The sequence below is a fragment of the Artibeus jamaicensis genome, unplaced genomic scaffold (genome assembly GCF_021234435.1).
Source record: "Artibeus jamaicensis isolate MK-2021 breed Jamaican fruit bat unplaced genomic scaffold, CSHL_Jam_final contig_2790, whole genome shotgun sequence".
Classification (NCBI taxonomy): Eukaryota; Metazoa; Chordata; class Mammalia; order Chiroptera; family Phyllostomidae; genus Artibeus; species Artibeus jamaicensis.
The window spans coordinates 544650-611975 of NW_026521616.1; the positions used below are offsets into that span (position 1 = coordinate 544650).

Below are 67326 nucleotides of genomic sequence, written 5' to 3' on the forward strand. Positions count from 1 at the left end.
TGTCAGCCCAGGTCAGGTGTGTGCAGGCTCAGCCCTCCTGCGCACAAACTCGGGGCTGTGGCAGGTGGACGGGGCCCTGCGGGGACAAGGGTCTGCGTCCTCTCCGCCTGGGCACCCATGCCCTTCACCCATGGCTTCCACAAAACATCCCAGCTGCTTTGGGTGTCTCCAACCATCTGAATGTGTGCAGTGAGGGACTCAAGAATGGCCATGGAAGTGAGCTCCTCATTGCTGGAGGAGATCCGCAAGGCCAGAAGCAACTTGAGGACAGTCTGCCTGATGCAGCTGTGTCCTCCGTTGCTCGAACCGGGCTCGGGACAGTGACTATTGTATAATTGAATGAATGTATCAGAGGCAGAGGGGGCTTCTTGCTCCTGGAGGAAAGTTGGACATGCTGCCCTCAGAGCCCCTTTCCAGGCTGCCGTGTGTGGCGTGCTGTGTGACCGTGAGGCATCTTGGTCTCTCTGGGCCATTGTCACCCTAGGCTCAGCATAGGTCCAGACTTCTACTGGAGCCGAGTCCTACTGTCTTCCCTTGCCCCTATCCCCTGGGCTCATGGGAACGGCCCTGTTTGCCTCGCCCTTCTCCTGCTGGCCAGCCCCAGCCCCAGAGGCCACTATGGCAGCCAAAGTGCCTGGGGAAAAGATATGCAGCCAAGGTTTTCAAGGAGAAAGGGGTAGAAAGGGGGCCCTTGTTATGAGATGGAGAAGGTGGGAGCGGGGCTACTGACCCCATTCTCTGGGTTTACCTTGACTTGGGCTTAGGTGAAGGCAGCTCTAGCAGTTAGTGTCCTCAACCGCAGAGTAGGGCCCTTGGGGGCTCAGGCCATGACTTTCCTGTCTCCCCAAAGCCTCAGAAGGGAGGCTGCTTCCTGAAGAGGGAGGAGTGAACTGTACAGGGAGGAGGGTGGTACAGTCAGGGTACTGAGTGAGGGGTAAGGGGTAGGGTAAGAATGGTATGGGTGAGGTTCCCACCGCAGAGGTGCCCCCTGCGGCCTCCACCCCAGTCCGGGCCCCATGAGTCATGATCAGCAGGGCCATGAGGTTCTACTGGGGCAGGGTTCTGAGGAGCCCTTAACCTCAGGAAAGGGATCGGGGAAAGGAGGGCAGGTGGAGGTCCGCGGAAAGGACCAGAGCAGGTTGATTAGAAAGACTGTGACAGAAAGGAGTTGCTCTTAAGGGTGGGAGACACACAGAGATGCACACACAGAGCTATGGATGCTCAGGTGCACCCAGAACAACTCCCAGACCCAAGCACAGAGATGGACGCCTGCATACACACAGTCACACACACAGTCACACTCACAAACACCCGGTGTGCACAGTTACTCACAGGCACACGCAGCTCATCTACACCCAGAGGCATTCACAGACACACAGACACACACACACACACACACACACGGAGACTGATTCTGCCAAGCACACGCCCAGCATCATGTTACAGCTGCACGCCCTTGGTGGCACCTGTGAGCCCGAGAACAGAAATATCAAAACTCACACACTCGCTCTCACGCACAATGAACACACACTCACAAACAGCAAACGCACACTCAGGCACTGCTCCTCCCCGCCTCCATCGCTGCGCCTCCCTGTAGCAGGAGGGATTAAGACAAGACAGGAGAAGCCTGCCCTCCCCACCCACAGGACTCTAGCTCTGTCCCTCCCCACTGGACCCCCCCACCAAGCTCAGCACTTGGAAACTCCCTGGATTTCCCAAAGGGTCAGCCAACCAGAACAGGCTCAGACCTCCCAACCCAGCGCCCCTGCCACACACCCTCCACAGCTCTGGCCAGCTCTCCTCCATCATCCGCAGCCACGGTGCTGCCTGGTCTCCCCGCAGAAGCCTGTCCTGAATAATCCCAGACCTCTCCAACCCTTCGTTGACATGGGGTCCTCTGGCCTCAGAGCCTCATGGCAGCTCTGCTTGAGCCCGGACCCTCCACAGATGCTCCTAAGTGTCTTCTATGCCAGTGGAGTGAGATGGAAGGCCTGGGAAGTAGCAGGCCCAGTCTTGGAAACCAGCTCTGGGAAGACAAGTCCGGCTCGCATTCAGCACGATTGGACAGAAGATGGCCAGCCCTAATGTGGGTCACAGGGAGGGGGCCCTCCACCGGCACACTGGGGCTGCCAGGGGTGGGAGCAAGCTCTTCCTTTTCCCTGGAGTCACCAGAGTCTTGCCTCAGACTGGAGCCTGGTGGACATTGGCCCCAGGGGTTTCCATCCCTCGGGCAGGGCTGCCTCTGGCTCAGAGCAGCCCAGCCCTGGGCAGAGCTCAGCCACAGACAGTGAACCAGTCCTGACCTTCAGGCTCCAGAAAGACGGAGCCTCCCGGGTCCAGGATGTGTAACTGACTCCAGCTCCAGCCCATCCAGGCCAGAGCCCAGCTCAGCTATAGCTGCAGGCCCTGAAGTCAGGGTGCTGGAGTGTGGGGCCCCAAACCTCCAGCAAGAAGTCCCTTCCAAGGGGACCAGAGCCAACACTACAGCAGCTAGAGTTGAAGCTAGACAGCAGGACAGACTTTCTGGGTCTAGGAGAGAATTCTGAGGAGCTGGTGTGACGAGAGAGGGAGAGGATGGTTCTGTCTGGAGGGCAGAGAATGGGGGGAAGAACCCTCCTAAACCTCTTGCATCCCAAGGTTCTCTGGAATCCCTGAAGCTCCAGCTTCAATGCCCAGACCTCATGCAATGAGGAGACAGCTTCCCAGAGGAAAGAGGGAGCCAGAGTCCGCACCCACTCCCGGGGCAGAGGTGGGTCCCATCTCAGGAGAGGGAGAGGCTCATCTCCCCCCTCAGAAGCACTCTCACTGTGGGAAGGTGAAAGCTGCCATCTTTCCTACTGCCCCATCACAGCCTTCCTGGGACCCTTGGGCCCTGAATTAATTTGCAATTCCTTGATTTTTAATGAAGTTGAAAAACTTTTCATTTGTTTACTGGCCATTTGCACTTTATCTGTGAATGCTTATTCATATCCTTTGCCCCATTATTCTGTGAGGTTGTTCTTACTTATTTAGAGGAGCTCTTTATATATTATGGATATCAACCTTTTGTTGCGTGTAGCGACACTTTCTTCCAGACTGTTTTTTCATCTTTTAACTTTTTTATGGTATCTTCCGCTGTAATGAAATATTTAATTTTTACTTAGTTAAGTTACATATTCCTCTACAGCTTCTGGATTTGATGTCATACTTTGAAAATGCCTTTTCCACTTCCTAATTATAAAAATGTTTCCTATACTTTCTATTTATTTGTATGGTTTTCATTTTATATTGCTCTTGAGCCCATCTGGATTTTTTTCAATGGATAGTGTGGAGTAAGATTTCATTTTTTTTCAAATGAAAAGCCCATTATCTCAAGTCCCCTTAATGAAGTCTTTACGTTCCTGCCACTTTAAACCACTTTATGATCACACACCCAGGTCTCACAAACACCCGAGTTTATTCTGAACCCTCTGCCTTCCATTAATGCATTTGCTAATTTGCACCAAAGTCACACTGTTTTAATTGCAGAAGGCTTTTTGAGCACCTTTAAATCTGGCAAAGCCAGTTCCCCCCGTTAGTCTTCTCTTTCAAAAAGTTCTAAACTCATCTCATGTATGAACTCTCCCCCAAACTTTGGAATCCACTCGTGGAGTTGGGGGAGGGGGTTTTGACTTTTGATCTGAATGACATTCGGTTTAGGTCAAAGTTGACATCTGCACAACATCATACTGAGCTTTTCAATTCAAGAGCATGACATACTTTTACATTTTTCCAGGTCTTATTTTGCATCTGCCAGTAAAGTGCTATTGCTTTCCTCATGTAGATTTTATGCATTTCTCATTAAGTTTATTCCTGGGGATTCTGTAATGTTATTGCTACTGTGAATTGAATCTTTTGTCTCCTTAAATATTCCAATTGGTCGTTTTAGTTGCATAGATATAGTATTGGTTTTTCTATACTTAATGTATATCCTGCTGCCTTACTAATTTCTCTCAATTTTCTCTCAGTTTTTCAGTTGATTCTCTTAGATGTCCTAAGTAAACAATCGCCATTGGTAATTCTTGAAGATTTTGCCTCTTTCCTTCTTACGCTTATGTCCCTTATTACTTTTTCTTATCTTATTGCGCCTACTAGGGCCTTCACAACAGTGTTGTCTGCCAGCAGCACTGCACTGCTCCAGTTACGACTTTCCTGGTTCTCTATGCCCAGATTATCCACACGGAATTGCCTGTGAGTCTAGAAGCAACCATTAGTCCTATACACATCAGACAGGAGCAAGCAGCAAACACGCTAGTCAGTCCTGACGACTGCCCTTTCACTGTGAAACTTCCCCAATTATTAGGTTAAGGGAGCACGGTTTTGATGGCTAGTGTGAGGCCCAGAGAAAGGCGGGTTGAGTCAGGGGCCTTGTTCCAGCCCCAGAACACAATTCCCATACCCAGGTGAGCAAACCAGCACACCCTCATGTCCCACCTAGCACCACTGGGCTTGGCAAAGAGAAAAGGAGCTCACATTTATTGAGCTTCTGCTATATACGAGGGATTGTCTAGGAACTTTAAACATCGTCTTCTTTAACCCTGCAACAACTCTGTGGGTAAATAATACTATTCCTTGTGAACAGACAAGGAAACCGAGGCTTGGTGTAGTGAGTATGGAAGATGACCCAGCTAACCACCACTCACAGATGGGTTCATTGTTATCTGCCTCCGCACCCCCTTTTCTGGAATGAATACTCCCTGCCTAGACAAAGAAGTCTCCAGATGCTTTAGTCTGCCCCGCACCGGTGCCAGAAGACCACCACCATGACCTAGCCGAGGCTGACATTACCTCTCTCTTCGGAATGAGACAGAGCGAGCGGGGAGGAGCCGACCTGTCTCGCCCTCAGGCCAGAAGCCAAGTCCCAGGTCTTGCTGGGCAGCAGATCTACTTCCACTAGGTCCCTGCAGCCTTCAGCTCCAGGGAGGCGTAAAGTGGGCTTAGAGGACAAGAGGGGGATGGGGAGGAGGGAAAGAATGGCCAGGGACAGGAGACCGCGGTGGGATACAGAAGATGAAAACGGCAGCGGTGGGAACGTGGTAGGGGCAGGGTCTGGGCAGAAGCAGGAGCCTGTCAGGGACCCGGGACAGGCCCAAGGCTCAGTCCAGGCAGGAGCCTGGGGGGGGGGGGGCGACTCCCAGGGCTCACCAGGCACTCTGCTCCCACGGTGGACTCTGGGGGCCGGGATCAGCGCCCCCGCCACGTGGGTTTGTGTTTCCGTTCTCTGGACCGTAGAGAGTGGCCCTGAGACCAGGACACAGAACCCTGGGGACCCCGATCTTCACGTACTTGGTGACACAGATATACACACAGGGAAGGAGGGCTGAGCCAGAGCAGAGACAGGGGCCCAGACACGGTGACACACAGGTGGACATGGGCACAGGCTGATGCAGGGACCCAGAGCCACACACAGACCCAGGGAAGACCTAGACGCACCGGCACGCCAGCCCCAGAGAGGAGTGCACAGGCACAGGGGAGACGCGCATGCCGCGGACAGGCGCGCACACGAGTGGGCACACGCCACACACAAGGAGACACCCTGAAGGTGTCAGAGGGATCCTGGCAAGACACGAAGATGGCCAGACCCCACGGACAGGCCATTCTCAGCAATCCACGCTCATGCCTGGCCCTCGAGGGGACCACCTGTCCCCCTAGGCCTCAGAGACCCCTGGACCACCACCCAGAGCTGCTCCCCAGAACCCTCTCGCCAGTCCCATGAACACGCATGTGGTGGCCCAGCTCTACTGACACGAGCGCATGTCCCAACAGGCCTGTGCCCCAACTCGGGGGGCTGACATCCACATTCTTGGGTGCAGGTGGGGGCCACAGGACAACCCCCTCCTTCATAGGCCACAGGCTGTGCCTGCTGGCAGACACAGGGGACCTGGGCTGGCTCAGGAGGAGGGAGGGGCTGGGGGGGCCAGGGCGCGGCTGGGGCGGGCACAAGAGCCCGTACCTGTCAAACAAGAGCCAAGGAGCAAACTAGCTTCTTAGTCACCTTGCTCTTCTCTCCGTTTTGGCAGCAGCCCCTCAGGGCAAGGGGAAGCTGATATCATAATTATTGGCTCACCCAGCAGCTGCCTCCCCTCACCTGATGTCAGCACAGACCCGGGACGGCCGAGCTGACGGACTGACAGACGGACTGAGCTCTTGGCCCCCCAGACTTGGGCCCCCACGCCGACCTGCTTCATTGAGCAAGTAAGAGGAGACCCGGCCCAAGTCAGCCGTGGAGGCCAGCAGGGCCGGGCCAGGGCATGGGGTGGGAGGGGTTGCTTTTTTAACGGGCTGGGAAGTGACTAAGAGCACTGGGGTCCTCCCCATCTTCTCACTGCAGCTCAAGGGAGACTCGGGAAGTGGGTGAGTGCCTGGAGGCCAGAGAGGACCCTCTCCTCCATGCTCGTCCCTCTTGTTCCTGTTTCAGGTTGTCTAACTTCAATCCTTCTTGCTGTAGCAAGGCTTTTCATTCTGGTGCTTACTGAGTTTTGTGCGTGCCTCTGGGTGTTGAGAGGGTGTACTTAGCCACTCTGTGCTCGAAGAAAATGAGGACTCAGAAATGCTAGGACTGGAAAACTTGAGCTGAAAGACAAGGAGGCAGATTCCCAACATAGTGGTTTTTCAGGTAGAGAGGGGAGAGAGCTCAGCTCTGGAGGCTGGTGGTGTCAACGGTGTGTTTTGACCAATGAATCACTCAACACCTCAGGGCAGCCTGGGCCGGGGTCTAGATGCCTGGGATCTTGGGGGAAGGTCTGACTTGTAGGAAGGAGGTGGTGCACCTGGTGGAGAAGCAGACAGGTGGCAGACAGGTGCTGTGGCCAGTACCTGATGCTGAGCTCAAGGCAGCATCCCCCAGCAGCCCAGGCCCACCTCTGTCGCTCCAGAACCCTGAAGCCGAGAGGCCTAGTGAGCAGACCTGGGACATGCAGGGAGCTCTCGGGCCCTTCAAGCCTAGAATTGGGGTCTGGGAAGTGAAAGCTCTTAGGGAACTGGCTGGAGCAGCAGGAAGCCCCCTCTGCCTCCCACGGCTTCTCCCCACCCCCTCCCTGATCAGGTACGGTTCCGGCATTCCCCGTGGAGTCCCCCAGGCCCTCCCTAAATGTCCAAAGAACATGTTAAATTAAGAAAAGACTCTACCGGTGGGTGTGGTTGCCTCTTCTCTCCGCACCTACAGGTGTGGGGGCGATATGCTTGTATGTGCTTTGTGGCCAGAGACAGCTGGTCGGAGGGAAAGGACCCGGGTGCAGAGGGCACATTCTCTTGAGAAGTCCTCTCACCTATCCTCCTGCCTCTAGGTTGGTCATTTCCCACACTGCACAAGGCAGCCCCCTGCTCGCTTTCCTAAGCCTGAGGAGGAAACTCGATCCGTTCCCTCAGAGACATGAAGTCCTTCCTGGAGTCTCGGGTCTCTGGTACTGCAGGGTCTGGCTCCACCTGCCCTCGGAGCCTTCTCTGCTCCTCTGGGCTGACTGGGGAAGGGAGATGAGGGGAGACCATTGCTCTCCAGGCTAGTCCCCATCATGCCTGGCTCAGCCCTTTCGCCCCCTCAGTCATTCCCTGACCCCCAGGGTGCGGGCGGTAGAAGGGCACGCCGCACGGTTGGAGGGCAGCACCTCCAGGCCTGGCTCCTGTCTCGTGGCGGCCAGGCCGGGCCTGCGTTGTGCTCAGGATCCTCAGAGGCAGAGGTGCCACTGGGAGAGGCACACGTCCTCCCAGCTCCCGCCCAGCCCCGCCCGTCCTGCCTCTGCCGAGCTCAGCTCCGGGCTCCAGGGCCTGCCGAGGCACGCTGCCCCCCCAGGCCCGGCGCCTCACTCACCTCCCAGGGCCGGGAACCTGTTCTCCCGGGAATGCCAGGGAGTTCTCAGAGGGTTTTATTTCCCAAGGGCTCAGAGAGTCCCAGAATCCTGTTGATTCTGCTCCTGGGAAGGCAAGAGAAAAATTAGGGGGGATTTGGGATACCTCCCTGTTCCCCATTTGGTCTCATCCACGCACTGACCCCACGTGGCCCCCAACTAACAGCTTTCATCATTCATGCGAGAAGGGAGAAAGCCTGATACAGGCAAAGGCAAAGGGAAAGCCCACTAGCAACGCATGCCTTCTGGGGAGCTGGCGTGGAGCCCCTCCTTGGGCCCCCATGGAGAGGCCCATCTGCTCCAAGAAGGCAATGCAGCACCACTTCCCATGGGTTGTCCATCCTTCCAAGCCAGGAAGTCCTGCTTGATGTCTAATCTCCCTTTTCCCAGCTTGACTTTCATGGATCAGAAGAACCCCCACTGCCTGCACAGGGCTCAAGCATATAGCCAGAGACTGCTACCAAGTCACAGTGAAATTTCCTGGGAGTCTGTGTACAAGAAGGGACAGAATAAAGACCCCATGACCAATGACCCTCTATTAGTTTCTCCATCTCCATACTCTAAAGAGGAGGGGGTTCTGGGAGCCACTTCCGCCTGCCTCCTCTTGTTCCCCCATAATAGAGGGATTCAGGGGACAGAGGTCCTGCAGGCATGCTCTCCTGTCTTTCCTTTGAGGTCTTTCTCCACCCTGGGGAAGCCTGCAGGTGGGAGTTCAACAATCCGAGATTGGCTTCTGCAGCAGGAGAAGTTGGCATAGGGCTTCAGAAAGACGTTTCAGCATCTTAAAGTGAGTTCGGCTGGACCGTGTGACCACAGGAGGTGGTTTCCTGAGTAGAGAAGCAACCATTGATCTGGGGTGGGTGTGGCAGGGCTGGCAGCATGCCCAGGAGCAGGGGAATGACAAGGTGACCTCCAGGACAGTGCATCTCAGAAGCATCAGTCAAAGGTCCCTGAGTAATTTTAGTCTTTCCAATTGATCCATTCCCAGCCTTTGTCCTTTCCTCCTTGTCTTTGCCCATCCCCAGACTCAGCCCCCACTCCATCCCAGTCTCCCTTCCCAGCCCGACCCTATCCCCGGTCCCATCTCCTACCCCAGCCCTGCCCTCTTCCCATCCAACTCCCCACGCCCAATTTCACCTCCATCTCCACAACCCTGTCCCTCGCTTCTCTTTCCACCTTACCTCCTCAGCCCTGCCTCCATCTTCATCCCTAACACCATATTCCCATCCCACACCACCCCCACCTCCCCAGGATGGCTCTTCCCATACACTGGAGATCCCCTTTGGGGTTCAACACCCCTCACCAGTGCCCCCACCAGGTGCTGGTCTGTCCTCCACCTTCTCCCAGTGTTCAGGACAAGCTTAGAGCCAGGCTGCTAGACAAAACGGATGGGATGGGATCATCCCTGGAGGAGCCCTCGGCTTCCTGATCCTGTCTGGACCTCAGGTCGGATGCTGGACAAACAATTAGAATGAATTTGGGGACAACAAGACAAGTTCAGGTCTGATGTCTCTACACTGCAGGTGGGTGGCAGGTAGGAAGGGAAGTGGAGGCAGTGGCAACCTTTCTCGGGAGGCTGGGAGTGTAATTGCTCTAATTTGCATGGCCAGTCCCAAGGCAGGGAAGGGAGATGGACGGAAGCTGAAGCAAGGAGGCCTGCCGGGTTGTTTAAGAGTGACTGCCATCGAGAGCATCCCCGGGTCTCTACCCCGCCTCTGGCTCTTGCTTAGTCAGCTCAGATTAATGGGGCTGGGGAGAGAATTAGCTGAATCGGGATCTCTCAGGGAACTTGACGAGAGAACCAGCTGTGAGTCACAGAGAAAAGGGAACCCATGCTCCCACGACTACTCTGGAAGGGGCAGGGTGTAGGCACCCCTCAAGATCCCCAGGGATGTCACAGAGAGCCCACTGGGAGGCCTGAACTAACCCTCCACCTCGGGCTCCTAAGAGCATGCATGGTCTGTCGGCTTCCGGCCCCACTCCCCTACCCGGAAACTCCTGCTTCTGATGAACTGCAGCTGTCCTGGGCACCAACACACACACACACACACACACACACACACACACACACACACACACAGAATGGGGTGTGTCTATGGAACTGGATCACCAGGAGGAGACAGTTGGAGATCCCACCTACACTAGTAAATTCCACAACCATGTCCCAGACTATACCCGCTCATCAGCCTTGGAAGGCATAGGATAGACGCGTGGACACGTGCACACCCCCCACTGTGATCAGAAAGCCTGATCACCAGACTCTGTACTTAGCACAGAAGTGTTCACTGCCAGAGGTGTTCCCAGCCCCTCTCTGGGAAAGAGGAGAGCCCACACTGGGCCTTGCAGAGCATGTGGCTTTGAGGAGAGGTCTCAGCCTGTTTGGGGCTTTCTATGAGCATGTGCAATCTGCCAGAGGTGGGAAGAGCTTTGGAGAAGAACTTCTCTGGGACGACAATGCCAAGCCCAAGAGGTTCAGAGGCGGTCAAGAGAGAAAGGTGGGGTTTGGAGTCCAGGAGCTAGAGGGGCTCAGGGAAACATGCCCAGAACCTGCCCCTTTACATCCTTCTCCTCACATGGGCACGAAAATGATCAGGTGCTCAGAACTGGCTTCACCCGACCCAGGTGCCAGGAGGAAGGGCCAGTGTGCAGGTGCTGAATGGCAGAGAACAGTCCCTTCCTCTGGTGGGGCCCCAGTTTCCCCATCTGTCAGGTTCAGAGGGGCTTGGGTGGGAGGGCCTTCCAGTACTTTTCTCATTCCAATGCTTATAAGTCCAGGCAGTTAACGTACTGCCTGCCTCGTATGTGTGCTACCTCGGCTCAGAGGCTGTGGGGGGAGGGCCCGGTCAGTACTTGTTTGTTTTGTGCTAGATCTCTATTATTAGTGGTGCTGGCAGAATTAATATCCTTAAAAATAGAAGGCTAATAATGAGCAGTCCTTCTGATAATGATATGTATCGAGTGTGAGAGGTCCGTGGCCCAGGGAATGGCAGGGTCCTGTACCATCCCATGCCCCCGCTAAGGCAGCCGAGAGGGGCCCAGGGGCTGGATGGGAGCATTCTTGGCCACACCCCTGGGGAGCACCCTGGGAAAGGCAAATGGTTGAAGGGGAAGAGATCGCGGCCTCCATTCCCCTCCTGCAGTCCCACGGGCCTGGGACCCCGAGGGAGGAGGCAGGAGCGCCAGGCTGGATGGTGCTGCTTCATCTTCCTCAGAGCATTTTTGACATTCTGGTTCTCACTGAGTCCCCAGGTCAGCTAAGTGAGGTATGTAGGGCAAAGATGAGGACTCCATTTTATTTTTTATTTTTTTATTTTGTTTTTTATAATTATGATTGGTTTACGCAATTTTTTAAAAGATTTTATTTATTTATCTTCAGAGGGGAAGGGAAGGAGAGAGGGAGAGAAATATCAATGTATGGTTGCCTCTCATGTGTCCCCTGCCGGGAACTGGCCTGCAACCCAGGCATGTGCCCTGACTGGAAATCGAACCACGATCTTTTTGGTTCACAGGCCCTCACTCAGTCCACTGAGCTACACCAGCCAGGCCAGGGCCCCATTTTATAAAAAGAGGAAACCAGGTGCATTCCTGTGGCTGTCCCACACTAATGGCAGAGCTGGGAGAGGATGTTTCCGGAGGTCTTCGGTCAGCAGGACTCCCTGTGAGGGGGTGCAGGGGAGGCCTCTGAGATGATACATGCCAAGCTAGGCTATAAGGTGAAACAAGGTTCTGTCAGCCCTATTGGTCTCACAGTTCAAATCCTCAGCTGCCAATCACTGCCACAGCCAATCAGTTCTGCAGCCAGTTGCCAGCACAGCCCACAGGAAGTTGAGGGTGGGACCACCGGGCTCAGCCCTGAGTGACTTCATATAGAGGAGGGACTACTAGACCACAGGACAGCCCGGCTATTGGGTCCTCAGAGTCATGGGACTTCCTCCCATTCCCCATCCCATTCCACCACCACGCTTCAGCAGGTGTGGCTCAGGGAAGGTGATGGAATTCTTGTTTTCAAGAAGGATGAAGACAGTATTTCATAATATGTGAAAAATCCCCTTGTTCCTTCAGTCACTCCCAATCTCACCATCCATTCTTTGGTCCTTCTCACAGTTGGGCAGATTAAGGGTTAGAAAAACCTTTCCTGTCTGGAAATCAGTGTGCGGGCCTCGGGCCTGCGTACACACACTACACCCTGGGAGGATTGAGCAGGGAGAAGTACCCACCCCCAGGAGCCCAGCCCTCCAGTCAGGCCCCCAGTGGTTCTAGGACACTTTGGCCACCTGCATGTTCCTTGCCAGGCCTGAACACATGCCATCAGATTCAGTCATGACTTTAAAATCCCTGGGGAAGGTGGGAGGTTTGGGGGCATCTTCTCCTTAAGTTGCTCATCTAAGTGTTTCATGTTCTTGAAATTGAGAAGTTTACTTCCCCCTCCCCTGCTCACCTTGGAGGGCAAGTGCACCTTGCTTCTGGGAGCAAGATCTGAAAGGTGGGCTCACAGCCACAGAGCTGGACTCCAGAGTAGGCAGGAGGGAGGAGAAGGCAGACCATGAATGACACCCAAGAGCAACAGATCCCTGGGGCTGGGAGTGTTTAGGTGGGAGGTCTCTGAGGAGAGGCACCTAAGGAGTAGGGGGAGAGCGAATCTCTCAGACAAGGCGGCCATAACAGAGGAGAGAAGGGGTCCTGATAAGTGTTTCTCAGAACAGGATGGAAGGGAGCTTTGAGGGTTAACATTTCCTGGTTTCCTTGAAACCAAGCATCCTTTCCTTTCCATCTACCAACCCACAAGCAGGTCAAGGACTCCCATCGATCTGCCATGTGTTCACCCTTCTGTCTGTTCATCTATCCATGTGTCCACCCTTCCATCTAGTTATTTGTCCATCCATCAATTTGTCCATCCATTGATCTGCCAATTCTACTTATCCATCCTTCCAATTCAGTGACTCACCAATCCATCCATTCATCCAACCACCCATCTATCATCGTCCATCCACCCAGAGAGGTCGGGCCCCAGTTGGTCTCCCCAGTGGTGCTGGGAAGGGCCTGTGGTCCTGTGGCATTTATGGGGCATGTGACCTGCCTACCTGGCCTGGGGAAGCAGCCCCGCCCCAGCCCTCAGGCAGGGGGCTGGTCCAGGCATGTGGGAGTATTTATACCTCCATGGAGGCTCCTGGGGTGTTGCTGGCCTGATGACTCCCTGAAGCCGTGATGGTGGCCATGGCCCAGAGCCCACTGTGAGTGCTTGGATTCAGCCCCATTGGTCCCGAGGCTGGGTGGCAGGGGCTGGGGACAGGCTGAGAGCTGCCCAGATGTGGTCAGAGATGGTGGAAAGGAAGGGGTGCTGGGCAAAGAAGAGTGGAAAAACAGGAGACGGTTGGAGCCAGGCATCTGCACCAAGACTGGGACCCACCCTGCAGGAGGGATGAGTCCCTTGACATTTACTAACCTCTAGAGGGTCCCATGGAGAATGGCAGGAAGGATAAGGTGAGAGGACTAGGATTAGAAGGGAGATTAAGGTTGGATATCTGGAAGAACTTCCAAGTCAGCCTGGGGCATAGAAAGTGGCACAGTGTTTTTCAGGATGAACATATTGAGGATGCTCTGGGACTAGCCTGCTTCCAGAGGCAGGGGGGTGACTGACATGGCTCTGGAAGGGCCCTGGTTTGGGGGATGAGTGTGACTCGGCTGCAGGCGTCGGTGGCTCAGATTTAAGGGAAGCATCACATAGAGGACAAAGTTATTCATCCTTTGTTCTTCTCCACTTCACCCTTGTCTATCTATCTGTAGCTGCTTCTCAAAGCACTGTCCTCAGATCTCAAGGCAAGGGCAGCTGACCCACTTCCCAAAACCCAGGCAGAGTCAGGAGCCATAGGAGCCAGAATTTTGGCCTCAGAAACCCCGATCTTGGCGAGAGAAGAGGAGCTAGAAACACTCTCCTTCTTGGCATCCTCAGAGTCCCAGTATCCTGGGGTGCCCAAGCCTCAGGAGGGGGCCTTCAGGCCCTTCCCTGCCCCCACCCCCAGGTAATTACCGAGCTGCTCCAGGGGACCCCTCCCAGCAGCCAGGCAGGCGGAGCCCCGGGTGGGGCCACAGGCAGCACTGGGCATGGGCCCCACCCCTCGTAAAACATGCTGCCGCAGCCGGCAACAGAAACCATTAAGGCGGAACTGCACTGTCTCCACCTCACTCATAAAGGGCAGGTAGGAGGCACCCCAGGTAGGATGCAGCCCAGGTGGGAGGGAGTGTGGAGAGCCCCGTGAGGGCTCTCAGTGTCCCCTGTGACTCAGCTGCTCACAGGGGATACAAGGACAGACCCTTCCAAGGACACCTCCCACCTTGCCCCCGCCACCTGCCACTCCGGCTTCCAGGTGTGAGCAAGAAAGCTGAGGTGTTCCTGAGGCGAGGCCATGTGGCGCAGTGGTTAAGCACACTGGCTTTGAAGCCTGTGTCTGATCCCGGGGAGCGTAATTTACTAGCTGAGTGAACTTGGGCAAATCTGGGTAACCTCTCTGTGCCTCAGTGTTCTCATCTATAAAATGAGGATGACAATACAGCACCTGCCTTCTGGGGTATAATAACCCCCCCAGCTAATCCTGGTCCCCCTGAGGATTTCCTCAGGAAGGCCCCTCCTGAAGGCAGAGCGGGCGAGGAGGGCCCAGCTGACAGCTCTGTGGACTGCAGACGCCTCCGCCGGACCAGCGTCAGCATCTTTACGTGCAACTAATTCCAGTGCCTCGTTGTACTCACAAGCGAACTGAGTACAGAAAGGGGAAGTAACTTGTCTAAGGTCACACAACCAGCAAACCAGGTGTCCCCGCCCCCGCCCCCAAATGGTCCTTTTGGCCCGAGCCCTGACGTGCTGGGGAAACGGTCTTCTGGACGTGGGAAAAGGTGCCAAGTGGAGGGGCACAGGTCTGGCTGTCTGTGAGACAGGCACAGAGCAGGGGTTCCAGAAGGATCGCTGTTGACCCTGATGTCATGCTCCGGGGGAACTTCTCACCTGTCATGCTCCCCTACTCAGGTTAGAGGGCCATTTCTTTTTTCCTCCTGACTCCGGGGAAGATCAAGTCTGCTTCTCCCACCACGGCCCTGGCCTTCCCATTCCCCAGGGGTCATGGAAGAAGTTCAGAGAGCAGAGAGTGGACAGTATACCCAGACGCTGAAATGGCAGGCTGCTAAAGTTTTTGCCAGGGTTGTACCCATGCAGTGTGTGTTTGGGGATGTGGTTGGGGCTCCTGAGGCCTGAGAATCAGTAGATGTGGTTTTCCGTTTTAACTATGTGGCCCTGGGCTTGTCGCTTTCTTGCCAGGCCTCGGTTCTCTTCCCTGAAAAATGGGGGTAATGACCTTACTTGGTGTGCTGATAAAGGTTCACCAACCAGCTCTCCAAAAAAAAGCGGCTCCAATTTATCGTCTGTAGTATTTACTTCTGTAGGAAACAACCCCCACCAAGGCCGATTTGGGCTGATTTCACTGAAAAGAGATCTAGAGAGAGATGGACACAGTTGGCTCTCGCGAGCCCAGAGCTCCCGCCTCCAGCACACCACTGCCTGCTCCCCTGTGGGGCAAAGGGCAGGCGAAATGAGATGAGAGATACAAAGTGCTTTGTACACTGCAGAGTGCTTTACAGATGTGGAGTTGTGATGGTGATCATCCTTGCAGTCGAAGGGACCCTGTGGCACATGGCGAGCCCTGGCCTAGCTCCACCCCAGAAAGCGGAGGGAGGTTGTGGGTTGTGGGTGCCCACACTCAACGTCATGTAGGGTAGCTCCCGGGATCTGAGCGAGGAGGAGAGCTGGCTGGACCTCCTGCATTCATCTGCTGGTATTTGCAAAGCCACGTCCCGCGTGCTTCCTGAAACGGAAGTGGGTAGCATGAAGGGGAGCTGTCAGTCAAGGATTCCTTCTGAATGCAGATGCCATCCCCAGGACGCAGGGGCCGTCAGAGAACCTCCTGAGGGATCCAACGCAACGGTCACTCCCTCCTTACTGTAATCCCCGTGAGTTTCTTAAAGATTTATTTGTTTACTTTTAGAGAGGAAAAGGGAGGGAGAAAGAGAGAAAGAGAAACATTGACGTACAAGACATACATTGATCAGTTGCCTCTCCCACATCCCCAGCTGGGGACCTGGCCCACAACCCAGGCATGTGCCCTGACTGGGAACTGAACCAGCAACCTTTCGATTGGCAGGCCAGTGCTCAGTCCACTGAGCCACACCAGCCAGGCCCCTCATTAGTTTCTACAGCCACTCCACCGCAGGGGGGTGGCTGAAATGATCTCTGAGACCAGAGAATCAAGAGGAGAGAAGTTTAGCCCCGGCTGGTGTGGCTCAGTGGATTGAGCACAGGCCTGCAAACCAGAGGATTGAGGTTCAATTCCCAGTGAGGGTACATGCTTGGGTTGCAGGCCGGTTCCCAGCAGGGCACACATGAGAGGCAACCATACATTGATATTTCTCTCCCTCTCTCCTTCCCTTCCCCGCTAAAGATAAATAAATTTTAAAAAATCTTTAAAAATATATTTTTTAAAAAGAGGAGGGAAGTTTAGTTTTTGCAAAGGGGTAGGAGGACGTCCGGGAGATGGAGTGGGGGGCAGGAAGAGGCATTTCCTCTACTCTGCCCCCCACACCTAGTGCTCATGCTTTAAATTAACTTTGCCCCACTGTTAATTATTAATAATAGCTATCATTTATTGAACACATACTACACATTAAGCTATTTACAAGCAATATTTCATCTAATCCTCCAGAGAGGTACATATTATTAGCCCTATTTTACAAATGAGGAAATTGAGGCCTAGGCAAGGAAGTCAAGAAACTTGTCCCCCGGAGTCCCACAGTCACTGGGATTCAAATCCAGCTCTGACTCTAGAGCTCCTGAACTAGATCATCCAACTTCAGGAGCCCCACCGGCCACTCTGGGTTGGGGTCAGGGGCCAAGGCAGCCTCATCCCTCTCCCCGCAGTGAGCCCCTCCCTGTGATGGACAGCACTCCCTATATCCACCAAGCAGAGCCCCTTGGCCCACCCCTGAAGCAGGAGGGTCCTTTGGAATGCGATTGGTGGAGGACCCCCTCTTTGTAGGACTATGTGATCCTAGGCAAGTCACTTAACCTCTTCTCTCAGCCTTCTTTCCTCATTTGTAAAATAGAGCTCCGGCTGAGGTCACCAAGGGGGCGCCGTGGTCCCCGAATCAGGAGTCATTATTAGTACACCTTCCCAGAGGAAACCCTGCACAGAGGGACTTCTGCATCCTCCATGCAAAGCGAGAGAGGGACCTCCAAACTCTGCGTAGCCTCCCTGGCTCTAATCCTGCCCCAGGGGCTTGGAGGAGGTGGGGTGGTGGTTTGGCCAAGCCAGGGTATGAAGGTCAAGACTGTGAACTGAAGCCTTCAGTGAAGGCCTCTGACATGCAGGAACTTAGCTAGGGCTACAGGCAATGTCCTGGGACGGAGGGACTGACACAAGGGTAGGGGTTGGACACATGCTGCAGAGATCCTTCTGGGAAGGCCGGGCCCTCAGCAGGAGGTGCAGCCCAACCGGGGCTCAGAGAGGCCTCCTCAGGGTCCTGTCTCAGAGGAGCAGAACTGGGGTCTGAGCCCCCAGAGGCTGGATTGAGTGAAGGCCAGGCAGACGGGGCAGAACTAGCAAAGGGCAGCTGCCACCTCGGCGTGGGGCCATTAGCCAGTCTCCCCAGGCCTGTCAGGCCTGAAGCAGCGAGGCCATCAGGAAACTGGAGTCTGGGGTCAGAGACCACAGCTGCACTGGGCCAATGAAGCCAGATGTGCCATGCGTGTCCTTAAGCATTTTCTACGTGCGGGACACCTTATACACACAATCTCTCTCCATCTTCTTGACAGCCCTTTGAGGTGGGTTCCCAGTCCCCATGGATCAGAGGAGCAAGGAAAGATACAGAGAATCACACAGTTCGTTCAGAGTCACCAAGCCAGGAGGTGACACAGCTGGGATTCAGACTCGAGTCAGCGGAAATCCTAATCCCTTGCTCTTAGCCACACTTATTCTGCCTCTGGAGAGGGGGCTGACCACCGCCCCACAGGTTACAAAGCCTGAGACTCGTGGGAGGAAGAGTTCCCCCACCCCCAACCTTGCCTCTGCAAACTCTGGGCCACGGCCAGGTGTGACAGGCGGGCCCCAGCTGTCCAGGAGCTGTCCAGGGAGCGGGGGCCAGACCAGGCGGTCATGCGGAGCCAGAGATGGGCTGCCCTGCACCTTGGGCCCCACGCCTGCTCCATTTCGGTGTCCAGTTACGGCCAGCTCGGCGCTTCCTCGGTCACGCCACATTTAGCGTTGCCGAGTGAGTGGGCGCCTGGACATGGAGAAGGGGCGGTGGAGACTCTTGAAGGGGCGGGAGAGCCTCCCACCAGGCCCCCGCTGGACCCTAGCTGTCAGCCCCCTCCACCACTGATCCCCTGAAGGAGGGCACAGCAGGGAAACGTGCAGTTAGCCTGCTCTGCCTGAGTGGGTCTTGGGTAGGAGGAAGAACCTCATGCTTTTCTTGTTGCCTGCCCCAACCGCAGCTTATCCCACCCCCACTGTGACCCTCACCAAATGAAGGAACTGTAAGACCAGTGCAGCCTCCAGAGGCAGACAGATTTGGGTTCGAATCCTGACTCTATTAAGGTCTAACTCTATGACCTGGGCAAGTCACATAACCCCCCCAGGGCCTCAGTTTCCTCATCTGAAAAGTGGGATTAATAATGTACTTTCCTTTCAGATGTTCTAATAAAACAATGAGAAAAATCCTCCAAATCATTTACACAGTGGCCAGCCTGGATCGGTCATTCAATAAACGGTAGCCTTTGTCAGAGATAATTTAGGGAAAGAGGAGTGAATTTGAGAGAAACTGCCCTTTGCACGTGGTGGAGAAGGAGGGGATCTGAGTATGATAATGACAGTAAGAGCCATATAATAAGGATATTAATAATGACAGCTGGCGTTTACTGAGCACTGCCTACGTGCTAGGCACTGGGCTACTTTGTGTGCATGGTTTTATTTGGTACAGCATGCCCGCGGGGGAGGCCCTAGCTCTCTCCCCAGTTTGGGGGTGGTGATGCTGAGGCTCAGAGAGTTTTGCTGGTGCAGCCAGCAAGGAAAGGCCAAGAATGGCTTTGAGCTGAGTCCTCAACCGCATGGCTGTGCTGGGCACAGTGTACTCCTACAGTCTAGAAGGTCTGAACAGAAAGAGCCCTCAGGTATCCTGCAGTCTAGCCCGTCGTTTTTTTTTTGATGCTGAAACTACAGTTCAGAAAGAGCAGTGGCCTGCACAAAGTTTGGAGGACATAGGAGAAAACAGCGCGTGCCAGGCACACCGCAGTGGACCGGTGACGGCGTCCCCTGTGCCGTGCCAGGTTTCCAAGGCCACCAGCAGTCAGGTCCCCTCAAGTCCCCAGTTCTACACTGGTCATGCCAGCCAGGCCAAGGTGCCCGAGGGTGGCACCACAGGCCTGGCCTCTGCTGAGGGCTGGTCCCCGGCAGTATGAGGGTCACTCCCACCCCAGGCCTGGGCCTGGCTCGCTCCCTTCCTTCTTCAGCTCCTCTTCCTCTCAGGACCACCCACTCGCTCAGCCACTGCACAGGCACTGCTTGCCTCAGCTGCCTAGCCCAGTCCTTTATTGTGGAGACGGGAGAGAGAGCACAAGGGGCCAGAGGCAGGGTCTTGCTGGGAACCACTAGTTCACTGCTCTGTGGCTACAGAGTCTGGGGCACCAACCCTCCCTCCCTAGTGGGCACGGGGTGGGTGGGGTTTTAACCAGTTCATTGTGTTCTCTCCCCATCAGTCTTCTCTCTCTGTGCATTTTTCTAGTTCTGTCTTTCAGGTTGCTTATCTGCTTACCTCTGCTTCTGATGCTTCTCTGTCTGTCTGCCTGTCTGTCTTTCTCAGGATGGCTGGCTGAAGTCAGGGTACCAACCCAGGGATGGGGTGGGAGCGGAGGTGGTGGACTTGGGATTGGTCACCCCTGGATGCTGGTTCTCATTCTCATCACAGCCGGCTTTCTTCGAGGCCAGGACTGGGTGATGGTGTCGCTACTTCCGCCACAGTCTGACGTCACGCTGCCGGGCCCCACCAGACTGGAGGGTGAGCCCCAAGGGGACCTCATGCAGGCCCCAGGCCTCCCAGGCTCTCCTGCCCCACAGAGCGTAAGTACCTGGCACCGAGGCCTGGGCCGAGGCCAGGGCCTGCGGGCTGCATGGGAAACAGGTGAACAGTCACCCCCACCCTCCAGGATCCTCCCTGGGGTCTGTCTTGTCCCTTCCACCAGCAAACAAGTGCCCAGTGACTCCAAGATCCAGAAGTATTCAGATACTTACACCTTCAGTCTGGGGCTTTCCCAGGGCAGGGACATATGTCCACTACTGGGCACACCCCAATTTAAGAGCAGTGTACACTCATCAGATTGGGGTTTCCAAGGGCAGGCTGGGTCTCCTCCATCAGTTGGGGACTCCCCAGAGCTCAGCCCCAGCCCCTCTCCCCAGCACAGAGTAGGATTCTTGTCCGGCCTGCACTCACAGGTCTCTACCTTCTGTCCACCCCAAAGCATGCCGGCTTCAGCTGCTCGTCATTTGTGCCCGATGGCCCTCCGGAGAGGGCACCCTCGCTGCCCCCCCACAGCCCCAGCATCGCGTCACCAGGCCCTGAGCAAGTCCAGTGCCCAGCTGGCCCAGGCCCGGGCCCTTTCCGGCTCTCCCCCTCAGACAAGTACCCCAGCTTCAGCTTTGAAGACAGTCCAGCAAGCAGCCCCGGGCGCTTCCTCAAGGGAAGCCACGTGCCTTTTCACCCATACAAGCGGCATTTCCAAGAGGACGTCTTCCCTGAGGCCCAGACTGCCCTGGCCCTCGATGGACACTCCTTCAAGACCCCGGGGGTGCTGGAGGCCTACGAAGAGATCCCCGTGGATGTGGGGGAGGCCGAGGCCTTCCTGCCTGGCTTCTCGGCAGAGGCCTGGTGCAACGGGCTCCCCTACTCCGGCCAGGAACACAGTGCCCAGGTCCTGGTAAGTAGCAGTGGTCAGCAGGCATCCCCCTCTGTGCTTTGGGCCAGCTCCTGGCAGCCCAGTTGAGTCTGAGATCAAACTTCCAGCCTTCCCTTTCCAGATTTTTCTGCCCAGGTTCAGTGTATAACAGGGAAGCAGCAAGCTCAGAGACCTGAAGTCTCTTGGCTTCATTCTGGACCCCCAGGTCAGCTGGGGAGGAGATGCTGGCCTGGCCCAGCAAAGAATGAACAAGACGGGGTAGGCAGGCCAGGCTAAGGAAGCTGGCAACTTCCCAGTGGCTCCTGAGTCAGGATTCCAGTGTGTGACTTCTGTTTGTTTGAATGTCAAGAATCCCCAGCCAGACCTATACGCCCATATGCAAATGTGAGAAGAAAAACACATTCCAGAGGCCAAGAGAAAGGATGCAGGGAGGAGCTACAGAACACAGTATTTCCTTCTGAGCATCTGCAGGCAGAGTTGAGAGAGGGCTCAGGTCTTCTCAGAGGACCCTCTGTCCCCATTCTTTGCCCGAGTGGGGCCTGGGTACATTCATAAAAATATCTTGACACTTTGGGAAGTCAGCATGTCCTTCTACCGCCACATCTACAAGCTGCGTGATCTTTGGCAAGTCACTTAAACTCTCTGAGCCTCACTCGAAAAGCATGTGTAACTGTCTGTTTCATAGGCTTGTTGCCTTGGGAAGAGGAAAGCTAAGAGGAGCTTTGCTCCCTACTCCCCAGCGTTGGCGCTCCCTGAGGTGGAATACCCTGCGTGGGCCCAGCCCAGCCTATGTCTGCTAGATGCCCACCAGCCCTCTTCACCTCTTACCTTCAAATAAGTTCCCATGTATCCCCCCCAGCCACGCCCAACAAAGGCCTCTTTCCAGGCTTGGAAGATAGAGACAGATGTGGCCAAGACAGGACCTTGTTCCCATTCTGGTCCTGATGGCTCCTCCTCAGGCTATAGAACATGACAGCAGCTCACAGTGAGGGCGCTGTCATATCAGATGCCACCCCCCACCCAGTGTTCACTCAGTGCCAGCCCCCGGCCACTCTGCCAGGTGATAGCTTTCAAGTGCCCTTTTTAATCCTCATGACAAACCTCTAAGGGGTTTCCACTATCTCCATTTTGCAGATGGGTACACTGAGGCTCTATAGAGGCCAAGTGACTTGTCCCTTAGCCTGTAAGAGGTGAGGCTGAGACTTGTGCCCATGCCCTTACCGCCTACCTGCCTGCCACCGACAGTGAAGAAAAGCTCAGGCCCAGAGCCCCTGAGCTAGCCGCTTGACTCTCCAGCTGACCTGAGCACCTCACTTCTCTTTCATGGGCTCAGCCCCATCATCTGACAAATGAGGGGGTTAGACACAGTGCTCTTGGCCCTTCCAGGCCTGAGATTCTATGATTATGGCTATCTATGCATCAGTAACCCTAGGGCACACCCAGAAAGAGTTCACAGCTGATTTGACCCTCTGGGCCCAGATGCTGGTTCTCGAGTACCTTTATAAGCCCAGGAAGGGTGGTCCACCTCCTCTAGGCTTTGTTCACCTTCCCGCCTAACTGTGCCCACCTCTCCTGGCCCCACTCAAGACAGAACTCTGTGCTAGGCCCTGAGGGCTCTGTGTGGTGCTCACAATTTATGGAAAGCCAGAGTCTGGCCACCACCACTGGCAGCAGCTACAGGCTCCCTGAGCCAGTTTGAGAGAGTGTCATTGTCCCGTGCAGACCAGCGATGATGGGGCGGAATCCCTGGAGCAAGGAGCAAAGATCGATGGGGGGAACAGAGCAGAGAGAAGACTCACCAGCCCCCTCCAGGGAGCCTGCAAGAGCTTCCTTGGCCTTTGCAAAAGAGGAAGTGTGTCAGGGCCTGGGGTGGGGGGGCCCTGCCGGACCAACCCGTCCGGCCAGTTCCTGTGCTCACCTTACTGTGGCTCTGCAGTGGGAATTCTGGAGTGTGGCCTTTTGTTTCCGTGGTGTTCTTTGTGGACCTATTCTGAGAGGCTGGGGGCTCTGAACAAGCGAGCAGGCCCTGGGCTCAGGTTGGTGAGTCGGGCCAGGCATTGCACCCACGTGCCATTCCAGGCAGATCCCTGGCCCCACCCCAGCCTCAGTGAAACCACCAACAAGCCTCCCCAACCTCTCCAGACTGCCCAGCCTCAGCCTCACACCTGCAGTGAGGTGGGAAGTAGTGAGCATGTCGGTTCCAGCCCCAGCTCCACCACTAACTTGCTGAATCTCCTGGGGAAAATTTCTGTCCTTCTCTGTTCTCTGTTCTCCAGGAACAAGCTTTGGGGGAGGCAGACTAAGGGTTGTTTCTTTGGAAAGTTTAAGACGCAACAGAGGAAGGAAGAAAAACAAGGTCTAGCCCAGTCATCTCTGCTTTTTTTCCTCCATCAGGGGTCAGAAGTCAAGGTCAAGCCCCCAGCTCTGGAGAGTGTTCCTGGCCTGTACTGTTTCCAGCCCCCCTTGCAGCACATGTACTGCCCTTCCCAACCTCCCTTCCACCAGGTGGGTCTGGGGCAAGCGGGCCCGCTTTCCCAGAGTCTCGGGGTATTATGAGGGTGTGCATGCACCTGGGTGGGCAGGTGAGGGCAGCAGGGGCCCAACCCTTAGGCTAGGCCAACTGGGGTGGGGGACAGCAGTTCATGGGAAGGAAAGCAATTGACCATCTGTAGGGTTAGGCAGGGCTTTTCTGAGACCTAGGCAGGACCTGAGAGGTCTCAGAAAAGAGAATGGGGCTGAGATGGGGGCAGGGCCCAGATATGAACGAAAAGGGAGGGTGGAGAGAACCAGACACAGTCAAGGGAGAGAGGAAAGGAGTATGTGAGGTGACACACCAGCTGGACAGGGCTGGAAACCAGGTGCTGCCATCTGGGCCAGCCACTATCTTGCTGTGTGTCCTCAGACTTCCTTTTAGCCTGGACAGTGTGGGGCCAGGGGTAGGGCTAGGGGGACTTCCCACCTGGAGGATCCCAGTCCCCATCGTCTCTGGCCCTTGCTCCCCTCCCCACCTCACTGCCCGGCTTCAGCTCCTCCTAGATGTACCAAGTAATTAGCCCACACTGGCACGGGATGGAGGTTTTTAAAAAGAGAAAGAAAGGAGCCCCAGAGTAGCTAAGCAACTCCCAGGAGTTACTGGGCAAGACAGAGCAAGTGGCTGCCCAGCGCCCAGCTCCATCCACCTGCAGCCTGGCACTGAGACAGGCCCTGCCTGTGGAGCAGGTTCTACTCCCAGCCTTTGGCACTGGCCCCGATCGTGGCCCAGCCAGGGAGACAGGCACGTGGCACAGGGAGGTAGTCAGACGGCTTGCTCAGTGGGAAGAAAGAGAGAGATGGAGAGAAGCAGAGGGGATACATGAGTGGCCATCCCATGAGGGGCCCAGCTGGAATGGCCAGAGCCGTCCTGAGGCCCATGGTCTGAGCCAGAGTAGGGGACGTGTGTCTGAGGCAGCCTGGCCCATCAGGAGCTGAGCCACAGCCGGGTGAAGGGGCTCCCAGAGCCCTGTCCTCACTTAAATGTCCTCACCATGCCCAGCCCTGCTTTGATGCCCTCTACGTTTCGCACCCCATCCTCCGACAAGATGGCCGCACCCAGGGCTTTATGGAGCCTGCAGAGAGGGTGACTCAGGCACTAAGTGCCTCTCGGGTGACCTGGAAAAAGCACATCAGCTTGGAGCAGATGGGGGGGTCAGAGTCTCCCTCCCCCCTCGCCCCCATAAAACACCATCCCTGGCACCACAGCCACTCCCTTTGCTGTAAAACCACCTCCCACCCCCACCTGCCCACCACCGTGACCGACCCGTTCAAAGAGCCACTGAAACTCATAAAAGGTGGCAGTGCCCAGCAAACGCCCAGACTGGACATCCCACTTCCCGCCCGGATGCTCCAGGAGAAACAAGGGAGGCCTGGAGTGCCTGTCCAGGAGGGTTCGGAGGCCAGGACTATCCTTCGCACTTCTAGCCTGGCCAGGCTGCTCTCCCAACACCATGGCAACCAGAGTACCTAGAGGGCCTGAGAGGGAAGAGCTGCAGGAAAGGAGCTTTGAGACCTCTGAGAGCCTGGATCCTAGAGTGTGGCCCTCCTCACAGGCACTCAGACGTCCACACCCCTGGCCAGCCCCCTCAGATAGCTCTGCCACTGGAACCCATGACCTTGAGTGGTGGAGCCTAGGACTGGGGAGAGAAGACTCTAGCCTCATCTCCCTCTCTGGGGGAAGGGGACCCTTCCTTGGGAAGGCTGGTCACCACGGCAACCACTCTGCCCCCTTTGACCTCTACAGTACTCACCAGGTGGCGGCAGCTACCCTGTTCCCTACCTGGGCTCCCCCCACTATCCGTACCAGCGGATCGCACCCCAGGCCAGCACCGATGGGCACCAGCCTCTCTTCCCCAAACCCATCTACTCCTACAGGTATGTCTCCCAGCACTGCTGGGTGGAACAAAGAGAGGTGAGAGGACCCCTGGGTAAACTGAGGCATGGTACAATGGTAATGGGGGTTATAGTCAGCGGGCTTCCAGAGCATGTTGGAGAAGGGATTTTTTCACGGGGACAAGGGGACAGACTAGATCACCTCAGACCTCTTTCCTAACCCTGGGAGCCACATCTGGCTCGGCTTGGCAGACCTGGTGCCCTGTGGCGAGCCTGCTAAGTTCTAGCCTCCTGGGCCCCAGGGCCTGAGACTGAGAGTTGAGGAGGGATGCTTGCCCCATTTCCCGCCCCCCATCCCTCCCCAGATACAGAGAGAAGCCCCACCCCAAAGCTCTACTGAAAATAAGTGAGGAATGATGACCACGGATGTGACTCAATTATCCAGCATCTGCCAGATCGGCTGCACATTCTGTGGGGCCAGGGTTGTAAGCGCCAGGCCAGCAGCACCCAGCCTGTCTGGGAGACCTTCCATCTGAACCTTCTTTCATTCCACCAACAGTGCCATTCGATTTCCTGTGTGCCAGGCCCCACATGGGGTCAGGTCATCAGCCAGTGTGAGCTCAGGGGTAGGAGAAGGAATTTAAACATCATCCGGGAACACAGAGGAGCGGTCTGTGGGAAGCACAATGATGCACGGAAAGGGGCACACACAGCCCTTGGGGTCCAGCAGGGCCTCGTTCAAGTTCAGGCTCTGGGATTTACTAGCTGTGAAACCTTGAGCAAATTATTTCATATCACTGAGCCTCTGTTTATTTATATTTTTTAAAGCAATATTCAGGCCTTTAGAAGGATTAAATGTGGGAATATACCTGGCACATTGTAGAGGCTCAAGAAACCTTAATTCCCTCCCTCACTATGTAACATTTATGCAGTTGGCTGAGGGATGGCTGGTAATGACAGCTTCCATTTAATGAGTGCTTCTATGTGCTAGGCATCATCCTTAATCCTCACAATTCTGAGGTAGCTATTACATTCTTCATGTCAAAGCTGAGGAAACCGAGGCTCAGAGAGGTTTAGGCACTCACCCAAGGTCACACAGCTAGTGAGTGGCTAAGCCAGGATTGCAACCCAGGTCTCTCAGATTCCACAGAACCCACATATGCCTGTAATTCCTGACTTCAGTGGACACTTTTTTACCCTTTCTCCTTTCGACCTCGGACAGCCTCTCACCCACTAATTCTGCAGCAGGTTATTGCTCCTCAACTACTCCAGCCAGGGCAGGGCAGGGGGGTTGAGGGGAGTGTCCTGGCCTAGTCAGAGGTTAAAACTCTCAGGGTTTTCTCTGCCTTCAGCATCCTCATCTTCATGGCGCTTAAGAACAGTAAAACTGGGAGCCTTCCAGTCAGTGAGATCTACAATTTTATGACGGAGCACTTTCCTTACTTCAAGGTGAGCCCAAGGTCCACTCCCACTCCCCACGCCCAGGTTCTGGGCAAGTCAGGCCTCTACTGGGCCAGAGGATCCGGTTGGGAGGTGGGAGAAGAGTTAGAATGAAAACCAGGGGAGGGTTTGCTTCCTCCACCCGCCCCCACAATGTTCCCCTTGTCTCCACTTCAGAAGGACAGAGTTCCATGTGAGGAAGAGAGAAAGCTCAAGCCATTCGCCCAAGGTCGCACAGCAGGCTGGAGTCAGACCCTATGCTGGTGGGAGGTGGGCGTGTCAGTCCTGTTTGGCTTCAAGGAGCATCCACCTGCCCCAAGTGGGGAGAGAGAACTGGGGAAGAAACGAGAGGCTGTCCCCGCCCTTGCCCCCAGGATGCTGTAGGGCTGGAGGAATTTGGGTAGGAGCTGGCCAGCCAGGGCGACGTGGATGCCGGGACCGCAGAACCCATCGCCTTCCAGGGAGAGATTAGGATCTGCCTCTGTGGGCGGCAGGCTCAGCTGCAGTTCTGCCAAAAAGCGGGGTGTGGGCTTCACGGTCTCTGAGTATCCCAGGGAACTGGCTGGCTCACCTGTCCTTCCCATGTAACCGGATCGAGTTCCCATTATCCACAGAAGGGGCTTCCGGGAGCTCTCCCAGACTCCCTCCCTAGAGGCGGGACAGATGCCCTTCTCTCCAGATGGGTAAACACATCAGAGAGACTGATCCATCTGTTCAAGGTCACTCAGCAGGTGGGACCAGTCGCTGGCTGCGGCCGTTTGGCTTCCCCTTCCAACCCCAGACCCTCGAGTTCAGATCACTCCTTCTGGGGCGGGAGCTGAGGCCCAGGCAACCCACAGCTCCGCCTGCCAGTGAGGAATTCCTGGTTCCACGTCTCTGCGGTTGTCCCGCCTGGGGATCCTTGGAGGCTGATATCCAAACAAGTTTGTACTTGCTGAGCCGCCATCAGAGGAGGAGTGGGCAAGATGGCCAGAATGGTCTGGCCAGGAATGGGAAATTAGGTTCTGGAAGGTCCCAGATGCCAGAGATTCTGGAAGGAAGAGGAGGAGGGGGGATAGTTGTCTCTGGGATCTGAGAAACATGAATGCCAGTCCCCAGAGCTGCCCCTATACCCCAGCAGGTCAGAAGCCACGCTCTCCCAAACCCCTAAAGCCTTTGGAGGGTCCTCTAGGACCTGAAGGCGCCAGACACGAGAGAGGGAAGTGCGGGCCCTGCCCCACGGCTCTCAGCCTTTCCTCCCTGCTGAGTCCTGACCTGGCCCGCAGCCCCTCCCTGCATCTCATCTGCCTGGCTTAATTATTTTTCCTGGGAGCTGTGTAATCCCTGTTTTATAGGGCTGGAGAGCAAAGAGGTCTGGCAGCTTTTTTTTTTTTTCGGTTCTAGTTGTTGTTCTTAGCGGTTGCGTCACTCCCTCACTCTTGAGTTTACGTTTGACTTCAGAGAGAAAGCATCTTTGAGGATGGCTTCACCCAGATGGGGAAGCCAGCCCCGTGGGGTGACCTGGGCAGGGCCTTTAACTATGGGACACAGTTGAAGTCTGGGCTCTGTCACTGCCTCCTTGTGTGATCAAGGGCTAGGCCCTTTCTTTTCCAAACCTCAGTTTCCCAATCTGTACAACGGTCCGGTTGAACCAGTTGGCACATAGCTTCCTTCCCTCTCCGACACTTCCCCTCTGACCCACCTAAGGAATGAGATCAAAAATCCCTTGACCCCTTCTAGCTCTCACTCTCCATTCGAAGATCCTTCTTCTGGGCAAAGTCAGAGTGGACCCTGGGGTAGGCAGCACTCATGCCTGAGGTAGCCGAGGTGGGCGTCCTGCAGCCCCATGAGTCAAGGCTGTAGGACTGGGGACATATCCAGCCACTGGACATAATTGCTAGTGCTGACCGTCCTTCTTCCAAACAGGAAGTGGCTGGGGTGGGAGCTGCCCTGGCATCCAAATTCAGATTTACGGGGCTATAAAGGGTCCAGTGCCCATTAACTCTGCCCATTGGGTGATACAGCCTTGACTCCTGGTAGGGACTGTCGTGGGAGTCGAAGGTGGCTGGCTGGTCTGGTGGCTTGAGAATTCTTCCTTGTGACCCTGGGAGCCTTGAGGGTCATCTCAACCAGCCCCCTGCCCCCAGGCCAGCTGCCCTTAAGAAAGTTTCTGGTAGCTCCTGCCAGCCACTTGCAGTGACTCGGGCATCAGGGCCCAGTTCTGCTGGGCGTGATTCAGCCCGGCTGCTCCCTGGGGCAAGTGAGCTGGGGAGGCGGGAGTGGCCGTCCCTCATTAAGCAGAAACTGTGAGCTGAGAGGGAGAGAGGCCAAGGGGCGCGGGTGAAGGGCCCCCACCCCGAAGCGGGAACTGTCTCCACAGTCACCCAGTGGGTCCAGGACTGTCACAGAGCCCAAAACAGAGCTGGAGGTGGAGGACTGCTGGCACCCCCACCGCCGCCTCTCACCCAACTGAGTCAGCCTAATGGTTTTTACAACCCTCCCCGGGCACAATTACCGCACTGGTGGCAGGACCAGGCCTCCTAATGGGTGTTTATTTTGTGGGCACGAGCACCCCCAGCCTGAGGGCTGGCCTCCCCACCGGGGCACACCCCTGGGGCACGATCCGGTGAATGAACGCTCCCACCCCCGTACACATACAATCGTGGATACCCACACACCCCAGAGAGACTTTCTCACACACACGTACCTTCAGGGACACATCGTCACACTCAGGAATTCACAGACTCATACCCTGGAGACAAGCTCACACCAGAGAGAAGCACTGAGGGACATGTGCCTGCTCAGACACGGCCTTCCTGTCTCTCTCACACTCACGCACACACACTCTACACAGATAAACACACCCAAACTCAGATAAACACACCAGCTTATGCGCAACAGTGCACAAAGCCAAACACAGACCTCACCCACCTTTCTCTTCTGCCGCATTTGTCCCAGTGGGAGCGAGGCCGACCCAGGAGAACATTCCATAGCTTTGCCCTCAGACCCTCTCCAAAGTTGGCACCAGAGACCTCAGAGCAGTGAGTTCCTTTTCCACAAAGGACTCCAAACACAGGCTCCAAGACCCATGAGGAGTCCAATTCCAGGGGTGGGAGAAGCCAAGGCCTCCGTAGCACCCACCAGCCCTTCCCTTATGACCACACCTTGGCTCACAGTCGGCCAGGGATGGGGTGGACGAAGGCAGTTATTTTAGGTGAAAATAACTTGTGGTCGAGGTTCCTGTCAACCCCTCCCCAACCCCTGAAGGGCCGGAGCCTGGGCCGGGTGCTGACGCAGACGAGCCCCAGTGTGGGGTGGGTGGCAGTTCTGTGCACCAGTACAGTTTTTCTGGAGCCCAGACCCAGAGCCAGCTCTGGCTGCCTGATCCTGACCTTATTTCTTGTCTTCCTCTGCTCCGGCAGACGGCTCCCGATGGCTGGAAGAATTCTGTCCGCCATAACCTATCTCTCAACAAGTGCTTCGAGAAGGTGGAGAACAAATCAGGAAGTTCCTCTCGCAAGGGCTGCCTGTGGGCCCTCAACCCAGCCAAGATCGACAAGATGCAGGAGGAGCTGCAGAAGTGGAAGAGAAAAGACCCCATTGCTGTGCGCAAGAGCATGGCCAAGCCAGGTGAGGCTGACAGGCTGTGTGGGGCAAGGCCCAGGGTTCCCACCAGCCAAGAAGAGAGAGAGGAAAACTGAAAAAGGAGGATCAATGAGGAAGGAAGGGGCTCGAGTGCAATGCTAAGCCTGGGGAGGGTTTGTGGGGAAAGCAAAGTCTCACGGTGTCCCTCTCTCTTGGGCTTTTTCAGAAGAGCTGGACAGCCTCATTGGAGACAAGAGGGAGAAGCTGGGTGCCCCACTGCTGGGCTGCCCACCCCCTGGGCTGGCAGGTTCAGGCCCTGTCCAGCCTCTGGCACCTCCAGTTGGGCTCTCCCAGCCACTGCACTCAGTCCACCCAGCTCCAGGTCCCATTCCTGGCAAGAACCCCCTGCAGGACCTACTTGGGGGGCACGCGCCCTCCTGCTATGGGCAGACATACTCACACCTCTCACCAGGCCTGGCCCCTCCTGGACCGCCCCAGCCATTGTTCCCGCAGCCAGATGGGCACCTAGAGCTGCGGGCCCAGCCAGGCACCCCTCAGGACTCGCCTCTGCCTGCCCACACCCCGCCCAGTCACAGCACCAAGCTGCTGGCTGAGCCTTCCCCAGCCAGGACCATCCACGACACCCTGCTGCCAGACGGAGACCTTGGCACTGACCTGGATGCCATCAATCCCTCTCTCACCGACTTTGACTTCCAGGGTGAGCTGGGGGTGGGAATGGGGAGGTGGGACAAAACTGGAGATGTACACCTGGTGGCGTGGCCCATCCCCTCCAAGTCTCCAGGCTGCAGCCTGCTGGCTACCAGGATTCCAGTCAACTGAAGCACAGAAGGCCCGAGCAGGCAGAGGGTGTCAAGGTGAAGAGGAGTGCCCTTGCCCTCCTCCTAGTGGCCCTGAACATGTTCCCACTGACCCCATCATCAACCATTCTCAGGTCTGGATAAGCTGGAAGGGCCATACTTGGTTGTGAGCAACTGATAGTCCTAACATTCCCAGAGGCGATTGTGTCTTCCGAGTTAACCTTTTAACGCAGAAAAAGAAAAGAGATGTTCCCCGTCCAGGACCTGTCTGGTTCTGAGGAAGAACGTGAGGCTTCAGAACCAGGCGGGTCCTGGAGACATTTGGGGGTAGGAATCTGGGGAGAGGTTCTATCCATTCCACTCCATCTTGTCTGCTCCATCTCGGTGTGTGGCCAGGTCCACCCATTTCCACCTGAACTCCAGTGTGCCCCAGGCCCTAGTTCTGGCCACAGGAGGTTTGGAGGACAGCTGAACCAGGCCTTCAGCACCCTGCATACACGGAGATGAAAACATCCGCAAGCAGGTGGAGGCAGCTGAGCCTCGAGAGCTCCCAGTCTGACTGGGAGCTTGGTCCTCAGCCCCGTCCAGAAGTGGGAATTAGGGCTCAACAGCCTCAGAGGAAGCTACAAACATGTGGGTTACCATGAACGTTTACTTGACCCCCACTATCACGCAGCATGCTGGTTGCTTTACATGCGCTCCCTCAGGGGTTTGTGGGGTAGGAGGAACTATTAAACACATTTCGCAGAAGCACGGAGGTTAAGTAACTTGCTGGGGGTCATTTAGCTAGAAAGAGAAAGACTTAGGATTGGAACCCAAGCAGCAAATTTCAGTATTTAGTTCAGCCTCCTTCCACCAGACCCTGCAACCCCGGCACCCAGGGCCATCGCCAGGTTCCGGGTGCTATCATGCAGGTCACACAACATAAAGATGGGCATCAGGCAGCTGCTCTATTTTCTTCTCGGAGTAAGGTGTACTTGCTGGCTCTGCTGGTGGTCCTTACGCTGCAGCAGAAGAGGCCCAGGGAGCCAAGTGCAGCCACATCATCAGGCCCAGAAGTGCATCGTGGGAAGATCTGTGGTCTGGGCTTCAGATCTACCTCTCCTGGGAGCCTGGGCAGCAGCCAGGGAGAAGAATTCCTGGGGCCTCTCCCCTGGCTGACCCTGCAGTGCACAGCAGCTGCACCAGCCCTTTCAAGCAGCAGCTTTCAAATACCCACCCCTCCCTCCCTAACCCAGAAAGAGCCACAGAGGCCATCTGGGCCGTGGCTTTTAGGCCATATATGGGAGGAGGAACCAGAGAGGTTGGACAACTAACTGCCTGGGGTCACACTGCTAGTGCCCGGGTCTGTTTCCCAGCAGATGTCAACCAAATCCTACTCTGTGTAGCATGTGACAGTCATGGGGTGGAGGGCAGACAGGGCCCCTCAGGTGCCTCCCAGTGACGCCTGTTCTCTCCCCCAACTAGGAAACCTGTGGGAACAGCTGAAGGATGACAGCTTGGCCCTGGACCCCTTGGTACTGGTGACCTCATCCCCGACATCATCTGCAATGCCACCACCTCCACCACCACCCCACTGCTTCCCCCCTGGGCCCTGTCTGGGAGAAACAGGCAGTGGGGCAGGTGACTTGGCATCACCAGGCAGCGGGGGCCCGGGAGCGCTGGGTGACCTGCACCTCACCACCCTCTACTCAGCCTTCATGGAGCTGGAGCCCACGCCCCCCGCAGCCCCTGCCGGCCCCACTGTGTACCTCAGCCCCAGCTCCAAGCCCATGGCCCTAGCATGAGCCATGCCCAGCAGCAGCTCCAGCCTTTTCCTGGCCTGGAAGTCCCAGCTGACCGCCCACATCGGGCTCACCCTAAAGGTCAAAGAAGGAAAACTCCCAGTCCCCTACGCCTCTAAGCCAATTGTTTGTTAGCTGGCACCTGGGAGTGAAGATGACACCACCCAGGATGCTGCCCCTCACACATTTCTGCCGCCTGGTGGGCCAGCCCCTCAGGCAGAGCCCCTGGAGAGCAGTGTCTGGGCGTGAAGAACACACTCTCCTCCACACGCAAGGCTCTGCGCAGGTGTGCACAGGCACGCGCACACACTTTTCTGACATACACCCACCTGTGTCCAGAGGAATCAGAACTACATCACACAGCCTGACTTCATTTCTGGGGCAGCTGAGAGCTGAGAGCTTCGGTTACCAAAAGCTCAGAGCCCCCATGCCAGGTCCAAGACCCCTCTGAACACTATTTTGACCTCCACATGCCCTTCAGGCCTGGCCCCCTGCAGGCACAATCCTTCCCAGAAGTCCCTGTATTTATTCTCCCATCTTGATCCCAGCAGCCCATAAAGGAGGCAATATGGAGCCTCTCCTCAAGCTGCCTGGAGACTCCCCAGGGGGCTGCCGTGCAGCAGCCCTGCCCCTGCCAGGCTCTACCCAACCTCAGCCGATGCTCTGTCTAGCCCCAGGGTGACACACAGGAGGGACCACATCCACCCCAGGACCAAACTGAGCCCAATTCCAACACGAAGTGTTTGGAAAAGCCCCTGCCCTCGGAAACTTGAAAGTGTCCTCTTCTCCCAGCCCTGGGTGTAGGAAGGGTCCCTCCACGTCACTACAGTCTCCCTCCTTCTCTATAAGAAGTTCAAGTAGTTTAGGCCCCAACTTATTACTTCCAACTGTCTGAGGCAGCCTGGGCATTCAGGGAAGGGAAGCCTGGCACAGGCTGGCGGGGGAGCACCCACGTCCCCTCTCTGACTGCTTGGCAGACCCAGGATGCCCTTGGAGCTAGGGCTTGCAGCCCAGTGACCTGCCCTGCCCCACCTGAAAGCCCAACCCCCACCAAGAGGGGGCCTCAGCCTACCCTGGACTGGGGGACAGCCGGAACCCCTCAGATGAGGCACAGCAGATCCCTCAGTGGCCTGCCATTGTCCCCTGTCCTAGAACAATAAAGCAAGTGTCTTTTGGTCTCAGCTACCAAGCCTTCCTTTCTAGACCTCTCCTCCCTGGGGGGGAAAGGTCAGGCCACACTGGTTGCAGATGTCCTGGGCCTGTGTCTTTATTCCACCCTCACCCAGGACTGGGAAGCATCTGGGAGGACTTCCTGACTAGCCAGAGAATGAGGGGCAGGCAGGCAGACTCTCTTCCCAGGAGAACTTGCACAGGGATGGGAAAAGCAGCAGCTGCCCTGCCCAGAGGAAGAGAGGGGTGCCCTCCCCGACACTCCTTCCAGCTGCGGTTCACCCCTCCCTCCTAGCAACCCTCATCTCCTCGCACAAGATGGGGTCGCTTCCGTGTCCAGGCTCTGCCTTCCTGCTCCTGCTCCTTCCCTGGCTGGGGCTCTGGGTCCCACGGGTGACATGGGTGGAGCACAGCCTGGGGCTCTGCACCTCTGGGCCTGGAAAATGGCGTCTGGAGGATCAGGGGCCTGCTCCATCCCACTTCAGACTCATCTCCATGTGCCACCTCCAGGCAGGCGGCTACCACCAAAAGGCAGCCTGAGAGGCAGCCCCACACTCTGCCTGAACCGGGATGAGGAAGAAGTAGGAGCCAAAAGCAACTCATGGGCCTCAAGTCTCACAGCAGCTACTGGTGGGGCTTCTACTCAGAAAGTTCTTCCAGGGCCTGGAGGCCAGACAACTTCACCAGCCAGCCCCGGATGGCAGTTCTGCAGGTCCCATAACAGAACCCCGCCCTGCATCAGTACCCTCCCTACCAGAGGATCTAAGGCTGGGTCTAGGCCCAGAGGGATAGGGTGGGGCGAGGAGTAGAGGAAGGCATGGCCAGCTGGTGCACCCAAGAGGAAGACCCACCGGCCCCACCCCAGCCCTGCCTGTATAGGAAGAGGGTAAAGGGTCGATGTGAAGCCCCCAGGTGATGTTGCACCAGAGTCCTGGCCAACTCTGGGCCTGAGTCTTGATGCCCAAGCCCCCAAGAACAAGGCAAGTGTTTCATGGGAGAACTTTACTAGGTCCTACTGCCTTGCCTCAGACTCAGACCCTGGGGGCTCAGACAAACCTATTGCACCTCCAGCCTCGTTGGAAAGAGGACAGCTCCAGCGGTCCTCGGTCAGACCTCAGTCCCAGGGCCCATTCATCACACCTGCGAGTGCACTGGCCCCCTCACAGCTGAGTCAGGTGGCAAGCAGATAGGACTTTGAGTCTCCTTTTTGTTGTTGCTGTTGTTTGTTTGTAGCCAGGCTGGCCCTTAGACTTTTAAAACTGAACAATAGTGCCTCTGTGAACAGAGCTCCACAATCCCGCTCATATGCTGCCCCCTGCTGGCCATCTCACACGGGTGTTCAACTACCATTTTAGGTTGAGCAAGTCTCAATGGACACAGACAGGGTCTGGAGGTCCCTGAGGGGAAATTTCCCCTTTTGTTTAGGGGTTCTAAACCTGATGGTTTTAAAACTGGTTGGAATTCATGGGTCTGATGAACTTTGATAAAGAAATTATACTTTCATAGCCCTGGCTGTGTAGTTCAGTTGGTTAGACCATCACCCCAATACTCCAAGGGTGTGGGTTTGATCCCCAGTCAGGGAACATACAAGAATCAACCAATGAATGCATGAGTGGGCAGAATAGCAAATCAGTGTTTCTCTCTCTCAAATAAATAAATAAATAAATAAATAAATAAATAGTTTTAAAATCTAAAAAAAAAAACCAGAAAGACACTACACCTCATTTTTACTCATCTCTACCTCAAATTTAGAATGCCCCTTGATTTTGAACACGAGCAACAAACCACAATAGCTTTAGCAGCCTCTGTGACTTCGCCATTAGGAAGAGAAATCATAGATGCTTTCATATTACATTATAGTGATTTCAGGATATGGATAGGGGTGTCTATATACAGTTTTTAATTCCTAAAACTATAGGGTTCCAGTATGTTTTATGCACATAAACATCTTACTGTCCGTGCGCTCCAGCAGACAATAACAAAGGGGTCCAGGACACACAAAAGAGTCAAGCACCTTTGCACTAGTTGCCAGACGGTGGGGAAGTGGGGGGTGGCCCTTAGGCGACTCGGGAAGAAGGCCCCTGGGGGCTTGAGACAGTGGTTCTTCACCAGCTGGAAGGGAAACATCACGGTCTTTCACTGCAGGCTCAGCAGTCCCAAGTTCAGCCTGCAGCCAGCCCAGGTGGGCGTGAATGGGCTGTGCCCCTCTAGTACCTGGGCTTTCCTGCTCAACCCTGTGGTAGGGTCTTCACGACACCCCTGAAGAATCTAAGTAAAAATATCTGGCTGACTTCAAAGTGACAGAATCCGAGTGCAGTCCAGAACAACCTTCGAAGTCAATAGCTTGAACTAATCACAGCCAGGACTAGCCCCACCCCGCTGTGTCTTCCTCCTTTTACTGTCCAGGAATCCCTTAGGTTCGGAGGGAAAGTGCCAGGGACCAGATGCAGCAAGTGGCCCCACTGGCAGCCAGACAAATGCCAGAGACATAGAGACTTAAAAGGCGACAGGGGGCCAAGGGACACAGGCCTCTCTGGGTGAGTGCCAACCTGGTGCCTGCTGCAGGGAAGAGGACCTCAGAACACGGACGGCCCTCCCTGCCGGAAGGCAGATGTACAGCAGGCCCGACCCAGGCCCTCAGCCCAATCTGGCTTAGAAGGCACAGTGGGGACTGTTATCAGGTGGCAGGGGAGGGTCCTCTTCCTGACACAAGTGTAGGCCCAAGAGGCCCTCTTATTCACCATAACTTCTCGTGTGACCTCACAAACGCCACCTCCAACCCCAAATACTGCTATACTTATATAGCCTCATCTGCCAACCAGTCCCGAGCCCCATCCCATGCCCCTTCCTCACCTCCGTGGCAATTTCTGACCACCCGCTTCTTGGTGAAATTCTTCCTTCCCTTCGCTTCGACATAACCAGTTGCTCTAAAACGGGCTCCTGTGCCCACCGTTCTGGCAGCTGCCCCTGTCTCCATTGCTACTTCCTCCACCTCCACCCCGCTCTCAAACGCTCCCCAGCCTTCCCCAGGGTCACACGCTCTCCTTCAGTGACCCTCAATTGTGGGTGTGGACTGTTGGTACTAAGTGTCCCGTTAATTAGAGGACATTTGGCACTTCTGCCCCCTGCTCACCAAACCCCATTAGTGCCAGTTGGGAACCCCGTAACCTCAGCCACCTTCATACCGTCAGCAATTAACTATGACCACTGATCTCCAGCCTTCATCCCCTTCCGGGTCTCAGTACCCAAATTTCCTGTCTCCTAATCACCTCCACCAGGACATGCGGACCACACCACAGCAGGTTCCAACTTGAACTCATCACCTCTCACCAGCCCCTACCATGATCCAACCTGGGTTCCCAGGCCTGGGAACACCCCTATCCATCTGAATCCTTGGGTCAAAACCAGGGATTCAACCCCGGCTCCTCCTTGTCACCCCATCTACCACCAGACCTGGAGATTTCACCTCTTAAAAATCTCAGCTTCACGTCTTCCTCCCCATCTCCATGCATACTGGCCTGACTCAGTTCGCCTTCATCTCTCACCCAATCCCTGCTCCTCAGCGCACCCTCTGCCTCTGGAGGGAGAACGGACTCGGGTCAGTTCTGCCTGGATTTGAATCCTGATGCCGCTACTTTACTGCTACGCTACCGAGGCAGATTAATCTCTCTGGGCCTGCATCTTCTGCAAAATGAGCATAATAATAGCACCTTCCTCAGAAATTATTGTGAGCCTTCGGTTAACATATACAAAGTGCCCAGCTGTGGGGTCCTCGCTCAATGTTATTTTTAGTCTCACTCTCCAATCCACCTTTCACTCAGCAGCCAAAGATATTCTGACCACATCCTCCTCCTCCGTGCCCCCCATCTTCCTCAGGAGAAGCCCCAACATCTGACCAAGGCTCCACAGATCTGCCTTCCTTTCACACTATAAATACACTCTCTTGAACACACCTGATAAATCTTGCCTCCAAACCTTTGCTTTACGCTGCTCCCTGTGCCTAAACGTGCTCTCTCCATCTCTTTCCGTCCAAGTTGTCCTGAGTTCTTTCGCTGTTCCAACCCTGCCTCCTCCAAGGTTCCCCCCAGAACCCTCTAAGCAAGTGGCTCTTGCTCCCCTATATGCCCACCCCGTTGCATTCTGGGAACAGGTATTTTTTTCTGTGTCTCACTCCTTTTAGAATTCCCAGAGTGCAGCCCAGGCCCCGGCCCCCAGCAAGTGCTCCACAGGAACTGGCTAAATGCCAGTGCATCTAGGCCCCTAAGGGTTAGATTTAACCCCTCAGCCCAGAGACTGGCACCAGACATATCCAAATTAGTGCCTGGAACAGTAGGGTATGAATCCCGAGATAAGCTCTCCACCTACCCGAGTCCCTGAACTTCCTCCACAAAGGACATGAAGACCTGCTCTGAGGCTGGAGGCTGTGTTAAATGCAGGGTAGCCAGGCCAGGGGGCTCCCCAAGGCAGCTGAGAGCGAGAGGGCTCCAGGCCTCAGCCACAGCCCTGTCCACCTCCTGTCCAACGAGGACTGAAGGCACAACCTAGTGGTCCTAGTGCCCTCAGGGGGTCAGAGAAGGTAGGGTGAAGAACAAGACCACCTCCCCATATCTTCCCTGCCACCCTAGGGTTGGGGGCCCATGACCCACCAGCCTCTCTTCTGTCAGGGTTGGCTGTGACTTTGACCTAAAGCTTCCCCTCTCAGGGTCTGAATCTCCTCCTCTTTTTTTAAAGATTTATTTTTGGAGACAGGAGAAAGGACGGAGAAAGAGAGGGAAACATCGATGTGTGGCCTCCAACTGGGTAGTGGCTGGCAACCCAGGCATGTGCCCTGAGAATCAAACTGATGACCCTTTCGTTCACAGGCTGGCACTGCATCCACTGAGCCACACCAGCCAGAGCTTGATTTTTTAAAATTATCGTTGCTATTTAGTCCCTACACCCCCTCCCCGCAGCAATCACCACACTGAATCTCCTTCTTTATCAAAGGAAGAACCCCGTCCAGCTGTAACACACACTAAATGCTGACTCTGGGTGCCGAGGGATTAGGGCACAAGAGGACCTGGGGACTACGTTATCACCTGACCCCACCCCCACCTCCACCACGGGCATACGCTGGCCCACAGCCAGAGAACAGAAAAGGAGAAAGAGTTTATTGAAAACTATATACAGTCGGTCCAGCCCCTACCACAGGTGGCAGACTGGGCCAATCCCACCCACACCCCAGGCAGTGTCTTGGCCGCTGACGGAGGAGGCTAGGGCTGGGGCCAGGGCCCAGGCTCCCTTGGGAAGCTTGGCAGCCAGACCCCATCATGGATCTTCATCTGTGAATTAACAAATCTAAATGGCCTGCCGGTGGCGGGCAGGAGACAAGAAACAGGCTCCTGCCCTGACCTAGTCAAAGCCTGGATAGGTGCACACTATTCTGAAACAGCCAAGAGGCCCAGCTAGGCTGTCCAGAGTCCCGTCTGCTCCCACAGGAGGCCTTCCTGGACACGGAGGCAGAGAGCCCCCCTACTGCCCTGCCCCACCCCAGGTGCCAGGACCCATGAGCTTTATGGGCTTAGACTGAGGACATCAGACACCCACCCTCCCAACCCTGACTCAGGGTCCAGGGCTCCTGGGACACTCCCCAGGCAGAAGACTTGGGGCTGAGAGGTGAGTGCTGGGGCAGTCATGGCCGAGGGCCCGGGACTCTCCTGGGGCAGGGAGCAGCTGCGGGGTCAGGGTGTCCCGCTGTAGGAATAGTCTGCTTTGTTGTGCATCACCAGCCGGTCGTCCACGAAGTAGAAGCTGTCAGACTGTGTCTCGTAGGGGTGGCGGATCATCTCATTAACTGCAAGAGATGCCCAAACACGTGGGGCAAAGTTCAGGAGCCAGCTCTAGGCCACCGCGGGGCCTGCAGGACCGTGGGATGGGGACCAGCTGGACAACCTCAAAGGCCCCTTTGAGCCTGAGTTGCCCTATAGGTGACGTGGAAATGATGGCCAGACACAAGGCACCCGGGGTGGGAAGCAAGGGGGTCAGACCCAACCTCCCCCCAGCTTGGCCTCCCTGAGGCCCCCGCCCGCGGGGCCGCGCCCACTCACTCAGCTCCTCAGACAGAGGCGGGAAGTCGTAGATGTGCTCGCAGGTGTTCCTGCTGCTGGGGATGCAGAAGCCAAAGTGGAAGTCAAAGCTTTTGAGCAGCTGGTTTCGGAAGTAGTGCCTCTCAATCATGCGGAAGTTGTTGACAGGCTTGTCTCCCACCGTGAACTCCACCCTGAGTGAGAGAAGGGGCAGGGCTGAGCTCGGCCTGGGAGTCCACCAGCCGGGTTCAGCAGACTGCCCCTGAGAGAGGCTCAGGGAGAACTCAGGACGGGCTCGCTCCCACCCGCCCTCACCTCCTCCACCCTTGACCCCTGGCCCAGTGACTCACGTGGCTCCCACCTGCCTCAGGCGGAGGAAGGCAGGCGTGAACTGGTAGCGAACAAAGCGCCCAGCATTGGGGTCCAGGTCCCGCCGGTTGATGGGCAACCGCTCTGTAATGCACCCCCGCTGGAGCTCAGTGGGCTTCAGACGGGGGCCCATGCCCACCCAGGCTTTCACCCCAGGGCCCCCATCTCTCAGAACTTTTAAAAACTCTCAGGAGATTCCGATGCACACTGAGGGTCCAGACCTTTGGCTGAATGGTTCCATCTGGGGGTTCTAGGCCAGCAAGTCAAAATTTTCAACTGAGGTTCCCAGGGGCCACAAGCAGACGCAAGGCCTGGGGCCTCTAGGACTGTAGTTCCCAGGAAGATCTTCAGAGGACAAGCTGGCAGGGACTGAAGGGACAGAACTGTCCCAAAATGTCCAATCCCAGAAGCGGATGGGAAGGAAAACAAGAGGCACCCCTGCCCAGGGACTCCTGGGAATAATGGGGTCCAAGCCCAGCTCTGCTCTAACTCCTCTGAGGCCTGAATGGTCCCTGGGAGCCCACGTCACGGCCCACGTCCCTCTGTCCGTGGCCCACCCACCACTCACCCGAGGCTGGGGGCTTCTTGATTTCAAAGAGGACAGTGCCTGAATCCATGTCCCGAATCTTGAACCTGATGAAGTCGATCTTATATATATTCTCCTCCGGGGAGCACAGGTAGTCTATGGGAGACAGGTGGCTGCTGCTGGCTCAACTTGTGTGGGACCCCGGACTAGCTACTACTTTCTCAGATCCCTGAGGTCTCTGCCTTCCAAATAAAGAGAAACAAGCCCCTGCCCTTGAGGAACCCCATCCTGGGGCGGGAGGCAGCTCTGTGACTGGGATCTAATGGGGAACAAACAGCTCCTCCTAGTGGCCTCTGGGGGCAGGCAGGGGCAGGGCAGAGAAGAGTGGAAGACAGGTCACCCCCACTTTATCCCACCTTCCCGGGAGTTGAGAGGACCCTTATTCCAGACTCCGCTTTGCCAGGGTTGGCTTGGTGACCCTGAGTGAAATGGGTCTCCATTCTCACGCAAGCCCCCAGCATGACAGGGCAGATACAGGCCTGCCTTTGGGGCCCTCACTCTGAAAGGACACAGCCTGCCCTCAGGAGACACGGTGGTTCTCGGGGGGGGGGGGGGGGACACCCTCACCTCCGCCACGCGGCTGCCCCCGGTGCTACATCTAGGCGTGTCAGCCAAGGACCTTCCCTGGCCTGGAGAGTGATGGGGCAGACGAACAACCCTTCCCTGTTCTTCCTCAACCCTGCCCCCACCCCTCCCCCATCACCTCTTAGCCCCATAAGCAGCTTATACAAGCCTGGCTCCCCTAAGCAGCTTAGCCAAAGCTCTGCTGACTCAAATCCAGAGCCTGGAGTACTGGGGGAAGGGAGCCATCTTTGCCCCCCCTCCCATGTAGATCTCCAAACAGGAGGAAGTCTTAGCAAACAGAGGGAACCCCTTCAAAGGTCACTTAGCCAGCCTTGGCTCTCAGCCACTCCCAGAGAGAAGAGTGGGTGGGGGGAGGACAGGAAGAGGGTGTGGCAGGTGCAGCAGAGGCTGTGCATGGGGGTAAGGGGAGTCCTCAGTATTCAAAAGAGGAACCAGAAACAGGGGTGGCCCCGCCTGAGGAAGCTCAGGAATACCAGGGCCTGATCCAGCCCTCACCACTCACAGCAACTGCAAGTGCTCCTGAGGCCCTGGAGACAAATAGGAAGGGGCAGCGAGGGGCAGCGAGGGACTCTGGTGCTGTCGGCCTGTACAGCACATCCTCCCCACAGAAGCCAGGAAATCGCCCCGCCACCCCAGGCCCCTGGGCCACCTCCTATTCCTCTGGGGCAGGAAGAGGAAGTAAATGTAAAGTCATTCGCTCTTTCCCAAGCCTGGGGCAGCACCCTCCACGAAGCCCTCCTGGCAGCCGCCGAGCACCATGGCATCCGGCAGAAACGACACCGGGCTTGGGAAGGGGCCTGGGCCTGTCCGCTACAGCCCGTGCTGGGGAGAAGGCGGGAGGAAATAGGAATGGGCAGTCCCATCTCACGCTGTACACACCTTATTTTCACAGAAAGTGAGCACTAGTCCAGAGACGTAGACAGAAGGTGCTGGGCACAGGAAGGGGAGGCAGCAAAACTGGGAACAGGATCCCAGCTCCATGTAAAACATCCCCTTCCTCTAGTCTCCAACTTTTGGAGCTTCTCCTCTCATTTGGGAACTTCCTGCAGTCTGATCTCGGTCTCTCCTACTGCAACTCAACCTATCAACCCCTGGGTCCTTAGTGGAGGTGAGGGACAGGGGATGCCAATGGCTCAGGACACCACAGCCACTCCCTCCCCGTCAGCCACAAATAGCTTCCTAAGCTGGATTCAGGGACCAGTAATCCAGGTGGAGCAAACCTCTAACCTATGTGATTAGGGTCAGAAGAAACCAGGAGGTGCCAGGATGGCAAGCCCTCATACCCTGTCCTCAACTTCTATAGAGGAAAGAGCTTCCTCTATAAGCTCCTTCCTCTACTCATCCCCCACAGATGCCTCAGCTTAAGGGCTATGAATTTCCTCCAAGTTAGGAGACAATGGTGGTGTGTGGATTGAACACCCCTCCCTCCCAGTAGGTGCAAAATAACCTCTAAAGTTACCTAGGACCTGGACAGGTCAGCCTGACCTCCCGACATCCTATAAGGCAGTTCTGCCCCAGAGCTAACCTGGATCCCAAATGCTGCTTTTGCCAATTATAGCCCAACTGGCTCCAACATCAGACTGGTCCAGGCCCCCTCTCACTACCAGTGTCTACTTGAGCAAGGCAGTTCAGCACTCTGGAGGCCCAGCCAAGAATGGCTGCTGCCTAGCTCAGAGAGGAAGGAGAAGCTGGTCCCCTAGGGACCCAGATGTACAGGCCCAGACCTGCCGTCATGGTCCCCTCGTCAGCTCTGTCTGGCAGCCCTGGGCCCTGCTGCTCCTACAGCTCCAGAGCTCAGGGCCACTCCAGCACTTGCACCTCCACAAAGAGGCCCTGAGTTGCTCATAGAGGGAGCCAGGGCAGGGTCACTGATGAATGAGGCCAAAGCGAAAGGCAGTAACTGCCTTTCCAAATGCCTTCTTCTGTTCTTTGAGGCTCAGCTACCACTTCTGCCACGAGGCTTCCTAGCCCTCGTTCCCTGCCTATGGCGACCCCCCTCTGCTGCTCTGAATGCCCAGTTGTCTGCTTCCAGGCAGCAACCAGGAGCAGTCCTGTGGGGCCCTCAGTACTACTCACAAAAGAGCCCTGTCACCAAGATTGCACAGCACGCCAGGCACTGGTGCAAAATCAGAGAATTTATTTTCACAGTGGCCCTATAAGGTACATGCCGTTATCCCCATTTTACAGATGAACATGCTCAGAGAGGTGAGGTTACTTGCCCAAGGTCACACAGTAAGTTACATGGCACAGCTGGGACAACCCAGGCAGTCCAACTCAGAAACTCAATCACCGTGAAGACCTCTAGGCCCCCAAGCAGGGGACTGGGCCTGGTCCAGGCTAAGGTGGGTGGTAACCTACTCCCTTTGGAGGGCCCAGGCCCAACCTACTGAAGCTTCCTCCTCAGGTCCTTTCCTGGGGAGGGAGATGGCCCCAGACTTCCTAGGGGACCCAGAGTGAGGGCATTAACGGTCAGGGAGACCTGAGGGTCTTCATGTCACCTAAGTAACTCAGCCTCTACCTAGCCTACAGGCTGGGGACCGAGGACAGCTTACACTCGGCCTCCCTCCTCATTACTGCAGAGGAAAGACTCAAAGGGCTCTAAAAACCTGCTAGGGAAGGGTTTACAGTTGCAGCTGCTGCCCCACCTCCGCCACGGGAAAGGGGGCTGGACTCCTCAAAAAAAAAAGGACTGGGGTGGAAATAAGTCTCTAAAGGGAGAGGAGAGAGCACAGGAGATCAGGGAAAGGGGGGACATGGAGATAATCAGGCTCAGCGGCAGAAGGGTACGGGACTCAGGCGAGGGGTACCCGGTGGGGGAGGCGAGGCAAGGGTAAGGCGGGAAAGGGGGCGGGGGCCGGGGTTCGCGAGGGCCCCCTCCTTCCCGCAGGCGCGCTCCCTAGCCGGTGCTCACCGCCCGTGATCCGCTGAAGCCCCAGCACGTCCTCTGGCCCGATCGGCTGCCTCCTCTGCAGCGGCCCCGGCCTGGGCCCTGGGCCTACCTCCGGTTCCGACTCGGACCCGGATTCGGATTCCGCCTGAGGCTGCGGCTCTGGCTTTAGCTCCACGGTCAGGCCGGAGGCCCCTGGAGCGGACTCCGCCCCCGTTCCGGCCCCGCTGCAGCCTTGCTTCACCTTCATGGCCTCGTGGGGCCGCCGCTTGCCTGCTGCCGCTGTAGCTGCCTGCGCTGGCTGGAGCGAAGCAGGGGGAGTCTGCTGCCCCACCCCCGCCAGGGCCTCAGGTACCGCCCCGCCCCGCCCCTGGGCCCGCCCACCCAACTGAAAGGATGGGGACGCGCAGACCCGGCTCTCCCCCAGGGCAAGGTGGGGGCTCGCCCTGGGTTTCACTCATTTTCTTCTAGGGGTCCTGGCTACCTTTCCTGTGCCCCACCCCTCTGCCCTTCCCTCCGCCCAGAAAGTGAGTTACCATCTCAGGATCTTGGCCTGGGATACTTTTCCCCCAAGCTGGCCTCTTGTCCCGGTCTCAGCTCAAAGGCTCTCGCACTTAATCCAAAGTACTGGTGTTAGACCAGTCAGTACCTGACCAGCCTTGTTTTTCTTTCTAGTGCATTATCCAAAATGTTTCACTTGTTCATGGACTCTTCCCTCTAAAACAACAGTTCTGGGAAAGCCGGGATCCTGCCTTTGCTCTCTACAACTCACCACGTGGCACGGTACCAATGCTCAATATACTTTGTTTAGGTTGATTTTTAGGGAGGAAGGGAGAAAGAAACATCAATTTGTTGTTCCACTTATTTATGCATTCATGGGTTGATTCTTGTTTGTACCCTGCCCAGGGACCCAACCTGCAACTCTGGCATATGGGAGATGATGCTCTAACCAACTGAGCTACCTGGCCAGGGCAATACATTCTTTTCTTGAATTCATCAATGAGTTAGTTTCTGAGGTCTTACACTGGTACAAGCCATTCTCTCCCAGACCCCCAGCTAAAAAGCAGAAGTAGATGTGAACAGCCTTGCTGGGCAAACCAGGACATGCCAAGGGACAACTGCCTAGTTGTCTAAGCCACCACAGGCCCCCCAGGACAGGGAGGCAGGAGGTCACATGGCCAGTCAGAAGCACGGTGGCCCGTGAGTCCAGGACAGATACTAGGGGACCATTACTTACACATGAATGAACCAAAGTTCTGCTCACACTTCATGTCATTCCAATTCAGTCAATATTTATTGAGAGCCTAGAATATGCCACTTTCAAATGCGTATCACATTTAATCCTCACAACCACCTGGTAAGGGAGGTATCACTGGTGTTCAACATATGAAAAACTGAGGCTCAGGGAGATTAAGTAGCTTATTCAGAGCCCCCCAGATGGTAAGTGCAGAAGCCAGGGTTTGAATTCAGGCATGTTTGATCCTAAGCCTCTATGAAAGGGTGAAGGGAACCTCTGCCATACACAGCACAAGGCTGTACTCAACAGGTGTAAGCAGCCAGGAGGGAGGGGAGCACGGGAGGCACCCCCAGAGGTGACCTGTGCCTGGCCCTTCCACGAGAGCAGTGCTGGGCTCTCTCTGAGGGACAGAAAGAAGCATGGAGAGGAAGGGGCTAGAAAACCATCCGGGCTTTCCCCTGATGTCCCCTCCCAGTGCAAAAGGGCTGAGGAACAGGGCAGAAGCACAAGCTGCCTCTGCCCCAGAGGTAAAGGGCCTTCTAGTTCAGCCAAAGAAGGAGACCAAGATGACACATCTCTTGAGGATGGGGGTGGGACATCTGAGCCAGAAGAATGGATTATTACACTTGGTGGCTGGACATAGGTCATTCACGGCAGGCCCCGTTGATGTGCCTCTCAATCTAGCATCTCCCGCCCTGGCCAGAAGGGAAGGCTTCCTACTGAGACGCTGCCCTGCTCAGTCTATCCTCACAGGCTTTTTCCAGGACTCGTGGATCTCCAGGAAGATCTTGACCAGAGAGATGACGATGGGCACAGCCATAGGCAGGAACAGCGGGATGTAGATGGCAAACTTCTGATCATCGGGGAAATAGAGGAGGTGGAGCAGTGAGGGATCAAAAAAGGCACGCTCCGAAGATGTCACAGCTTCCCGGCTGGCGACGAAGGCAGAGGCCAGGTGCCCGGAGGTCAACTCCAATGCTGACTCATAGACCGCATCTACAGCCCTGTACACCTAGGAAGGGGGCAGGGAGTGACCAGTGAGTCCTAGGCACTGATGAAGAGGGTGGGGGTGACAAGCTTCACTGTTCCTTCCACCCACCAGACAGGTTACCTGGAGTTTGCCCAGGTTATAGGGAGGCTAGTATAAAAGGGCTGTGGTGTACTTTCTTAGTGCCGCCTTAAAACCTTACATCCCCCCATCTGCACTCCTGCTGGGGGCTGGCACTGCCCTCTGGAGGAAGCCCGAGGCACTCAAGGCTGGCATGCCCACACACACCCTAGACCCCAGCTGGCTCTACTCTCCCCACACCCTGACCCTTAGTGGCCACTGCAATCCTGGGCCACTGAATCCATTCCCCGCCCGCTTACCTCGGATGCCACATTGTCCTTAATGACAATGTTGCTGATCTTGCCCAGAAGCTGGGCCAGGGAAGTGAGAGTGGTGGTGGCTGTGGCCAGGTTCTCCACTGACCGAGCCCACAGCAGCCGATCTACCTCCCAAGTCATTAGCCCTTCGCTCTTAGGCCCTGAAAACAGGCATTTTGGAGGCAACTTGGGCTGAGAAATCCCGAAGAGCAGCCTGTAGGAACAGCAAAGAGTGTCAAAGGGGCTGAGACTAGAATGTGGGAGAAGATGGCTGAGATTCCTAGAATGACAGATTTTTAACCTTACCCAGACCCACAGGAGCTGAAGGGAAGGGCCTCAGGTCTTCTTGGGAGGCGAGTGGCAACACTGACCAACCCAGTGCCCCAAACCCTGGTTTACCTGTGCTTTAGCTTTTCCGTTTTATATTGGACTTCCAAGATCTTATATGACGAAAGGTTCCATGACTATAATATTTCTGATAACACCAACTTAGTTTAATCCTCTCGCCCTATCTACCCTGTCTTTGGACAAATGGGGCCACCAAGCCTTCATGAAGGGATGATCCAGGACCACCTCTTACAAGATGCGTGTGCTGTGCCTCTCCATTCCTGCACCCACGGCAGACACTGCTCATCAATCAGGATCCTCTTTCCTAATCAGCCCAAAGGATCTTTAACATAGGGCATCAAGCAGCCACTATCAACAGATCAGTTGGCAAAAGAAGTAATAGCCATTTTTCTTACACACCCCTAATCACATCCCAGGGACCTGACAATTCATGAGTCTATTTTTTCTTAAATGTTTTTGTCGGCAACTAGTTCTTCTTAGGAGAAAACCCAAGTGGTCCTTGGAAACCTTTCTTGGTTTCCTGGGGCTCTAGGCACAGCTGAGGCAACCCTGCCAGGTGAGATTTTACTGGAGTCCGCCCAGGAGGCTGTGGTCAGTCAGGGGCCATGTCCCACGTGGATCCCCCCAGGACCTCACCGCAGCTGAGCCAGGAACACCTCCATCACTCGCTCCATGTCCACCTCAACTCGCACGGGCAGCTCCGAGGCATTGTAGGCTTTCGGGTCCACATTGTACACCTGCACGGGGGATGAGGTTGCCCCACGTCACACCGGGACCGTGCACAGCTGTGCCCTAGACACTCTGGTGACCGTGAGAGAAAAGGCAGACACGGTCTCTGCTCTCCAGAAATTACAAACCTGATGGGTCGGCTAATATTTTTTGAATATCTATTAGGAGCTTTCCATAAATTATCTTCATGACCCCCTCAAAAATCCTATAAAAAAGGTAATTTTTATTCCATTTTAGAAAAACTCCCAGTCTAACAGAAGAGCTAAAGTTCCCAATTCTGCAAGATACCCACAAATAGGTCCAAGATCTAAGATGTACACTGAAGAGACCTCAGTAAGTACAAACTGCTACACACAAAAAGGACACACTTTAGCCCTGGCTGGTACGGCTCAGTGGCTTGAGCACTGCCCTGCGAAGCAAAGGGTCACCAGTTCGATTCCCAGTCAGGTCACATGCCTGGATTGCGGGCTAGGTCCCCAGTAGGGGGTGTGTGAGGCAACTACACATTGATGTTTCTCTTCCTCCCTTCCCCTCTGTCTAAAAATAAATAAATCGGTCATTCATATTTTAGAAAATATTGACCTAATAAAAAGCAGCAGGGGCTGGCAGAGGAGGGGCACGGGCTCACAGTCCCCTCACCTCCTCGGTGCCTGCCCTCCACGGCTGGGCCGTGGGCGACACCAGAGGAACAAGAGAAGAACCATCTCAGGGAACGTCTGTGTGCCCCTGAAGCTTGGGCTCTGGGGTCTGCATAATGTGAACATTACCATAATGCCACCCCAGCGGGGACTGTGGAAGGCGTTGGTGGCCACCGGAGCCCCATCCTTGTCCTGAATGTACAAGGGGGCGTGGGCAAGCTCGGGCACATAGAGTAGGAAGTTGAGCACAGGGTAAAGGGAGGCGGCACTGGATCCTGCGGCACAGAGAGAAGGGCAGTCAGAACAGTAAACCAGTCGGACCTAGATCTCAGTTCTAGGTCAGCCTCTAACATAGGGTCACTGACTCTGGGCTTCATTTTTCCCAAATGAAAACTGCTTCTGTGGCAAAGACCCTCTGAACATTCTCCCCCCAAGATGTACCACGTACGTGAAGTGCAGTCCTTAGCCCCAAAATGCCCCTGGAATCTCCCCTCCCCCAACAGACCTCCCTCCCTTAACTGTCTAAGTCAGCTCTCGGGACTCTGGCCACTCACCCGTATTATTGTAACTCATTTTATGCACAAGTAGAAACGTGACCTCATGTCTGTTCCCTGCTTAGCATCCTTCCATGGCTAGCCATTCACACCAAGTTAAAGTTCAAACTCCTCCATGCGGTCCTCTATGATCTGATGCCTGCTGCCTGCCTCGCCAACATCGTCTTGGTCACCCTCTCGCAATTCAGCCACAGTAAACTTCTCTGAGCTTCCTGAAGGTCTATGTGCTCTTACTCTTCCACATCTAAGCTCACAGTTCCCTTGCCTGAAATCTATCTCTGTACACAGCACTGCTATAAAGCAGTCCCTCATACTTGGCTGAAAAGACAGGGTGGAATTTGCCAAGACCTCCTGTTCTGCCCCAGGCCCTAGCTCTGATGTCTTAAATTTCACAACTAGTGATACACTCATTTTCGTTTTCCTGTTCTGCAGTTCTTGGTGACACCTACTTTTCCTAGGTACACCCCCAAAATGAGAAACTGGAATCCTAGTTTCAAGGTTCCCCATTCTGCCTCCATGTACTTTTGCTGTTATCTTTCCTACACGTGTAACCTATTTTTTCCTGGGTGGTTTGCAGGGAGGGAGACATACACTATCTGTTCATTTATAAAAAGTGCTGGAAACGTGTTTAATAAATGCTTTTGGATATGGTGATGTGGAGAGGGAGTATCGCGATAAAGTAGCCTAAACGCCCAACACTCCCCCGACGTCCTCAGACCAACCCAACCTGGGGACCATCGCTGTATACAACCTGCCTATGAGCGCAGGCTGAGCCTTCTGGGTCCCTCCCTGACCCAGCAGAAAGACCCCCGACCTCAGGAGCTCACCTAGGCGGGACTCCACTGGGTTGATGACATGGGGGAGGTTGTGTGCGGCCAAGTAGTAAGCGGAGGAAGCTGGGTCGAAGCGGGGGTTCACCCCCAACGCCGCATAGTAAAGGATCTAGAGAGCAAAGAGGATGTTACTTTGTTTATTGACTTACGAGTCCACTCTGTTCCAAAAAAGATTTGAGGAGGCTTACAAAGATAAAACCATAACAGGACGAAATGTAATAGACCAAATCAGGGCCGAGAGAAAACAGGTGCAGGAAAAAATAACAAAGCCAAGGGTAAGGTTAGAACGCTAAATACGTTCTTTGAAAACCACAGTTTACCAGCCGTTCTCACAGCCTAAACAAAGAATAACAGCATTCAGATCAAACAGAATTTGGTTCAAATCAAGTCGGTCATTCAGAAGTACTTCCTCCCACTACCAAGACCTGACAGAAATTTCCCCCACATTTTCCCTCACTGTATTACACAGAAAGCTACATTCTTCTCATCTTTATTGCTACTACATTAGCACAGTTCAGGAAGTTTTTTTGCTGTTGTTAGGACAGCACAACTGGTAAATACGGCTCTGGAGGGAGCCACAAGGAAGTTAGTTTTTAGACAAGCATGGATGAAACTCCCTGAGATGCTCGCAAGGAGGGGAAGCAGACGCCAGAGTCACACACAAAGGAAATTCCTAGCCAGTCAACAAGCCCAAAGAGCTAAAAGAACAGACTACACCTGTGAACACTAAACATGGATGGACTTTGAAAAGCACGGTGCAGCCAGGAAAAGGACTCTTCCGCCTGCTCCAGCCTCACCTGAGAGTCCACAGAGAAGTTGCCGGCAGCACTGAGGGCATTCAGAAAGGGCTGCACGTAGCGCCGGACGGCTCCCTCGATGTCCCAGTGCACGTCGTGGGACTTGGGGTCTGGGTTGAGTAAACTGAAGGTGATCTCATAGCCTAGGGAAACAGGAGTCAGGAAATCCAGGGGCTTCAGTGGATGAGGGGCAGCCTGTACCCCTGGCTGAGCTGAACGCGTTTCTGCTCTGCAATGGCACTGTCATCACAGAATCGATGGGAGGATAAAACTGGGGTGAGGAACACTGGGCGCTTTAAGAAAAAGTTGAAACTACAGAAGAAGTAAAGAGATGGCATGCAGATTCCCCTCCTGCCCCAATGCCTCCACATAATTCACTTCCCTCTCCCTTCCTGTAGTGAAGCCCGGTCACTCTACCCAAGCTGGACTTGAGAGGCCGCCTCTTATCGGAGCTCCACTTGTCCTCCGGAAGGTGGTCAGCCAGGGCTGCAGCAAGCACATCCTCATTCAAAGACATGGCCTGGGCTATCTGGACTATGCGGCGCCCAATGATGTTAAAAGCCTGCCGGTGTATTATTCCCCTCATGAATGCTGTCCTGTTAGGCCCAATGTAGCTCATCATGTCCTAGGAGGGGCAAGCAAGGAACAGAATGCCCGCGGCTCAGAGAAGAAGGCAGAAGAGCACTCTGGCTCCTGCCTCTGCGAATCTGGCCTTGTGCCACGGACCGACAGGCATGCACCTCTTTAGATTCATAGTAACTGTTATCTCGGTATTTCTGAGCTATGGGTATATATGAGCATCTTCCTTCGTTTCAGTCCCCTCCTCATTCCCAGGAGACACGGTTCCAGAAGTATCAAATCTTCATAGGCTGGAACTAAGAGATGGCATGCTGAACAAGAAAAGCAAAATAAACAAACAGACGGTCTGATCTAGGGAAATGGCACACGGCAAAGCCGCAAGTACAAGAATTCTCCCAGCAGCATTATTTGTAATAAAAAAACTGGAGACAATCCAAATGTCCAACAACAGAATGGATAAACTGTGATAAACTACAACGAAACATTGGGCAGACTTAAAAATGAAGCTACACATATTATCACGGATGATTCTCTCGAGTATAAATGTTGAGCAAACTGAAAGTTGCAGAATATGTGCTGTATTATGCGATTTATATAAGGGTCAAAATATGTAAAATTAAAGGTGCTATTTATAGAAGTACAACAAATGATAAAACTTAAGTGGCCTGTAACCATGGAGACACATGGGGCTCCAACCATATCGCTTTAATATTATAAGCTGAGGCTGGATACTTAGATAATTCATTAAAATTCTTCCCTCTTTTTATAGGAATGAAACATTTCATTATATAGTCATAAAGAAAATGGTGCACAGCACAGCTTCCATCAAGCCAGTGGTTCATGAGAAGTTCAATGTATTGCCCGTGTTACCATCACTGCCCACTGAAACCTGCTTCTTTCTTGTATTCCTACTCATTTATTTTCCACTGTAAATGGTTATTGGAACTGTCACCATATACAAGTCTTAGATTTCAAAAACCAAAGTCAATGAAAAAATTCGTACTTGCATTCTTTACAAAATACATTTGGAGAGTTTCCCATGGCCAATGGAAGATACAGGCGGCAACACTACGAGGAGTGACCAGGGAGAGGAGGAGCTGACGGGGTCAGGCAAGGCCACGGCCTCTCTGCTCACCCTACCTGGGGGAGGAGTGAGGCGCGTTCAGAGATCACGTACACATTCAGGGAGCCCACTACTTGCTCCTGCGACTTGGTTAACACAGCTTCTGCCTCTGGGGACAAGAGCAGGTGGTGTACCAGGAGCAAAAACGCCATTCCCCCCCCCTCTGGCCCCCACAGAGTGCCTAAGCCACCCCTCCACCTCCCACTGACAGCCAGCTGACACTGCAGGCAGGCTTGGCCCTCAGTGGCCCAAGCTGCAATGCATGTCATACAGAGCTTTCCCAGAGAGATTTTGGAGTTAAGACAAGGTATGAAAACGACACCTTTAGGGATCAGAAGGGAATACAGGCCTTCATGTTAACTGGTGTGATCTCCCCTTCCAGTACCTTGCACACTGCTCAAGGACAGGGCCTCTTCCTCATGGTCCAAAGCCATCCGATAGTCCTTCTGAAAACGGCACTTAATTTTCATTTTGTCTGAGGAGAAATGGAAGCAGCATGATGGGAAGAGCAAGTGTCAGAGCAATTCTAACGATTTTTGCACGGATGGCGTCAAACACATGACACTCCACCTCTTCCATCGGCCTGTGTACACTCTACCTTCGTCCTGAGGTCCTCTCCCACAGGGAGATCTTTTACAATATTCATTACATGAACAGGTGAAAGGAGAAAAACCATATGACCACTCTAATAAGTGCCCCAAAGTAATTAAATTCAGTGAACATTCTGGATAAAAACAAACAACACAGTTAATGGAAAACACTAAATAAAGTTCCGCTAAAATTAGTAAATAAAGCAAGATGCCTGCTAGTTCCTCTATTATTCAGCATTGTTCTTTCTGAAGTTCCTGACCAATGTAACAAGAAAGAGAAACAGCCCTGACGTGGCTCAGTGGATTGAGTGCCAGTCTGCAAACCAAAGGGTCACCTGTTCGATTCCTAGTCAGGACACATGCCTAGGTTGCAGGCCAGATCTACAGTATGGGGTGTGCAAGAGGAAACCACACATTGATGTTTCTCTCCCTCCTTCTCCCTCCCTTCTCCTCTCTAAAAATAATTTTTTTTTTAAAAACGAGAAATACCTGGCTGGTGTAGCTCAGTGGAGTGAGCACGGGCTGTGAACCAAAGCATCACCGGTTCGATTTCCAGTCAGAGCATATGCCTGGGTTGCAGGCCAGTTCCCTAGTGGGGGTCACATGACAGGCAACCACACACTGATGTTTCTCTCCCTCTCTTTCTCCCTACTTTCCCCTCTCTCTAAAAAATAAATAAAATCTTTTAAAAAATTTTTTAAAAGAGAAGTATGAATATTTGAAAGAAACAGACAAAACTGCCATTTTTGTCGTTTTTTTTTTCTTTAAAGATTTTATTTACTTATTTTTAGACAGAAAGGAAGGGAGGGAGAAAGAGAGAAAGAGAAACATCAAGGTGTGGTTGCCTTCCACGCACCCCCACTGGGGCCCTGGCCCACAACCCAGGCATGTGCCCTGACTGGAAATAGAACCAGTGACCCTTTGGTTCACAGGCCAGCGCTCAATCCACTGAGCCACATCAGCCAGGAAAATGGCCACTTTTTGAAGTAGTATAATTATTTTCCAAGCGAATCCACTGAAAAACTATTAGAACTAGTGACAGTTTGGTGAGACGACTAGATACAAGAATAAACAAGAATCAGTGACTTTCTGATAAATGCCAGCAATATCTAATTAGAAAAGCAGGTATGTTTAAAAATTCCAACTGCAATAACTATAAAAAACATAAAGATACCCAGGAATGAATGTACAAAAATTGTAAGAAAAACCTGAGACTTTACTGAAGGACATAAAAAACCTGATAAAATGGAAAGCACATACAAGGCTCTTACATGAAAAGATTAAATATTCTAAGTATGTCAATTCTCCCCAAGTTAATCTATACCTGTAAGACAATCTCAAAGTGATTGTTTTTTGGCCCCTGGAACTTGACAAATAGAACCCACATTTTTTGAGAAAGTTCTTTATAGAATTCCAGGCGACATATGCAGAAAAATGATAGGGTTTAAAAAACATCACTTTGTCCCTGGCTGGTGTGGCTCAGTTGGTTGGGTATCACCCTGCAAACCCAAAGGTCACCAGTTCAATTCCCAGTCAGGGCCCAAGCCTGAGTTGCAGGTTCTGTCCCCAGGTGGGACGTGTGCAAGAGGCAACCGATTAATGTTTCCCTCCCTCCTTCTCCCTCCCTTCCCCTTTCTCTAAAAACAAATAACATCTTTAAAAAAAAAAAAACCTTCATCCAGAATAAAAGCTGTATGTGAGTCTGACCCCCTCTTGCCACTCTAGTTGTATTTTATTTCCCCTTACACTGTCCCTCATTCACCTCATTCTTGCCACGGTGGGATGCTTACTGTTCTGCAAAGAAAGGCACTGCCCCTGCTCCTACCTCAGAACCTTACGCTTGCTTCGCCCTCTGCCAAAATGCTCTTCTCCCAGATACCTACACAATTTCCTCCTTCATCTCTTTATCTTTTAGGTCCCTACTCAAATAGCCTGTTTTCAAATGATGCCTCCCCTGGGCGCCCTATCTAAAACAGACATGACCTCCCGTCCCCCTCAAAAAAACCCTCCCTATCTCATTACCCAACTCTATTTCGGTCCTATCACCCTTTAACATACATTTCACTTGTTTATCTTTTTAATTGTCTCCTCTTTTTTGTCTATTTTGTTCACTGCTATATCTCTAGCAACCACAAAAATACCTGATGTAGGTACTCAATAAATATCTGTTGAACAGATGAACAACCCCATTTCCATCACTATTAAACAGATGAGAAAACCAAGGTTTAGAGAGGTTAACCTCACCCAAATACACACAAATAAGTGGCAGGACCAAGGATTTAGTCCTGCCCTCTTAAACCAAAATTCCATATTCCTTGCCATTCCACTATTATTGAATACTATGTCACTAACTAGGAAGAAGTCCATAAGAAACTGACAATAATCAAGGTGCAATCTAACATGTGAGATATAATCCAATTTTTGTTTTGAGAAAGAAAAAGTATGTGTGTGTACATTAGGTTGAACCACATGAAATATGATTTATTTTTATATGTGTGACCCAGGTTAAAGAGCTAGAAAGTAAATGGCACATAGGCACTTCCTGGTCTGGACTCAGCCTCCATCTCCCTTCACTCCCAGTCTTTCGCTCCACACTGGAAAGGTAAAGCTGCTCACAGACCGTCCCCCACAACATGCTAATTTACCCCTTCATGCTTTTATGCAGGAGGCAGCCAGCACAGTTTGTTGGTGAAAAGCTTTAACACTGGAATCAGTCAGGCCTGGGTTTAAAACTAATCCTACCTCTTACTAGCTAGCTGTGTGATCTTGTACAAATTAAAATCTCTAAGTCTGTTCTGTTTTGTTTTCATTTACAAAGTGGAGATCATAATGTAAGAGGGGATGAAACAAGACAGCACATGTAAAGTGCTTCACCTAGTTTTTAGCATATAGTGAACAACGACTAATAACAGCTATTATTACTGGCTCACACTATTCCCTCTCACCTCCCTATTTAAACTGAAATCCTACACATCCGTTAAAAATCCAACTTAAAAATTACATCCCCTCAAACCTTCTCTGCCTTTCTTTCCTACTAGAGAGCTAAAGGCTTTCTTAACCGCAATCTTTTTCTTATACATTTCTGTGATTTCTTTTTTTTTTAAGATTTTATTTACTTATTTTTTTAGAGAGGGGAAGGAAGGAAGAGGAAGAGAAAGAGAGGGAGAGAAACACCTAGGTGTGGTTTCCTCTCTGGAGCCCCCACTGGGGACCTGGCCTGCAACCCAGGCATGTGCCCTGACTGGGAATTGAACTGGTGACCCTTCAGTGACCCCTCATTGAGCCTGAGCTCAATCCAGTGAACCACACCAACCAGAGCCGATTTCTTTATCTAAGTGTCTTTCTCCCCTATCGGAATATGAATTTCTCAAAATCATTATTAATTTCTCAGTCAGCCCCAAATTCCTGGTACCTAACACTCAGCGAAGTGGTTTTTTTTTAATTTTTATTTATTTTTTAAGTGTTTAATGTTAAACTGAATAAGGTCTCTATACAAGTTCAACTTTATTCCAAATCCTGTATTCTTTCTACTACATCCTACTTCCTCCCCTGTCCTCTAATGAGCATCAACTAATTCTGATCAGGTAGAATAAATGTTTATGAATAAAACTGCCTCCTTAATGCTGAACAATGAATTTCACGTTTTCTTCTAACCAAACACACTGTTTCATTCACAGGGGCCTTTTCTTATGTTTTTAACTACCTTTATGGGACACCTACACTCCTACCCAACACATATCTGAACTGAGCTCAGACTGAAAACGCAGCCCTGACTCCCCATCCCACCCCCCAGGAACTCACATTTCAGAGGGATTTCTCTCTCATACACAACGGTGAAGGGCAGCTTCACTGCATCGTCCAACGCCAGTGAATCTCGAGTAAACACGACTGTGACAGGCACCCGGAGCCGGAGCTGCGGCAAGGCGCATCAAGGCTTTCAGGTGAGTCTGTACCTTACGGATGGGTTGTTCCCTAGCCCTCTCCCATCGAGGTCTCACCCGCAGGGAATTCAGCAAACTGATCTCGGAGTAAGGCAACGGGGCCCGGTAGGTCTCCGTGGTCTTCCACCAGAGCGGCAGCCCCAGCACGATGGCCACCGCCGCGAAGAAGAGAGCGGCGCGCTTGCCTCGGACCACCTCTGGAGGTACGCGGGTACAGTGAGGCGCCGGAAGTGGGCGCAGGTGCCGGCCCCACCCACGACGCGGAGGGGCCCCTTAACCCGTAAGCGGAGGCTCTCGGCCCGCGCTCGTAGGAATCCCCGTACGACCGGTTTGGGCCTAAAGACATACTGTCTGTAACGACCCCCAACCCCTAATCCGCAGGACCTCTGACACACCACAATCCCCACCCCCTCATTCTTCCCTCGCACCCCGCGAATCTCACGCCTCAAACCGAATGTCACTACCTAGGTCTGAAGCTGCAGCCCCTGCAGCCGCCATGCTTGATTCCGACTACTCTAGCCCTGGGGCGGAGCTGCAAAAGCTTCCCCCAATCGGAAACGGCAAGGGGGCGGGACAACAGTAGCGACCGCTGCCAATCATGAGCATCGCTCCGCAAACTGTATTATTTAAATACTGATCTGGGTGGCCACAGGAAGCTCTATGTCTCAGTTTTTCACTGAAGGATGGAGCTATTTAATAAAATGAGATCATTCATGTAAAGAACTTGACACATGGAAATGACTCAAATGTCACCTATCACAACCATTGCTTATCATTCCTATCATCGAGTTTCTCTTCCAGGTACCCTATCCTCAAGCCTCAAACATGGAGGTGGCGAGCTAGTAGTACCTTTTTAGCTATTTGACTCACTCGGTATTTTTAAAAAATCCTCACCTGAGGATATGTTTATTAATGTTTAGAGAAAGAAGAAGAGGGAGAGAGAGAAACATCCGTTGGTTGCCTCCCATCCATGCTCCCACCGGGATGGAACTCGCAATCTAGGTATGTGCCCTGACCTGAGATCAAACCTGCAACCTTCTGGTGTACCTGACACTGCTCCAACCAACTGAGCCACCTGGCCAGGTTTAATTTTTATTCACTTACTGATTTGAGAGAGATCAGTTTGTTTTTCCACTTATCTATTCACTGGTTGATTTTATTTGTTTGTTTATTTATAGAGGGGAAGAGAGGTAATAAGAGAGGGAGAGAAGCATTGATGTGCAAGAGAAACATTGATCTGCCACCACTCACACACCCCCAACCTGAAACGGCCTGCAGCCCAGGCATGTGCCCTGACCAGGAATCCAAATGGCAACTCTGGGTTGCAGGAGAACACCCAACCGCTGAGCCACGCCAGTCAGGGCCATTGGTTGATTCTTGTGTGTTCCCTGACCCCCTATCCAACCTCCAACCTCAGTTTATCAGGACAACACTTTAACCAATTGAACTATGCCACCAGGGCACTCATTCAGTGCTTTTAATTTTTTGTTAATTCATTCCCAACTTGTAAATATCTGAATACTTAAAGTTCGTAAGCACAAAATCTATATTCTGATCACTTGGGTTCAAGTCCTGGCTTCACCCCTCCACCTGAGTGATCTTGAGAAGTTAATTAACCCCTCTGTGCCTATTTCCACATATTAAAATAGGGATAGTACGTACTTTATATAGAGTTGTAGTAAATGAGTTAAAAACATAAAATGATTAGAATAGGGCCTGGCAGGAGCACACAGAAAGCACAGTCTAAGTAGTAGCTATTTTTGTTAATATAAAGTCAGCTCACACTGGGCCTACATTCCCATATTGCAATAATTAGCTGGTGTAGCATTGGTTGTGCGTTTTACACACAGCAAGGCCTCTGCAGCTCACACCTAGGTTTTCTTATCTTTTTATCTGCTCAAATAGACCCAGGTGCTCACCCTAACCCCCACACCCCAGCCAAGTGGTCAAAGTTCATCATGAGAACTCACCAGAACTGCTCTTGCCTAGATCCTTAAACTGGCATCCCCATCTACCCCAAATGGGAATGGGCAATAGATACCCTGATAGATATGCTGCTCAGTCTAGCATTCCCGAGCCTTGGGGTTTCCCTTTCTTGGGCAGGAATCCAGGTGCTCCTCCTGCAGTGGCTCACTCTAGCAGAATGTGTCAAGCCCAGGCAGAACTCAACACAGCTGAGAGATGAGGACTCCCAACCCCTCCTATCCCAGTTTTGGGCCTTGCACAAAAGCTGCCTTTAGGAATTGCTCAGGTCTTGCACCACACTGTCCTGCTACAGCTGCAGCTTAGAGCCTGTAACTGAAAGCAGTTACTGAAAGACCTGCAGTACTTCATACTGCCACACTCCAGCCTTGGGCAGCAAGAGGCAAGAGCCTGAGATAGGAATGGTGACTGGTGTGCCTCTCCCCCATGAATTTAAAAGCCCAGTGAAACTCAAAACCCATCCTCTCCACCTCCACAGTCAGAGGACCTGGAGACAAATCAGCAGAGATCAGAAACGAGGAGGTAGGGACTTGATGAATAAAACAGACAAAGTAGCATGTTTTGCTATCGTTTATTTGCAATGTGCTATGTACCCAAAGTATAAGTCAGGTCTAGTGTCCTACCCTCTGATCCCAAGAGAAAGGGCAGGCAAGGAGAGCCCAAGGACAAGCTATCCCATCATGGGGAAACTGCGGGGGCTGGCAAAGGCAGGGGGAGACCTGGGCATCCTGCTCTGACTTCTGGCAAGTTCTCCCGCCCTCGGCCATGAGGGGCTCCCTGCCCTCCCATCTAATGGTCCCAGGTGCAGCAATGGGAGAGGGGAGGAGAGGAGAAAAAGGAAAATGACTCAGTGCTGGATGGAGGCATCTTTGCTCTGCAAGGCTATGTGGCCCAGGCTATAAGTAACTACAGGCAAAACTGGGTGCAGGTGGCTAGGCCAAGAGCTGTGGAATCGAGTGACTACTCAGTAGGCATGATTGGCAATATAGAGGGACTGTGCTGCCGCTCCACCATCTTCTCCACTGCCTTCATACTTGCCCTGGGCTGCAAGCCCATTCACCTGCAAAAGTGAGGGGAGGGAAGGTGTAAGCGGGCTAAGCCAGCCCACAGTTGCCAAAGGCTGTAGTCTCTGGGTGCTAACCCCTACCTAGCTACACACCACCACCCCTAGCTCCCAACCTCAGCTCGCTTGATGAACTCCTCAGTGGCAGCCTCAGCATTGTCTCGTTGCCCTCGCCAGGCATTGAGTGCAGAGGCCTGCAGGGCACGCCCATAGGAGAAGGTGAGGGCCCAGGGCCTCGGAAGGGGGCAGCGGTTGATAGCATTGAGGTTCAGCGATGCCTCCTCTTCACTCTGACCCCCAGACAGGAAGGTCACTCCTAGAGAGGAGAAAACCTGATTAGTCACTCCCTGTTTTTCCAGGATAAGGGACTCTTAAAGGCCACAAGAAGAACCTAAGGATGGGTCTTAAGGATAGGAGCAGGTTTGGAAACAGTGATACCTGGGACAGCTGGGGGCACAGTGCGACGCAGGGCTGTGACAGTTGCCATGGCAACCTCCTCTGGGCTATACTTAATGGGACAGGCATGGCCAGGGGTCACCATGTTGGGCTTCAGCAGGGTCCCTTCCAGGTACACATGATGGTCACTCAAAGCCTTGTACACAGCAGCCAGGACCTGAGGATCAGAGAAGGTTCACTAAGATCTGGGTCCTTGACACTTACTGCTCTGTGCTTCCCTGTCTAGGGGTGGCCGCATGGGCATGACTGTGAGGGCTGGTACAGGCTCACACTCACAGGTCTGTTCTAGGACCAAGTGAAAAAGTGCTTGGGGAAAGTGCCTGCATCTGAACCAGAGACTGTGGCGAACAAGCTTCCCGTCAGGCTGTCCCTGTGGTATGTGTCTGTGCCCAGGTTGTGGACCCACCTTCTCCGTAACATACTGGCAACGTTTGAGGTCATGGTCTCCATCAGGCAGGATTTCAGGCTCCACAATAGGCACAATGCCATTCTGCAGGTAAGAGAAAGGTAGCTTGGCAGGGGCAGCAGGTAGGATGGAAGAAAGTTCTCTTGCCACCAGGCACAGGTCCCCCATCTGAACCCCTCACATGTGCACACACACCTGCTGGCAGATGCTGGCATAGCGGGCCAGCACATTGGCATTCTCCAGAACGGCAAGTGCTGAGGGCGTGCGCTCACTGATTTTCAGGACACAGCGCCACTTGGCGAAGTCAGCGCCATCCTTCTTGTACTGGGCACAGCGTTCTGAGAGCCCATCCAGCCCTGCAGGCATAGTGCCAGTCTCATCACTCTGCCCCTCTTTGCCAGCATCAACCACCCACCAACCCTGGGGTCCTGAAGCCCACCCATCCTGTACCTTGAGTGGTAGTTTCTCCATCAGTCCCAGCTAGAGGCACTACACCTTTGTCAACCTGAAAGGGAAACAGGCAGAAGGCTGAACCCAGACAGGATTCTCCTTACCACCCCTCACATACACACACACATCTATTTCCACGCTCAACCCCCATCCAGGGCCAGTGGCTGCACCTTGATGCCAACGACAATGCCCTTATCCTGGATGGTACGGACGAAGGGGACACCATTATCATCTTTCTGGTAAAGTGTCTCATGAAAGAAGATGACACCCCCAATGCACTTCTTCACACGGTCATCAGCGCTGAACAGGACCTGGCGATACAAACGGCGGTTCTCCTCTGTGTTCTCCACCCCGATCTGACTCAGCCGCTTGGCCATGCTGCCTGGGGGCAAACAAGGATGGGTGAGGAGATCATCCCCAGGGCTTCCTGGCTACCTCTACTCTACCCAAACACAGGCCCCCACCTACCTACAGACTCATCCGCGGCCAGGATGCCTTTGCCCGGGGCCACAATCTGGAGGGCAATGTCAGACAACTCCTTTTTCTGCTCAGCAGAAAGGGCTGGGTATGAATGAGGCATGGTGACAGCTCTGTGGAATGGAGACAAGATATAAAAGCTGCACCCCACCCACTACCTCCTCTGCTTCCTCTTGGCCATATGGTCCAAGCAGCCCTCCCCGCTGGCCCCCAAAAGCATGAAGCTGAGAACAGGGCAGCAGTCCTTGGCATGGGTCCTGGGCATCAAAGTGGCACCAATTTCTCTGACAGCTAGCAGGCTTAGCGCCCCAGTTCCCACATCTCCTTTTGTCTGTGATGGGCACCCTTCCCAGTCCTGGAGAAAGATGCATCATGGGGGTGGGGAGGTAAGCAGCCCTGAAGCTACAGGTCTTCCTATGAAACTACTGCCCAAATGAAGATGCCAATCCTCCTTTCACTGAATTTGGCCCCTTCTTCAGGTAGGCATAAGCCCTGACCTTCAACGGCCTTTTTCTCATCCTTAACGGAGCCTCTAGGGAAAGTGCACTTACTTCCAACCCTTCAGAATGAGGCAAAAGGACTCATCACCCTTCTTCTCTTGGCTTGTGGAGGAAAAAGTTGGGAGCAGGAGGGTAAGTGGGGATTAGTGGCAAGCTTTTATAACCTCTGCTTTCTATACCCCAGTGCCTCTGCAGTCAGGAGATGGGAGCAGAGGATCAAGATGGAAAAGAATGAGCCCTGGCTGCTGTGGCTCAGTGGGTTGAGCGCCGGCCTGCGAACCAAAAGGTTACTGGTTTAATTCCCAGTCCAGGCACATGCCTGGGTTGCCGGCCAGGTCCCTACTTAGGCAACCGATTGATGTTTCTCTCACACATCAATGTTTCTCTCCCTTTCTTCCTCCCTCCTTTCCCCTCTCTCTCTGAAAAGAAAAGAAAAAAAAAAGGAAAGGAATGAGTAGAAAGGCTAAGAAAGGGAGAGAGAGATGGAGGAGGAGAAGGCAGGATGATAGTAAGGCTAGCCAGTCAGGGTAAGGACCTAGAGAAAAAGCAAAAGAACTATAGAGGAAACTTAGCCAAGGAGAGGGAGCAAATGAGATTAAAATGGTCTTGGTGGCCCCCGGCCAGGTGGCCCAGTTAGCTGGAGTGTTGTCCCGTACACCAAAAGGTTGCAGGTTTCATTCCTGTTGAGGGCACATACAGAGGTTGTGGGTTCGATTCCCAATGGGGGCGCATTTGGGAAGCAACCAATCGATGTTTCTTACTCACATCGATGTTTCCCTTTCTCTCTTCCTCTCTCTAAAATCAAGAAACATCCTCGGTGAGGATTATTTTTTAATGTTTATTTTTTTTAAGAATGGTCTTGGTGGAAGAGGGTGACCCCAAGAAAAAACCCAGTAGGCAGAGGAAGATTTGGAATTGGAAAAACTGAGGTCCCAGCCTAATCGCTGAGAGGAAGGGGTATTGTGGGAGGTCTGAACCGTGGGTGGACAGAAAAGAGAGAGAATGTAAGGGAAGAGCTGAGAAGGCACATCCAAGGTCCCCAAGGGGCAGAGCAAGGATGGCAGGGGGAAGTCAGGAAGAGGAAGCAGGGATGCTGAGCAGCTCCCGCCTCGCCCGGGTCTCACCTGTACGCAGTGAGTTAGCAGCAGCAGCACATGAACAGACCGGTTTCTAGCCTGCAAGAGCTGTGGCTTCAGCCCGGGCTCCTGTAAATGAGGCTGAGGATGCCGCAGAGCTACGTGACTCCCAAAGGGGCGGGGCTGTCACCTCCCCGCCCAGGCCACGCCCCTCCCCAGGACTGGTGTCTTGTTAAAGGCCACGCCCACATAGGCGGGGCAACGAGGTGGAGTGACTACTCTGCCAGGACCTTGGAGGCTCTTGTAGACTGTCCCCCTCCCACCTCGTGGAGCGCTGCCACCAAGGCCCCAGAGGCAGGAAATGGCCTTGCCCTCATTTCTGCCACAATTGCCTTTACCATTGTGCTGGAGCACTGTGCTGGATGTTGGGAATTAAGCCTGGTCTGGTGAAGGAGAGTTACCTAAACAGTCACAACAGGTAGGGTAGGCAGCACAGAGGCACAAACACAATGTCAGAGTCCAGGACAGGGAGTAAAACTGACTTCCTCTGCCCTCACCCCCTTATTCACCAGGGCCTACCCTGAGGGGGATGGAGAAAGTAAGAGAATGCAGCCTTGTCTGTCCCCAACACCCACCCCTCAGGCTGTAAGCCAGGGAACAAGCAGTCCAGCGCCCAGCATATTTGGGGAAGGGAGAGAAGGGAGGAAGGCAGCCAACTTTGGCCCTGGAGGCGGCGGAAGGGGTGAGTGGCATATCCCCAGGCTGCAGGGTGGGCCAAGCTGCTTCTCCCCTGACCTTACCCATCCCCTCTCACCCAAGAAACAAGATTCAGTGAGCCTGAAGACATACATTAAATATACTTTATTTAAATAGCATTAAACCTAGCTGGCTCTATGCCAATTGGTCCTGGTGTTGGGGTAAGAAAATTTTGCAGGTAAAGAGGGGTAAAACAGATCCAGCTTTTAGTTTCTTAGCTCAGAAATTCCAGTAGTCCCTGCAGCTCCTTGCAACCCCTCACAACCTCTGGGATGGACAGCAGAGTCTGGGAAGAGAGGCAGAAAAGGCAGCTCAGAGTCACAGTCCCAGGAAGCACCCAGTGAATTAGAGGGGAGAAAACGGAAGCCATAGCCACACAGAAGCCTGCAACGGTGAGCCAGACCCAGCTGCCAGCAGTCTGTGAACCAGAGCTATGTTCATCAGTATTTCCTGGGGCAGGGCCTTATGCCAGGTGCCTTATTTCAAGCCCCTCCCCCCCCTTACCTCATAAATATGCTGAACAATATCATCTAGTTTCTTTAACTCCTTGTCAGAGCGCCGAAGATTCTCTTCCAGGATGTTTCTCTAGAAAGCAAATAAGTTGCATAAGTCATATGCTTAAAAGAACAGTATAGCTTGTGAGGAAAGTAAACTTAGCTTGTGAGGAAAGTAAACTATGGCAGGGCACTTGCTAGTGGTAATGAGAACTGGCCACCAACGGCATGGGAATTCTTACATGGCTTTGGAACTTGACCATGAGTTTTGCCTTCTCATTTTTCATCTCCAGGAACATCACTCTTAGTTTGTCTACCTGTAGAGAGATATGTTCAGCTCAGTTGGGCACAGCCTACAGTTCCCACCAGCTGCCCAGCTCCTGTGTTATCTCTGAGTCACCTCCTGGGAGAGCCACACTTTCTCCTGGATCCAGTTAGTGGCCATGGGCTGACAGTTGGGGTCCAGCTGGCCTGCCAGAGTCTCTTGGAGCACCTTCGTCTCTGTCTCCGCACGCCGAAGTGAGCGAGTGAGCTGAGTCACCTCCTCTCTAAGACTCTGGGGATGAAAATGGAGAGGTATTTGGTAGCCCTCAAAGGTCCTCTCCATCAAACTTATTCCATGCTATGAACAAGGTAGACCAGCAGATCCAATTCCCATATATGAGACCCTGGCTACCAGTGACACATAAGGCAGAGGGCCAGGCATCATGATGAACATACAATGAGCTCGCCACTCTTGTCAATCTGCTCTAGAATCTTCTCGTTCTGCTGCTGTATCACTTCCTGGAGCTCCTTTTCATTCTGTGAGGGAAATGGAGGTAAGAAGGCACTGAGAGAGCCGACTTCTTTGTAGCCTTTGCCAGGAGATAGGATTTAGTACCTGACCCATGCTCAGCCCAGGTTGCTACCAAATGATAACACTCTTCTTCCTCTAGGGCTAAAGTCAGGCTAGGCACAACCCAGTGTTGAAAGAGCTCTGCTAAAGTTCCTGACTTCTAGGTCAGCCTGGGAGATGTGTCAGCCCATAGCTGATTTCCAAACATTCAAAATATCTGACCCCAGGAAGGGCAAAACTAGGGCAGTGGTTGGAAAATCCCTACACCCTGATTCCTAGAGAGATGAAGAAACAATGGTTCCCAGTGGGCCAGTACAGCTGCCCCAGTTCTTCATCGCCCCACTTCTAGGCCCCTCCTTCACCTTGTAGCGCAAGCACAAGGCCTGGTTCAGCTTCTCTATGTCTGCTTCCTTTGCCTTCTGGGCTTCCTGATGCTCTTCTTCCTGGGCCTGCAGCCTAGCCTGCAGATCACAACTAGGGGAGAAACGAATTCAGCATTATTCCTGTCTTCTCAGGAGCTGGGCCCTTGACATAAGGGGCTCTCTCACCAAGACTGTACTCAACTCACATCTTTTGCTGCAGAGCTCTGACGGCTTCTTCTTTAGACTCTTGCAGCAGGGAACATAGGCTCTGAAGCTCCAGAGTCGTAGTACTCATTTCTTCCAGGCTCTTCTCCATGCCTGGGATCTCTGAAAGAGAAAGTCCTCATAGAGGTAGAGCCTTCTAGCTCTGGAAGGAAGGAGTGTGTAGTCACTATTTCCACAACTCTTATCCATGTTCCCTACCCATAGGATTTGAGTGTCCGGAACACTGCAGGTCCCAAAAGACAAAAATAAAATGAGCCCGAGTAGAATTGAGGTTTTTAGAGCAAAGCACTTTTCACTGCTTTAGTTAACTTTATCATCACTACATGATCTAGAAATGAGGCAGAATCCCTGGAACCCATCCTAACCTGAAGGCTGAAAGGAAACCATTGATGCAACTCGGGTGAAAGCACTCTTGTCACTTCCAAGCAAGGACACAGGAACTGATTCTGACTCTAAAACAAAAACAAACCATGGTAGAGGGCCTCTCTGGTGACCCAGTCAAGGTCCACCATAATGGAAGCCTGGGAGATAAGTCTGTTGGTGGGCATCTTTAACAGCTAAAGATATCAGCAGGGTAACAATTTTCCCACCCCTAAACCCAAGGGCCTTTAACCTTTGTCTGCTGTTACTGTCAAGATGTTTCCCAAGAAGGTGCTGTTGGAGGGCGGAGAGTGTTCCTGGGCAGAAACACAGGCTGTGCTTTTTAGGAGGATCTCCGGCTCAGCCTAAAAGCAAATTAGAACAAAACATCAGCTGCTTTTCAGGTTTAGTGATTTCCCTGAACCACAACATACTCACCAGCCACCTCCTCTAGAATGTTGTTCTATTACCTCTCTTCTCTATCTTCAACTTCTCCCTTATTTCCTTTTCCTGAACTTAATTTTCTCTCACTAAAGCAACAGTAATTTTTTAAAAAAACCTCTTCTTAACCTTAAATCCCCCTTTACCTACAGCCTTTTTTCTTTCCCTTCAACCACAAAGAAAGAAAAACCTCCATTTCTTGCCTAAAATTCTCACCATCTGTTGACT

The 67326-nt window shown here is 53.7% G+C and overlaps 5 protein-coding genes across 12 annotated transcripts in view; 1 reads left to right on the forward strand and 4 right to left on the reverse strand.

Moving 5' to 3' along the window:
- Nucleotides 1-19876: 19876 nt before the first annotated feature.
- Nucleotides 19877-32821, forward strand: FOXN1 (forkhead box N1). Its single transcript, XM_037162913.2, has 8 exons — nucleotides 19877-20014; nucleotides 20413-20868; nucleotides 23242-23352; nucleotides 25124-25254; nucleotides 26565-26661; nucleotides 30054-30261; nucleotides 30443-30934; nucleotides 32502-32821. Exons 1-8 carry the CDS (start codon nucleotides 19892-19894, stop codon nucleotides 32819-32821), a joined length of 1938 nt encoding a protein of 645 aa, XP_037018808.2. The 5' UTR covers nucleotides 19877-19891.
- Nucleotides 32822-39123: 6302 nt separating this feature from the next.
- On the reverse strand, nucleotides 39124-44792 carry UNC119 (unc-119 lipid binding chaperone). 6 transcript variants are annotated; one of them, XM_037162872.2, is made up of 5 exons: nucleotides 44505-44792; nucleotides 40991-41104; nucleotides 40404-40506; nucleotides 40075-40247; nucleotides 39124-39821 (listed from the first exon to the last, which is right to left on the reverse strand). In XM_037162872.2, the coding sequence occupies exons 1-5, from the start codon at nucleotides 44728-44730 to the stop codon at nucleotides 39709-39711; spliced, it is 729 nt and encodes a 242-aa protein (XP_037018767.1). In that variant the 5' UTR covers nucleotides 44731-44792; the 3' UTR covers nucleotides 39124-39708. The 6 variants fall into 6 exon arrangements, with proteins under 6 accessions (XP_037018767.1, XP_037018770.1, XP_037018772.1 ...); XM_037162875.2 differs by having other exon boundaries at nucleotides 40991-41055; nucleotides 44505-44587; XM_037162877.2 differs by lacking the exon at nucleotides 44505-44792 and adding an exon at nucleotides 42473-44437 and having other exon boundaries at nucleotides 40991-41055.
- A 958-nt stretch (nucleotides 44793-45750) lies between these two features.
- Nucleotides 45751-57734, reverse strand: PIGS (phosphatidylinositol glycan anchor biosynthesis class S). Its single transcript, XM_037162839.2, has 12 exons — nucleotides 57679-57734; nucleotides 57272-57411; nucleotides 57075-57186; nucleotides 53069-53158; nucleotides 52701-52792; nucleotides 51399-51606; nucleotides 50982-51124; nucleotides 50179-50293; nucleotides 48927-49072; nucleotides 48067-48167; nucleotides 47086-47296; nucleotides 45751-46729 (listed from the first exon to the last, which is right to left on the reverse strand). Exons 1-12 carry the CDS (start codon nucleotides 57710-57712, stop codon nucleotides 46454-46456), a joined length of 1668 nt encoding a protein of 555 aa, XP_037018734.1. The 5' UTR covers nucleotides 57713-57734; the 3' UTR covers nucleotides 45751-46453.
- A 2018-nt stretch (nucleotides 57735-59752) lies between these two features.
- On the reverse strand, nucleotides 59753-63781 carry ALDOC (aldolase, fructose-bisphosphate C). Its single transcript, XM_037162863.2, has 9 exons — nucleotides 63674-63781; nucleotides 62041-62162; nucleotides 61743-61954; nucleotides 61573-61627; nucleotides 61318-61478; nucleotides 61123-61206; nucleotides 60699-60873; nucleotides 60377-60576; nucleotides 59753-60257 (listed from the first exon to the last, which is right to left on the reverse strand). The coding sequence occupies exons 2-9, from the start codon at nucleotides 62150-62152 to the stop codon at nucleotides 60162-60164; spliced, it is 1095 nt and encodes a 364-aa protein (XP_037018758.1). The 5' UTR covers nucleotides 62153-62162; nucleotides 63674-63781; the 3' UTR covers nucleotides 59753-60161.
- A 691-nt stretch (nucleotides 63782-64472) lies between these two features.
- The window catches only part of SPAG5 (sperm associated antigen 5), a 21470-nt gene continuing 18616 nt past the window's right edge, over nucleotides 64473-67326 (reverse strand). For 2 of the 3 annotated variants that reach the window (XM_037162866.2, XM_037162864.2), the window contains 9 exons: nucleotides 66911-67022; nucleotides 66663-66749; nucleotides 66279-66399; nucleotides 66073-66184; nucleotides 65596-65676; nucleotides 65276-65431; nucleotides 65118-65192; nucleotides 64886-64966; nucleotides 64473-64667 (listed from right to left, as the gene is read on the reverse strand). In XM_037162866.2, coding sequence (XP_037018761.2) covers nucleotides 64596-64667; nucleotides 64886-64966; nucleotides 65118-65192; nucleotides 65276-65431; nucleotides 65596-65676; nucleotides 66073-66184; nucleotides 66279-66399; nucleotides 66663-66749; nucleotides 66911-67022 — 897 coding nt within the window. In that variant the 3' untranslated portion in view covers nucleotides 64473-64595. The remainder of the gene's footprint in view (nucleotides 64668-64885; nucleotides 64967-65117; nucleotides 65193-65275; nucleotides 65432-65595; nucleotides 65677-66072; nucleotides 66185-66278; nucleotides 66400-66662; nucleotides 66750-66910; nucleotides 67023-67326) is intronic. The other variant, XM_053662772.1, reaches the window with a different exon arrangement.

What these genes read in the sequence shown, in the direction of transcription:
- FOXN1 (XM_037162913.2), top strand. Translation starts at nt 19,892, where the DNA reads ATGGTGTCGCTACTTCCGCCACAGTCTGACGTCACGCTGCCGGGCCCC. An exon ending in AACACAGTGCCCAGGTCCTG is followed by an intron (nt 20,869 to 23,241) that starts GTAAGTAGCAGT and finishes TTCCTCCATCAG; the next exon opens with GGGTCAGAAGTCAAGGTCAA. An exon ending in AGCACTTTCCTTACTTCAAG is followed by an intron (nt 26,662 to 30,053) that starts GTGAGCCCAAGG and finishes CTGCTCCGGCAG; the next exon opens with ACGGCTCCCGATGGCTGGAA.
- ALDOC (XM_037162863.2), bottom strand. Translation starts at nt 62,152, where the DNA reads ATGCCTCATTCATACCCAGCCCTTTCTGCTGAGCAGAAAAAGGAGTTG. An exon ending in TGGAGAAACTACCACTCAAG is followed by an intron (nt 61,479 to 61,572) that starts GTACAGGATGGG and finishes CTATGCCTGCAG; the next exon opens with GGCTGGATGGGCTCTCAGAA. An exon ending in AGTTCATCAAGCGAGCTGAG is followed by an intron (nt 60,258 to 60,376) that starts GTTGGGAGCTAG and finishes TCACTTTTGCAG; the next exon opens with GTGAATGGGCTTGCAGCCCA.
- PIGS (XM_037162839.2), bottom strand. Translation starts at nt 57,712, where the DNA reads ATGGCGGCTGCAGGGGCTGCAGCTTCAGACCTAG. An exon ending in CCCGCTGGGGTGGCATTATG is followed by an intron (nt 48,168 to 48,926) that starts GTAATGTTCACA and finishes TCCCCCGTGCAG; the next exon opens with GTGTACAATGTGGACCCGAA. An exon ending in AGGACAATGTGGCATCCGAG is followed by an intron (nt 46,730 to 47,085) that starts GTAAGCGGGCGG and finishes CCCCCTTCCTAG; the next exon opens with GTGTACAGGGCTGTAGATGC.
- UNC119 (XM_037162872.2), bottom strand. Translation starts at nt 44,730, where the DNA reads ATGAAGGTGAAGCAAGGCTGCAGCGGGGCCGGAACGGGGGCGGAGTCC. An exon ending in CTGAGGCAGGTGGGAGCCAC is followed by an intron (nt 40,248 to 40,403) that starts GTGAGTCACTGG and finishes TCTCTCACTCAG; the next exon opens with GGTGGAGTTCACGGTGGGAG. An exon ending in GCCTCTGTCTGAGGAGCTGA is followed by an intron (nt 39,822 to 40,074) that starts GTGAGTGGGCGC and finishes CATCTCTTGCAG; the next exon opens with TTAATGAGATGATCCGCCAC.